This window comes from Hibiscus syriacus, unplaced genomic scaffold (genome assembly GCF_006381635.1).
Source record: "Hibiscus syriacus cultivar Baekdansim isolate YM2019G1 unplaced genomic scaffold, ASM638163v2 tig00116965_pilon, whole genome shotgun sequence".
NCBI lineage: Eukaryota > Viridiplantae > Streptophyta > Magnoliopsida > Malvales > Malvaceae > Hibiscus > Hibiscus syriacus.
Window position 1 is genome coordinate 5,042,937 of NW_024063490.1, and position 72,089 is coordinate 5,115,025.

Sequence of the window (72,089 nt, forward strand, 5' to 3'; positions counted from 1 at the left end):
GGGTAAATGATCTTTAAAATTATCAGTCCATTCGGATTAAGGTCTTCCGTTGTGCAACGGACAATGAATATGTGACATAGTTGAGGGACTAAAATTGAACGAGAGTTAATGAATGAGCGAATAAAATCGAACGGATCGATAATATTATGGACTAAAATTAAACATATCGATAACGTTAGAGACCATGTCCCCTTAATTTTTAAATTGATGACCACAATATGTCAGACCAAAAACAAATGAAACTATTCACATAGTTTACCCAAACAAATTAGGGATCAATTTTTTCTAAAAAATAATCATAATAATAAGATATAATTTTTAGAATCATCTAATTTGAAGATTATGTTTATTTTAATTTATTAAAATTATGATCAAATTTATAAAACATATGAATAACATAGATATAATTTTAATTTATTAAATGATCAAATTTATAAAATATATGAATAACATGGATATAATTTTAATTTATTAAATGATCAAATTTATAAAACACATGAATAACATGGATATAATTTTAATTTATTAAATGATCAAATTTATAAAATATATGAATAATATGGATTAAATGTAAAATTATATCAAAATTTTAAATTATCATATCATTTTTCCGTTAAATATTAATAACATGTACCTTGATTGGCACACTTAAATAATAATTGGTTTGATTTACGAAATTTCAAAATTGGGATTAAAATGAAAAAAAGTAATTGTTAATCGGTCATACTAATAGTTTAGCCTAAAAAATCACAAATCTAAGTCGGTTAAGTTGTAATTATTAGCAGAAAGGAAGGTCATTTGTTATGCATACACGACTGTATCGGCACTCCTTTTAAGCAAGTACAGTACATACGCCAAAAATCCAACACATGCACCACTGCGTACCTTTTCTCTCAACTCGTTTCAGACAACTCACTTGACAAACTCACCACCATGCTGAAGCTCCAAACTCCATTGCTCCTTTATCTCATCCACACCACTTCACTGCTCTTCATCTTATCCGAGTTGACTCAGCCTCCATTCGCCTGCGACTCATCTTACCCAGCCACCAAGTCCTACCCTTTCTGCGAACCCACACTCCCCAGTCCCCACCACCGAACGAGTTTGAGATTTGGTGTCTCGTCTCACATTAGACGAAAATATATCCCAACTCATCAACTCAGCTCCCGCCATTCCAAGACTCGCTATCCTGGAATACCAATGGTGGTCGGAAGCCTTACAAGGTTTAGCCGTCAGCAGAAGCATTCGTTTCAACGGAACAATTCAAACGGCCACCAGTTTCCCTCAAGTCATTCTCACAGCCGCTTCCTTTGACGTTCATCTCTGGTACCGTATTGCTCAGGCAAGCCCTTTTAAAGCACTGTTCTTTGTTTTAACTGAAAGTAGATACCTTAAACGATAAGCAAAAAAAGAACTTTTTTTCAGGCAGTTGGAATCGAAGGGAGAGCGATTTACAACGGTGGACAAGCAATGGGGTTAACATTTTGATTGCTTTTGATTGGTTGAAACGCCCCATTTGGTTATTTCTTCGGATTTCAGGTGAGTTCACAGGATTTAGCAGGTACATATCAGCCACCATTCTAGAGTTGTATAGAACAAGGGAGAGCCAGTGGGTAATGTGTGCTTACAATCGGGTTAACGGGTCCCCAACTGCGCCGATTACGATCTCTTGTCGGAAACAGCCCAAGGCCGGTGGGGTTTCAGAGGGTATATCACTGCAGACTGTGCTGCTGTCGCCACTATTTTTGAGCAACAAGGGTATGTTGAAGAACCAGAAGATGCTGGTGCAGATGTTCTTAATGCTGGTATTGATGATCAATTCTGTTCTCTTGCCAAATGAATTCTACATTTTCATCATTATTATATACGTATGATATGTCGGTTTTTGGTTATCGAATGCTGTGTTTGTCAGAATCCCATTTTAAAATAAAAATTATAAAATTTAATTTAAGGTAATTTAGGGACTAAATTGCAAGTTTTCGAAGTTTGCACTTCAGTTTTGAATTTGTAGGTAGTTTAGGGACCTAATCTTAAATTTATCTTTTTTTGATAGAGAAAAAAATAAAGAGAAAATCGCCTCAGTGACCAAAAAAAAGTTATAATATACGATTTTAACCAACTTTTTTTGGATTTGCCAAAATGACCAACAAAATCGCAACGCGAAATAAAAATCGCAACGCGATCCCCAGAATCGCAAATCAGTTTCCAAAATCGCAACGCGATTCTTGAAAATCGCAATGCGATAGTACAAATTCGCATTGCGATTTTCCAAAATCGCAACGCGAATATGAAAATCGCAACGCGAACACATAAATCGCAACGCGTATCCGTAAATCGCAACGCGTATCCGTAAATCGCAACGCATATGGGTAAATCGCAATGCGTATCCGTATATCGCAACGCGTATCCGTAAATCGCAACGAGAATCTGTAAATCGCAACGATAATCCGTAAATCGCAACGAGAATCTGTAAATCGCAACGATAATCCGTAAATCGCAACGAGAATCTGTAAATCACAACACTGAAATTTTGGGTATATAACACTGAAATCATAAACTAAATCCCTAAATCGCAACTCATTCCATCTCTATCTATCACTCTCTCCGGCGACATCCGTTCCTATATCCAACGACATCCTTCCCAATCCGGCAACAGGTTTTAGTTTCGCAGCTCGTCTGTTTAGTAAATTAATTTACAACCATGAAATCATCTAATGTTGATCATGTTTGGATAGATTTGTGTTTTGGAGGGTCATGGGATAATGTTCATGGTGTTTTACAATATATGCCTTTACCCATGAATCTTCAACTAAAATTGTCTTTACAAAAGTTAACTTATGAAACTCTAATGCTACGTGTTTCAAATAAATTGAATTTAGAGCCCCTAAGTGGATTTAGGCTATCTTATCAGAGAAATGGTAAAGTTTATTTGTTAACCGACAATGAAGATGTTGAACGATTCATTGCTTACATTAGTGTTTCACAAGATGATGTTACATTGTATGTTGTTGAACCTAGAAGTAGTATTGTTGGGTCAGTAGCGGGTAGTAATCAACTAAGTTTTTCTCAAAACCCACAACCTTTCTCTAATCCAAATCCCAATAAACTTTCAGCACCAAATTCCGGTTTTCGTATTGACCAGTTAGACGATGATGAGCCAACAGAAAAAATTGTGAGTACTAGTCAGTATTCGAAATTTGGTCTTGGTCAATATCCGGACTTTGATATTGGTCAATACACGGATTTTGATGATGTTTCAGAAGAAGAAACAGACCATGTGTGTAATGATTTTCATATTGGTCAATACCCGAATTTTGATGATGAAACACCCGTTGCCGAGGAAGATGTTGTTGATGATAATGAGGAGGAAGTTACGACTGTGAATGAACATGTTGAACATCCATTCTGTAATTCATATAATCCTGAAGAAGAAAAGAAGAAGAAAAAGTCCCCGAAGAAAAGAAAATGCCACGGGAGTATAACTGGAATATGCCAGAATTACTTCAGTTACCGGAAGAAGAGTTGGCAAAGAAAGCAGTTGATTGTTACACAAAAGTTATTCGTGTCAAGAAAGATGATTGTTTTGATACAAAGGAAGACTTGAAGATAGCTTTGTATACGAAATGTGTGGAAGATGGCTATCAACTAAAAGTTAACAAATCAAGCAAAGATCGTTTCGAAACAAGGTGTATGATTGACAAAAACTGTACGTGGCGTATGATTGCAAAGAGAATAAAAGATTGCAAAATGTTTCAAGTTAGGACTTTTATTGATAAACATACATGTTCAAGAACCCAAGTTTTTCCTCACCATAGACAGGCAAACAAAAGGTGTTGGGTGGTTTTCTGGCTGAGTTAATGTTTTTGAATGGCAGGGTATATCGGGGACATGAAATTATGACTGACATGAATGCTCGGTTCAAGATTAGTATATCATATTCTCAAGCTTGGAGAGCCAAATGTTATGCCTTGGAATTGTTGAGGGGGTCGCCAGAAGCATCGTTTGCCCAACTGCCGGCTTATTGTCACAATTTAAAGCTGAAAAATCCTGGGTCGGTAACTCATATCAAAACAGATAGAGATGGACGCTTTGAGTTGCTGTTTATCGCCATTGGTGCTACGGTTAGTAAATCAATATAATTTTGTTGACTCATTTTTGTTAGTTACATGCATTTCACATTTAAATGATTATATTTCTTGTGTATATTATTTTGTAGATTCGTTCGTTTATTACTTGCATGCGCCCAGTTATTATAGTTGACGGAGCACATTTGAAAGGTCGATACCTTGGAGTAAACTTATTAGCAGTAGCCATGGATGCTAACAATGGGATATTGCCAATAGCTTACGGGGTTGGCAAATCTGAAACCTCTGATTCATGGACATGGTTTATGGGGCATCTTAGGGATTGCATAGGTCCTATTAGCAATCTGACAATCATATCCGATAGGGCAAACTCAATTGACAACGCTGTTAGAAGGTGTTTCCCAGATGCTTTTCATGGACTTTGTGGTGTTCATTTGTATAGAAATCTAAAATCAAGGTCTGCTGGTATAAAAAAGCACAAATGGACATACTGGAAGGCTGTAAAAGCTTATCGGGAAGTGGATTTCAATAAGCATATAAATTGTTTAAGACGTGTTTTGCCTCAGTGTGCTCAAACACTAGAAGATGTCGGGTTTGAAAGATGGTCAAGAGTACATCAACTTGGAGCAAGATATGGTTTCATGACGTCTAATAGTGCAGAATCAATCAACGCTCTAAGTCGTCATTCCCGGAAATTACCCATTACTATGTTAATGGAGTTTTTTCGAGCCTCTATTCAACAGTGGTACTACAAGAAAAGAAACCATGCAGGTATTATTTCTTTGAATTCGTAACTTATCATATTTATATTTTTACTAAGTATTGTTTATTTAAATTTACAGGAACATTGGAACATCGTGTTACACCATGGACTGAAAAAAAGATAACGAAACGTGTTGTGAAGTCAACGTCATGGAGAGTTGAACCATGTTCAAACACTTTGTTTCAAGTACTGGATAATAACTTAAATGGGCTAGTCGATCTAAATGCAAAGACGTGTAGTTGTATGAAATGGCAAACATCTGGTTATCCGTGTGGCCATGTTATAAAAGTTGCTCTTCATTTAAACCAAGATGATTCAAGCGCATACGCTATGGATTGCTACACTACAGAAGTTTATCGACAGACTTATGCCGAGATTGTCTACCCTATTCCACATCCTTCTGAGTGGGACATACCAGATGACTTACAAACAGTTTTGCCACCAGCCATGGACAGAAGGCTACCTGGCCGACCAAAAAGTCACGATCGTATACCGTCTAAGGGTGAAGAGAAGAAGAGATCGACATGTAGTCGGTGCAAGGAAAGTGGTCATACAAGGTTGACATGTGGATCACCAGTGCCATCAAAATCATCTTTTCCTCTACCAAAATATGGATCCTCATCAAAATCCAAAGCTCATATGGTGTCAAGCAAAAGGCAACCATCTTTAAAATCCCAATCACAATTGGCTTCACCTTTTGGGACTGTTAACTTAGGTGATTTTTAAATGCAAACGTTGTATTATGTGGATTTTATGTGTGAACTTTTAACATTTTCAGTTGAATTAATGACTCAGGCCAACCATTTTGACTTAACCAACTCTTGTTATTCAGTTGTTATCACTATTAGGCATGCATTTGACTATCGCAACACGGAAATTACAATCGCAACGAGAGAATCGCAATGCGAAATGAAAATCGCATTGCGATTCTCTCGTTGCGATTTTCATTTCCGCATTGCGATTTTCATTTCGCATTGCGATTCTCTCATTGCGATTTTCATTTCGCATTGCGATTTTCATTTCGCATTGCGATAGTCAATTTTGCCTTCAACATAATGCAGATTGAAATCAACAAAATCAACCATTACATTTCAATCAATTAAACAAGCACAAATAAGAATTATATTCGCATCAATTACACAAATCAACTTTTACAAATCATCTTACAAATCAATTAAACAATCAAAAAATAAGCAATAATTCTTATTTCCGATCATCTACTATTGAATCAACTTTTACAAATCAATTAAACAATCAAAAAACAATCAATTAAACTATTGAATCAACTTTTGCAGCTCGACATCATTTTCACGCAGTTCACTTCTGAGATTAACCTGCAGAAACCAAACATTTGTTCAAACAACACTTTCTACACATCTAAAACCTACAAACAGCAAATTATTGAATTCTAGGTACTTAACCAAACATTTTCAAACCAAAGTATATAAACTTACCAATTGTTTATGGACATTTTTATAACGCGGATGCAGGTAGGCAGCGTCTCGTATATATCGATTTAGCCATATAATGCCGAAACCACAAGCCTACTGCAGCTTTATCTCTATCGGTGGGAGGTAGATACTTGATGCTTCCCGTCGTCAAACGCTCCAACGCCAAGCATACGAGAGGACCACAATCTCCTCTGGCTCCGCTCGTTTGTTGTGGCGCGGTCTCGTCTCTAATAACTGTAATATTGAGCTTCTTTGGCTTCTTGTTTCCAGAACGAGTCCAATAATTGATCGCATCCAAGAATTTAGCCAAATGAGAGCTCCATCCCTTAATAACATCTCTTAAATCAGCCAATGATATGTAATTTATCATGCTGTCATACACTATTGTCTTAAGGGATGGGAGCTGAAGCTCGACGAGAATCCAATGTTTACGTTCCAAAACAGGGATAAACACCTGCAATCATAAGTAATAATTCATTCATTTGCGCACTTATTTCATAAAACCTTTAAACTCAATCTAAAATAAATACTAACCTTATCGACCTCCCACCATGCAGGATAAAGTTTAGCTTGTCCATTGCCCAAATCAAATGATTCATTTCGTGCATTCTTCAAGTGAACGGCGTGAAAAGACGTCGGCATAATTGTATATCGTATATTTTTATTTTTCTTAAGTTTTCTTATTATTAGAAGACGTGTCACCCATGCATCGATATGCTGTTTTACAAAAAAAGACATATATTAGTGACTTACATAAATTTAAAAAAAAAATTAATCAAATTGAAATATAAGAAAAATATAGACTTACCCCCCCATCGAAATAGCCATTGTCTTCGACCCCTAATAATACGCCCCACCAAGACCGATCAAGCAACAAATAGATATCATCGGTGAGCTTGCATATGTCAGTGAAACACCCCTGGCTCCGCTCATGTAGATAAAAATCAACAGCGGTCTTAGCCCAAAGGGTGTTATCCAGAATTGTGTCCGGTAGTTGTTCCCTCTCCTCTTCAGATACCGGTATGGTACTGGCCGGTAACTCATACAAGAGCCAACTTGAATCCATCATGTCCGGCACGTCAGAGGGTTTCTCAAGAAGCCTACATATGACGCCATGTGAATCGGGCTCTTGAATGGTGGGAGGGACCTCTTCAATGATGACAGTGGCCTCTTGAACGGTGGGAGGGGACTCTCGAGGAATGATAGGGGGGCCTCTTCAACGATAGGAGTGGACTCTTGAGGGATGACAGGCGATCGGGCTTCTTCTTGCGGTGTCTTCGCACTATTGGGGTGTACGGAGACTTAATAGCACGTGCACGCTGTCTGATGCGTGAACTCCGTCGTGCAAGCATAACCCGACGTAAAGCATCCACTCTATCGGGCCGCTAAATAATTAAATACAAAAATCAGTAAATAAACAGACATGATATTTAAACAGTGAAAACAAAGACAAATATGTTTCAAACTTGCATTGTATTCACCCAAGTCATTATTCTATCATAGTTCACAAAATGCATCAGATAACAAAGAAAAATATGTTTCAAACTAATACCCTGAAGTTAGTATTTGTCTTTGTTTTGTCTTTTGGTTGAAAGTAAATTTATCCATTCAAGTTTCAATTTGCAGAAGAAGAAATAGTTTACTTTCGCAACACGAAACTTAAAATCGCAACGCGAAACCAAAATCGCAACGCGAAATGAAAATCGCAACGACAGAATCGCAACGCGAAACCAAAATCGCAACGAAAGAATTGCAACGCGAAATGAAAATCGCAATGCGATTTTGGTTTCGCGTTGCGATTCTTGTCGTTGCGATTTTGGTTTCGCGTTGCGATTCTGTCGTTGCGATTTTCATTTCGCGTTGCGATTTTGGTTTCGCGTTGCGATTTTAAGTTTCGTGTTGCGAAAGTAAACTATTTCTTCTTCTGCAAATTGAAACTTGAATGGATAAATTTACTTTCAACCAAAAGACAAAACAAAGACAAATCTATTTCACAGTGTTAAAGAATACACAGTTTAGCAGAATTGGCAGCAACCGAACAAATTTACTTTCAACCAAAAGACAAAACAAAGACAAATACTATTTCACAGTGTTATAGAATACACAGTTTAGCAGAATTGGCAGCAACCGAACAAATTTACTTTCAACCAAAAGACAAAACAAAGACAAATACTATTTCACAGTGTTAAAGAATACACAGTTTAGCAGAATTGGCAGCAACCGAACAAATTTACTTTCAACCAAAAGACAAAACAAAGACAAATACTATTTCACAGTGTTAAAGAATACACAGTTTAGCAGAATTGGCAGCAACCGAACAAATTTACTTTCAACCAAAAGACAAAACAAAGACAAATACTATTTCACAGTGTTAAAGAATACACAGTTTAGCAGAATTGGCAGCAACCGAATAAATTTACTAAGCAATCTAAGTGAAATGGCTAATCTAAGTGAAATTACGAGTAAATTTATCATTAAGTTAAATATGGAAAATCTTAAACTTACCTCGTTGCGTAGAGTATGAACCTCATTCTGCAACGATACTATCATCTCACGTAGAGCGGCAACCTCACCACGTAAAGTTGACACCTCCACACGCCATGCACCATCGTTATCGCGTAGAGTACCAATCTCCTCACGCAAGGCATTGACCTCATCACGTAACTCCCTTGACTCATCCCGTTGAGGTGGAGGTGGAGAACAGGGAGATAGGAGTCGTGGCATCTTTGCCGGTCGCCTATCATGAGGTGATGGTGGAGAAGAGGCTCGATGATGTGACGGGATAGGTGATGGCTCTCGTTCTAGAGGTGTATAGTCGGGTCGATCGGGTGATGGCTCTAGTGAGGTGATGGCTCTCGAATTGGAGGAAGTGGATGCTGCTCATCATCCGTGCCATCAAAAAAATTCAGACTAGCTTGCCACCAATCAGTGGCAAGCTCTTCCTCCGTGGGTGTCAGTCTTTGTAATGGAATGTTAGCCTCCTAAAATATAAAAACTCAAACAAAGTTAAACGTCTACTATTAATAACTTGTTTATATATTATATGAAAGTATTTGTGTTAACTTACATTATTTATTGTGGCATATGGTATTAAGTCTTCCCAATCCAACAGAGTTTTCCTCTTCCAGGAAATAGCCCTGGGAATATCATTTGACGTTTTTATTGCATATGTACGCATGCTGGGGAAAGCCTCGAATATCCAAATCTACAAACAATATAATAACAAAATTAGTAATTGTTAAATAATTAATTATAATTTTAGAAACATTATATAGAAATTCTTACCTTAAAGGCCCAAACAAAGCCTGACAAAGTGTATTTGGACCCATCGCCCCGCAAACTTTTGCGGTCATCAAAGGCAGACGACAACTTAGTCCAGGTAGCTTTCCATATATACGAACCCCACGGAAACAGATTCCATGCATTCAGGTCCTCTACCAATATTATTAGCTCCCGATGAATAGGTTGTCTGGCCTCTCTGCCTAAAAAGCCGGCATACACAAGTAGTAGAAGGCATACTCGGACAACATCGACGTCATCCATCCGAGTGAAACCAGCTTTCTTATTAAACAATTTCTTCAGGTCGTCGACATGTAGGTTCGGCTTCTCCATTGACTCATCCGGAAAAACCCGGGATAACCATGATGGGCGGGCGATATGACGAGTGTACCGGCCTACATCATCGTGTCCGAATCGTAGACCAGTGATTAAGCAGAACTCCTTCCGCCCAAAACAAGTATACGCTGGTGGAAAATGAAACCATATCTCTTCCTCACCACGTTGTATACTGTCGGGTAGATTTGATGTCATGGTCTGAAGCCACAAATGGGTCAAATTAGCATCTCCACCCGGATGCTGTACTCTCAGCCATGGCCCGAAGCAGGTTTCCTCAAACAATTGTCTTTGAGCAGGTGAAAGCTTCTTTGCAATTGTAGTGGCCAGGCTGACTTTATTTCTCAAGGTCATTGAGCCGAAAAAAATTTCTACAAAAACAATAAACATACCAAGTTAGATATACCAAAAACTACACTGTGAAGATATACCAAAAACAATAAACATAAAAAGTAGTAGTTTATTCTTGAAACTAAAATTTGCAACACTGTTTTGTCTTTTGGTTGAAATGAAAATCGCAACGAGAGAATCGCAACGCGAGATGACAATCGCAACGAGAGAATCGCAACGCGAAATGACAATCGCAACGAGAGAATCGCAACGCGAAATGAAAATCGCATTGTTTCGCGTTGCGATTCTCTCGTTGCGATTTTCATTTCGCGTTGCGATTCTCTCGTTGCGATTGTCATTTCTCTCGTTGCGACAGTCATTCTCTCGTTGCGATTTTCATTTATCTCGTTGCGACTCTTCTGCAAATTGAAACTTGAATGGATTGCATTACTTCAACCAAAAGACAGAACAAAGACAAAGACAAATACTAACTTGAAAATCGGAACGAGAGAATAGCAACGCGAAATGAAAATCGCAACGACAGAATCGTAACGCGAAATGAAATCTAAGTGAAATGGTTAATTTATTATTGAAATGACCAGTAACTTATCATCAGTTTCAATATGAAAAACCTACAATAATGCAAACATTTCAAAATAAAAATAATTAAAAAACTAACCCTCGGAGGTTGATTTTCCATTTCTGAATATTGTGAGGGATTTCTGACCGTGAATGGTTGTGAGGGATTTCGCCGGAGATGGGGACGGAAATCTTCGGAGATGGGGACGGATTTCTTCGCCGTAGAGAGTGAGAGATGGAGATGGGACTGAGTTGTGATTTTAGGTTTTAGGTTATGAGTTGCGATTACGGGATTTTGTCTTAATATTCTTTTTGTAATTTGAAAATAAAATACGCGTAGCGATTATAATGGCGCTTTAAATATCGCGTTGCGATTTACGGATTATCGTTGCGATTTACAGATTCTCGTTGCGATTTACGGATACGCGTTGCGATATACGGATACGCATTGCGATTTACCCATACGCGTTGCGATTTACGGATACACGTTGCGATTTACGGATACGCGTTGCGATTTATGTGTTCGCGTTGCGATTTTCATATTCGCGTTGCGATTTTGGAAAATCGCAATGCGAATTTGTACTATCGCATTGCGATTTTCAATAATCGCGTTGCGATTTTGGAAACTGATTTGCGATTCTGGGGATCGCGTTGCGATTTTTATTTCGCGTTGCGATTTTGTTGGTCATTTTGGCAAATCCAAAAAAAGTTGGTTAAAATCGTATATTATAACTTTTTTTTGGTCACTGAGGCGATTTTCTCAAAAATAAAATATAAATTAAGTGGATAAGGGGTTTCAAACCCCTAACCTTAGTATGATTGCCCATGCCTTGGCCATTTAAGCTAGGGCAATGTTAATGAATATAATAAGTAATATATATTTTATTTGTTTAAAGCTCGGGATATAACCTGAATCTATTTCCCATTGCCAGAAATAAAAAAACCTAAATTCCCCAACCCTAATCCCTAGCCACCGCCGCCCCTTTCTTGATTCCTCGTCGTTTGGCCACTTTCGGAGCACACTACCACCATCATTTTGCTCGCCATCGACCGATGACCAAAACCCCTCTAGTTCCTCACCGGAATCAACCGTCGATCGTCGTGAAGAAGCTAAAGAAGTTCCACCGAAAACCTTTCTCTCGCTGCTCGGTTTTTCCTCGATTACCACCGATCTAGCCACCCGCTCGCCTCACCATCATCGTAGCTAGACTCACTGTCCCTGTGTGCTCAAAACCCAACTGACGGGTCACCGTGTTGTCGTTGCCTTTACCGATAACCGTTTTGGGTAAGTTCTGGCTGTATTTTAGATATTTTGGCATGGTTTTGGTTGATTTTTGGTTAAATCTTGGTTGTAAATGGTGTTTGGCTGCTCTCGGAGTCGGTCGACTGACCCAACTCCTTCCATCGTCTCACGCTCTACCATGTATTGGCAGTGCGCGTAGGGCTCCTCCGCCGGTCCAGTCAGATTGAACCGAGTAAAGCTCAGTCAACTCACTAATCAACCCGGATAAATCAACTCGAACAGAATCAGCTGGTTGACTTTGATTGACTGTTGACTTTGACCAAAAAGCCAAATTTTCCAAAAAGATATATTTTATGTTTTTCGATGTCCTAAGTCCGAATCTGAAGTTCGTTTTGTCATATTTGAACCCGAAAGCCTCCAAATTGACCATCAAACTTGAGCATGCATTTATACTTCAGTAGTTTTATTTAAGAATAATTAAATTAAGGTTAATGACTAATCTAAGATATTGTTATTTGAAATTACACGAGACTATCCTGACCATTCAACAACTCGACCCAGCTCCTCTCGATCAATTTGACCCCATGAGCCAGTGGTTACACGTATGACCCGTGAACCTTATGAATACCTAGATTAAAATTTCACTTTGATATTAACTCAATTACTTATGAATTAGTTTCGAGCACTCCTGCAGAGCGTGGCGAGGCATGTGCTCAGTAGATTGTCGATTGATCCATTTTGCTAGGTGTGTTCCTTATGTGCTATATGATTGTTTTATCTGTTTGAAATGCGATTTTTCCAAAATTACTGAATTATTGAATCTTTTATCAACTCGACGTTATAATTTACGAATTTACTGATTATGAACTATGGTTATTTGATATATGTTATGTGGATACTTGTTCTTACTGGAAATATGATTTTGTCGATTATGGATCATGGAATTTAATGCTTACTATGTAAATTGTTTTATTGAGATACTATTTTGGGTAGGATACTGGAGTATGGAGGTTCAATTAGTATCAAGTTGGTAATTCCTTACGGACCTAAGACGACCCTTGGGTAGGTTCCGAGGCCTCAAGAACTTTCTTGGGTAGGCTATCAGGCCCCAAGGTGCTCCCTTAGGTTGGATCCTATACCCAATGGGTATAGGTAAGTTCTTATGGATGCAGTTCTTGGGGACTGCATTTCGATGTATGGTGGGAGGGCATATATGAATTTTAAACTATAAAATCTCACGGAATATCTTATGCTACGTTATTGAATCAATTTCTGAATACTATAATACAACATTTTATTTGCATTATTGGGACACACTAAGCTCCCTAGCTCACTCTCCAAACTTTTCCTCTTTCAGATACTTTTGGATAGGCACCCCTGACTTGGCACTTGGAGGATCGATACATCACCTGGTGTGAGTCAGTAGTGAGTAGTGTTTCTGCTGATCATCTGACGTGGGATTTCTTCAAAGAGAACTTCAGGAAGCGTTTCCTTGGAGAGAGTTATTTAGCTAAGAGGTGATAGCAATTTCAGGACCTGGTGCAGGGAGGTATGTTAGTTTCTGATTATGAGATGGAATTTTTGAAGCTGCTGAAGTATGGTGCTAGCTTGATTCCCACTAAGAGGGACATATGCCACAAGTTTTCTTTAGGACTCAGATATGAGTTACATAGGCAGGTTGAGACCCACCAGGATGAGATTTTCGATGTTATGGTGGGTAGAGCAAAGGATGCTGAGGAGGTGGAGGCCTTGGCTCCGGTTAGAGATTGAGTATATCGATAGCGTCCTAGGAGGTCTTTCGGCCTGACCAAGTCTTTGACACGTCCTGAGAAGAGGACTCGTACTTCGGCCCCCCAGGGGAGTAAAACCAGTTCCAGGCCTGCAGCATTTCCACTCCTAGCTGTTAGTTGAGCCGGTTCATTGAGTTGGCCTCAGGTGCCCATTTGTGACTTTTGTAGAAATTGACACAGATGAGAGTGACGTAAGAAGATGTGTGCTTGCTACCACTGTAGATTTAGTGTTCATTTTCGGAGGGATTGTCCACAACTAGCTTCAATAAAGCGAACAACTACCCAGATGCATGCACATTCTCATGCTTCAGTTCAGACCTCATCTAGATGTCGTAGCCAGGAAAAGACTCCCGGATATGTGTCCAAGGCAGAAAGTTGAGCCCAGTCCCAATAGAACAAAGGGTCAACATTATCATAGGCTAGACAACCAGCTCCGATGTATGCCACCAGACGTCGGGATGAAAAAGACGAGCCAAATGTTATTGCAGGTACATTTACTATTTATTTTGTTTTATACTCTGCATTATTAGAAAATGGCTCCACCCACTTCTATGTTTCAAGTTCGGTATCCCGAGACCTTCAAATTCTGATAGATGACATCGAGAATGCAATTACTAATATAAATCTAGTAGAATAGTCAATAGTTGTGAATAAGGTATTCAGTCGTTGTCCTATGAGGGTTCAAGGTGAAATTTTCCTCGTCGGCCATTTAGAGCTTCCTTTAAAGGATTTCGATATGATTTTGTGGATAAATTGGTTGAATAAACACCAAATCAATATGGATTGCAAGTAAAAGAGAGCTACTCTGAAGACTTCTGATGGTCGGACTGTTGTGTTAGTTGGGGAATGACGATATCTTTCTAATATAGTATCAACTTTGGTTGTCGATCGGATGATCCAGAAGGGATATGAGAGTTTCGTTGCCTATATCTTGAACACTAAAGGCTCTTTGTCCAAGATTGAAGAGATTTGTACAGTTAGCGAGCTTCCCAATGCCTTTCTTAAGGAGTTGACAGAGTTACCTCCGGATAGAGAGGTAAAGTTTGAGATTGGAACTTATTTGGGTTCGTACCTATTTCTATGGCACCATACCATATGGCCCCAAAAGAACTTAAGGAGTTGAAGGTTCAGTTGCATGAATTACTTGATCGAGGTTTCATCAGACATAGTACCTCACCTTGGAGTACTCCAGTCCTGTTCATGAAAAAGAATGATGGATAAATCAGACTATGTATCGATTACCGAAAATTGAACAAGTTAATGGTTAATAATAAATACCCACTCTCTAGGATTGATGACCTATTCGATCAATTACATAGAGCTACTATATTTTCAAAGATTGATCTTCGCTTAGGATACTATCAGTTGAAAGTAAAGGGGTCCGATATTGCGAAGACTGTCATCCGCACTAGATATGGACATTATGAGTTTCTGGTGATGCCTTTTGGTTTGACGAACGCTCCCGCAACTTTTATGGATCTGATGAATCGTGTGTTCCGACCCTATTTAGATCAGTTTGTAGTGGTTTTCACTGATGATATTCTGGTCTCTTCTCGGACTAAGGCAGAGCACGATAAGCATTTGAGGATTGTTCTGTAGACACTAAAAGAGCAATATTTGTATGCCAAGTTGAGCAAGTGTGAATTTTGGCTTCGAGAGGTGTCGTTTCTTGGGCATATTGCTTCTACTAGAGGTATTCAAGTCGATCCCAGTAAGATTGAGGCCATTGTGAATTGGAAGAACCTAAGAATGTCTCTGAGATCCGTATTTTCTTGGGCTTATCCGGGTATTATTGACATTTTATTGAGGATTTCTCGATCATTGGCGTCCCTTTGACGAAACTACTGAGGAAGAATATTCCGTTTGACTAGGGTAATGCACAACAGGAGAGTTTTGAGAAATTGAAGAGAACTTTGACTCAAGCTCCAGTTTTGACTCAAAATGAGGACAGAAAGGATTTTACAATGTATAGTGATGTTTCACACTCTGGACTTGCCTATGTTCTAATGCAGGAGAGGAGGGTAGTCGCTTATGTGTCCCGTCAGCTGAGGCCGTATGAGTGCAATTACCCGATCCATGATTTAGAGTTGGCAGTTATAATCTTTGCTTTAAAGATATGGAGACACTATCTCTATAGAGAGAAGTGTTAAATTTTCATGGATCACAAGAGTTTGAAGTATCTTATGACACAGAAGGAACTTAATCTGAGACAACGTCGTTGGCTTGAGCTTCTAAAGGATTATAATTTTGATATTAACTATCATACGAGTAAAGTTAATGTCGTTGTGGATGCTTTGAGCTAGAAGGTGATAGCTGATCTCAGGTCTTTATTTGTCAGGATGAAGTTATATGATGATGGCATTATGTTAGCATAATTGTAGGTTAAGTTGACCTTGGCCAAGAAGATCAAGGCCAAGCAAATTCTTGATAGCCTCTTGCTCCCCATCTTTGAGCAAGTTGAGCAGGGTAATACCTCATATTATGCTTTTAACCAAGATGGAATTTTATGCTTTAAAGGTCGATATTGTGTGTCTGATGATGCAGAGATGAGATAGCCTATCCTCAATGAGGCTCACAGTAGCCTTTATGCTATACACCCCGGTGGAGATAAGATGTATCGAAATATAAGAGAGGTACCGTTGGGTCGGCATGAAGGACATTTATGATTTTGTGGCTAGATGTTTGACTTGTTAACAAGTTAAGGCAGATCACCAACATCCGTCAGGTCTGTTACAACCTATCAAGATTCCTAAATGGAAGTGAGAGAGTATTACTATGATTTTGTTATTGGACTACCTTTGAATTCTTCAAAAATAGACTCTGTCTGGGTGATTATTGATAGACTTACATATTCCTATGCGAGTAAATTTTTCTTTGAACAAGTTGGCTAGATTGTATATCTCAGAGATCGTCAGATTCCATTGTGTCCCGCTATCTATCATTTCTGATCGATATTCGAGATTTACTTCGAGATTTTGGATAACACTGCACAAGGTTTTGGGTACTAGACTAAAGTTTAATACACCTTTCTACCCACATACTGATGGTCAATCTGAGCGAGTGATTCAGGTTCTTGAGGATATGTTACGGGGTTGTGTGATTGATTTTCGTGATAGTTGGGAGGACTTTTTGCCCTTGGTTGAGTTTGCTTACAATAACATCTATTAGGCTAACATTCGAATGCCACCGTACGAAGCATTGTATGGGCGTAGATGTCACACCGTGATTTTTGGACTGAATTACATGATAAAAAGACTTTAAGACTTGAGTTAATATGAGAGACTGAGCACACTGTCATATTGATTCGTGATCGCCTAAGAGAAACATTCGACAGACAGAAGTCCTACGCTGACCAGAGAAGGAAATACATTGTTGAACTATGTTTTATAATATTTTAATATAACAAATTAAGGCAAAATGTTTTTGGACTTGAATTGAATTTGTTCAAAGTTTTTCAAGAATAATTCAAAGTCCATTAAACTAGAATTTGAGCCAAAAATGTTTTCTAGATAAGTAGTATCGATACTGTTCTTACAGTATTCGATACTATATGAACAGTACTGAAACTGTTCATGTGGTATCGATACCAAAGGTAAGAGAATTATTGATACTCTCTAGGTAGTATCGATACTACCAACTTGCTCAAATTTTAGAGTACAAAATAGGTATCAATACTCAAAGGAGTACCGATACTACTTTATACAGTAGTATTGATACCATGAGCATAGTATCGATAATGGTCAAGTCCAACGGCTAGTAATAGCTAGTTGATTTAAAAATTATAAAGGAAGTATCGATACTCATTAAAGGAGTACCGATACTCCCTGTCTTGGGCAATTTTATTTTGCAGAAAAATCATCCCCAACGGCTAGAAACGACACAAACACATTCCAACCTATAAAAACAAGTTGAGAACACTTAAAGAAGGGTTAGAACACCTACCCAAGAAATCAAACACAAGAGAAGAGCTTCTTACTCTTATTTTCCTTTCTCTTATAAATAGTTATGTTTTGTGAGCATAATCTTGTAAACATATATCTTGTAAGGGTTTTATTATTTATATTTTTTCCTTTTGTAAAAAAGAGTTTTGGTTCTAGTTTAGCCAAATGAAAAACTAGGGAGTTGTAAAAGGTTGTCTCTTTATCCTTGAAAAAGAAAAAACAAATTAGTGGATTTCTTAGAAAATCCTAAGTAAGGAGCTTAGGTTGTGGGTGTAGACTTAGTTGAGAAGTCGAACCACTATAAATCATTGTGCATATTTCTATATCTTTTTACTCCTTACTCCCTAAAACTTTAATTATCCAATTTCACCCATTCTTGGCATATTTTCGGTCATCAATTAAAGCTTCATAAATCCTAACAATTGGTATCAGAGCTTGTCTCATTATAACGTTTAACCATCTTGAGACGATCCTAGAAGAAGCTCTACTGATTCTTGACGCGATCGAGAAGATGGCTTCGACCTCCGTCTCTTACTACATTGAAGACTCTCAACCGGTCAACAAGCCACCTTATTTCAATGGAGCAAATTATGCCTACTGGAAGAATAAGATGATGTTCTTCATTCAAGCCAACGATTTAAGAGTTTGGAACTCTACCATGAAATGATACTCCATTCCAACCAGTGAAATGGATGATTGGAATGATGGAGAGAAGAAAAAGTTCCAACTCAATGTTAAGGTTATACACATTCTATTTTTTGCATTAGGCCCAGATTAATATAAAAGAATGTCCTCTTATTCCAATGCCAATGAGATTTGGGACAAGATCCAAGTCACTCATGAAAGAACCGATGAAGTGAGGGAAACCAAAATCAGTATTCTCAACCATAGCTATGAGAATTTCAAGATGAAACTGGATGAAGACATCAAAGCTATGAGAGATAGATTTTTCGTGATTGTCAACGATCTCAATGGATTTAGAGAAGTAATCCCTAATGAGAAGCTTGTGAGGAAGATGATCTACTCTCTTCCAAAGTCTTGTAAATCGAAGAAAACGACGATTATCGAAGCTAAGAACCTAAAGTCTCTCACTCTTGATGAGCTTATTGTTTTTCTTCTCACTCATGAGTTGATGGTCAAAGAAGAAGATGAAGATGAAGTAAAGAAAAAGAAGAAGAAGAATGAGGTAGACATTGCCTTCAAATCTACCAATGAGAGCAATCAAGATTCAAGTGAAGAGGTGGGTGAAGATGAAGAATAAGAGATGGCCAAGTTCTTCAAAAGATTCAAGAGATTCATGACTTCTAAGGAAGTGAAACATGAATCAAGGAAAAAGAAGTGTCCCCCGGTGTGCTTCGAATATCAAAGAATGGGGAATGTCAAGTATGATTGTCCCCTCCTAAAGAAGGGATCAAGTAAGAAGAAGGCATTTTTGGCAGCTTGAAGTGATGAAGATGATTCCAATGATGAAGATGAAGTAGCCAACCTATGTCTTATGGCCATCGAAGAAGATTCAATGGTAACTTGTAGCTCTAGTGAATCAAATTCTTATTCTTTTAATGAGTTACAAGTTGCCTATGATGAGTTGTATTTGGAAGTTGAGACCATGAATTCCAAATATAAGAAATTAATTTAAAATTTTAAAGTTGAAAATGATTTGATTTTGAAAACAAAAGTTGATTTTGAAAAACAAAATAAAACTTTGAAAAATGATTTAGAGCTTTCAAAAATCAAAATCCATTATTTAGAAAAATAAAATTTTAATTTGAAAGTTAAGCTTGGAATCTTAACAAAAGAAAAAGAATTAATTTCTAAAAACAACTCATTATGTTTAAAAATGGCAAAATGCTCTCATTGTCATTTTCATGGTCACAATGTACATACTTGTCCTATAAAGAAAACAAAATCTTTTAAAATTAGACAAGTATGGATACCTAAGGGGACTAGAGATATTAGAACTAACGTTTAAAGATCCAAAGTAATTTGGATACCAAAATTCAAATAAATATCTCTTGTAGGTGTGTGGGAGCAATAGTGACAAAGTGAAGAAATTGAGATGCTCTAGCCACACTTGAAAAGGAATGGTAACCTCTAAGCTTAATGCCTTTTGATTTTGATTAATTGGTTGCCTATTTGTTGTTTGCATGCATGAGTTTTTGATTTTAAATGAATTTTTGTTTTTCATCTCATGTACGTAAAAACTGTTGTGATGAACATTTTCTAGAGTTTAATGATTTTTAATAATTTTTTGTTCATCATAATGCTTTTTGGTAAAAATTGGTTTTAATGCTTTGTTTTTTTTACAAATTTTGATTTTTTACCATAATTTAAATGTTTATGCATGTGATTTATTTCAAATGATATATCGCTAACAACTTATATCAATTTTTCAAATGTATAAATTTTTTGGATAACTTTATGCACATGCACTTAAATAAAACATTGAGTATTGCATAAAGTATTTTAGACTTGGATATATTGAATTTCATGTGTTACTGACATGTTTGTTCATCTTTGTTGAAATTTAATTTTTTTTAAGTGTCTAGCTTTTAAAAGTCAATTTTTTTGTTTGGAATGCATTTTTTTAGGGGGAGATTTTATTTTTCAAATGTATTTAATGCTAAGATATTCTATTTACTCTCTATTGTTATTTTTGAACCTAAAGTTTGAATTATTTTTGATATAACAAAAACGGGGAGAAGTATATGTTTGAAAAATTCAATTTCAAGAATGAAAAAGGGGGAGCTTTAACATTTTTCAAAATATGTCTTTTTTTCATGAAATGTTTATTAAGGGGGAGTTTTGCCAAAAATAATTTTTCAAATGTTTTATTATATAAAAAAGGGGGAGATTGTTTAACTATATTTTATAATATTTTAATATAACAACTTAAGGAAAAATGTTCTTGGACTATAATTTAATTTGTTCAAAGTTTTGAAGATTCTTCAAAAATAATTCAAAGTCCATTAAACTAGAATTTGAGCATAAAAATGTTTTTTTGGATAAATAGTACCGACATTGTTCTTATAGTATCTATACCAAAGGTAAGAGAAGTATCGATACTCTCTAGGTAGTATCGATAGTACCAGCTTGCTCAAATTTCAGAATGCAAAATTGGTATTGATACTCAAAGGAGTGTTGATACTACTTTACACAGTAGTATCGATACCATGAGCATAGTATTGATACTAGTCAAGCCCAACGGCTAGTAACAACTAGTTGATTTAAAAATTATAAACCAAGTATCGATACTCATTAAAGGATCACCGATACTCCCTGTCTTGGGCAGTTTTATTTTGCAGAAAAATCATCCCTAATGGCTCTAAATCATCCCTAACGACTAGAAACGACCACAAACACATTCCAACCTATAAAAATAAGTTGATGACACTTGAAGAAGGGTTAGAACACCTATCAAATATATTAAACACAATAGAAGAGCTTTTTACTCTTATTTTTTTCTCTTGTAAATAGTTGTGTTTTTGTGAGCTTAATCTTGTAAACACCTACCTTGTAAGGGTTTTCTTGTTTACATATTTTTCCTTTTGTAAAAGGGGTTTTGGTTCTAGTTTAGCCAAGTGAAAAACTAGAGAGTTGTAAAAGGTTATTTCTTTTTCCTTGAAAAAGAAAGAACAAATTAGTGGATTTGTTGGAAAATCCTAAAACTCTAATTTGCCAATTCACCCTCTCTTGGAATATTTTCGGTTGTCAATTTGAGCTTCATAAATCCCAACAGATATCGAGTTTGAGGTTAGAGAGCATGTCTTTTTGAAGGTATCTCCATGGAAAAAAGTATTGAGATTTGGGCGCAAAGGTAAATTGAGTCTGAGATTTATTGGGTAATATCGTATTCTGAAGAGAGTCAGACCTGTTACTTATCAGCTCGAGTTGCCTCTCCAACTCAGTCATATTCATGATGTCTTTCACGTGTCCACATTATTCAGTTAGAGGATATTGAGTTGAGGCCAGATTTATCCTATTAAGAGGAGCCTATTCATATTTTGGATCGAGATTAGAGAGTGCTGAAGAGCAAGTGTATTTTGATGGTAAAGGTTCACTGGAGTAACTGTGGTCCTGCAGAAGCCACTTGGGAGACAGAAGAATTCATAAAGACTCAGTTTCTATATCTGTTTGCTTCAGGTAAATTTCGAGGAAGAAATTTCATTTAAGGGGAGAATTGTCAGAACCCTATTTTAAAATAAAAAATTATAAAAAGTAATTTTAGTTAATTTAGGGACTAAATTGTAAGTTTTCAAAGATTGTAGTTCAGTTTTGAATATGTAGGAAGTTCAGGGACCTAACCTTGAATTTCCCCTTTTTTGATATAGGGTAATGTTGATGAATAAAATAAGTAATATATATTTTATTTGTTTAAAGCCTGGGATATAACCCGAATCTATTCCTTATTTCTAGAAATCAAAAACCACTAATTCCCAAATTTCCAACCCCAATCCCTAGTCACCGCCCCTTCACTGATTCCTCGTCGTCTGGCCATTTTTGGAGCACATCACCACCATCATTTTGCTCGTCATCGACCGACGACCAAAACCCCTTTAGTCCCTCACCGAAATCGGTCGTCGATCGTCGTAAAGAAGCCGAAGAAATTTTGTAGAAAACTTTTCTCCGTCGCTCGGTTTTCCCTCGATTGTTGCCAATATAGCCACCTGCTTGCCTCACCGCCATCATAGTTAGACTCGCCATCCCCGTGCTCTCAAAACCCAACTGGTGGGTCACAATGTCGTATAATTTGCCGATAACCATTTTGGGTAAGTTCTTATTGTATTTCAGATATTTTGGTTTGGTTTTTGGTTAAATCTTGGTTGTAAATGGTGTTTGGATACTCTTGGAGTACTCGACCGATCGACCTGACCTCTTTCCGCCATCTCACGCGCCGGTAGTGTGCGTGGGGCTCCTCCGTTGGTCCAGTCAGACTGAACCGAGTCAAGTTGAGTCAACTCACTGAGTCAAACCGTTTGAGTCAACTCAAACAGAATCAACTCGTTGACTTTGACTGACTGTTGACTTTGACCATCATTGACTTTGACCAAAAAGTTAAATTTTCCAAAAAGACATATTTTATGTTTTTCGGCGTCCTGAGTCCAAATCTAAAGTTTGTTTTGTTAAATTTGAACCCAAAAGCCTCCATATTGTCCGTTAAACCTGAGCATGCATATGTATTTAAGTATTTTTTATTTAAGAATAATTAAATTAAGGTTAATAACTGATCTAATATATTGTTATTTGAAGGTACACGAGACTCTCCCGACTGTTCGACAGCTCAACCCAGCTCCTCTCGATCCATTCGAACTCGCGAGCTAGGGGTTACTTGTATGACTCGTGAACCTTATGAATACCTAGATTAAATTTTCACTTCGATATTAACTCAGTTAGTTATGAATAATGTTCGAGCATTGCTGCAGAGCGTGGCAAGGCAGGTGCTCAGTAGACTGTCGACTGATCCATTTTTCTAGGTATGTTCCTTATGTGCTATATGATTGTTTTATATGTTTTGAAATGTGATTTTCCAAAATTATTGAATTACTGAATCTTTTATCAACCCAACGTTACTATTTACGAATTTACTGGTTGATTGTTTATGAACTATGGTTATTTGATATATGTTATCTGACTACTTGTTCTTACTGGAAATATGATTTTGTCGATTATGGATCATGGAATTTGCTGCTTACTGTGTGAACTGTTTTATTGAGATAGTATTTTGGGTATGATATTGGAGTATAGAGGTTCAGCTCATATCAAGCTGGTAATTCCTTATGGACCTAAGGCGGCCTTTGGGTAGGCTCTGAGGCCCTGATAACTTTCTTGGGTAGGCTTAATACAACGTTTTATTTGCACTATTGGGACACACTAAACTCCTTAGCTCACTCTCCAAACTTTTTCCCTTTCAGATACTTTTGGATAGACACCCTTAACTTGGCACTTGGGGATCGACACATCACCTACAATACTTTTTGTCGTAATGTTTCTATCTTTCAAAACTACCCTTATTTGGTGACACATGTCTATTTTATTTTGTGTTACATGTTTTATGTAGTATTTTGATTTACTACTGATGTACGAGTTATTGAGATATTCGGTTTATGGTTTACTTTCAACATTCCATATTTTGTTATACACTTAATATTTTATGCCTTATATTATTTGTTCGAACTTATTTAATATTACTATGATTTAAGTTATTTTAAGATCGTTAACGTAATATGCTAGATCTAGTCGTAACGTATAGGTTGGGTCTAGGGTTTACAGTGTTACTTGGACTTGGATGGGAATGTTGTATATGTCTACATTAGTGTACTTGAATTTTGCAGGAATGGATGTCGATTGTGGATCATCTTTGTTGAAATACACGAAAAAAGCAGTCGAAAACCAAAAGTTGCTTGTATATGAGATAGAGCCCTTTACAACCTTTTCTCGGTCATGATGAGACTGGGGCTTTTCAATGGTGATCCGGTTAAACTGCCTTTTGGTGACATCGGTTCGGATCAAATTTGTTCTCAAGAGCATCAGAATATTGCCCTTGAGGCTGGTCGTAACGGCATTGTCCTTCTGAAAAACACTGATAAACTCCTTCCGCTTTCAAAACCCGGAACAACTCTTGCTGTAATAGGCCACATTGCTGATTCTGTGCAAACATTGCTCGGAAACTATGCAGGTCCTCCTTTTAAATCTGTTACACCATTGCAGGGGTTGCAAGGCTATGTTAGAGACACTAGGTTTCACTAAGGTTGTACTGCAGTTAATTGTTCTACTGCCTTCACTGCTCAAGCAATGAATGTAGCGTCTGGAGCGGATCGTGTGGTATTAGCAATGGGATAGGATCAAACCCAAGAGAGGGAAAAATTCGATCGAGTCGACTTGATTCTTCCACCGAAGCAACAGCACCTGATATCCACCATTACAAGAGCTGCTAAGAATCCAGTCATTTTGGTGCTTCTTTCCAGAGGTCCAGTCGACATATCATTCGATAAAAACGATCAACGCATCGGAAGCATTCTCTGGGCTGGTTATCCAGGTGAAGCTGGAGGCCGTGCATTAGCCGAAATTATATTCGGTGATCACAACCCCGTGAGTTCTCATTCATACATCTTGATCTATAGTTTAAACAAAAGGCATACTTAAGTTTTAAGCTTCGTGTTCATACACAGGAGGGAGATTACAAGTTACTTGGTATCCGCAAAGTTACGTTATTGTACCAATGACAGACATGAGAATGCGTCCTGAACCATCTTCTGGCTATCCCGGACGCACCTACAGATTCTACCGAGGACCGAAGGTGTTTGAATTCGGTTACGGCCTCAGCTACTCAAATTATACATATGAAATTCTCCCTGTAAAAAAAACAATGTCTATTTAAACAATCAGATAAGTTCTCAAACGGACGAGAACTCGAATCCTCTCAGATACATACTGGTTTCAAAGATAGGAACCGAAGTTTGTGATCAGATAAAGTTCCCGGTCACGATTAGAGTTCAAAACAATGGCAATTTGGCTGGTAAGCATCCCGTATTGCTATTTGTGAGGCCGGCAAAGATGAGTAATGGGAGGCCGGTGAAACAATTGGTTACGTTCCGGAGTGTTAATTTGAATGCCGGGGACAGAGGTGACATTGAACTAGATTTGAGGCCATGTGAGCATCTTAGCTCAGCTGATGAAGATGTTTCGATGGTGATAGAAGGGTCTTATTTCTTAAGTATTGGAGACAAAGAGTTAAAGATTGAGGTTGTTTAATGATGCAAAGCTCATCGGAAAATACAGGCAGCTTTATAGCCAATGTAACTTACTGATATATATATATATATATATATGGTTTAGCTTTCCAGTAAAGCACTTGCTTGTAAAAAATCAGTTCAGTTGTAGTATTTGGATGTTATCTTGTAACAGAGTGGTCCTATAACAAATTCATAAGACAATGCATGCAGATAAGCTCCCACAGAACACTTCCTTGTCTCTTCACTCGTGCCCGTTCTGCTTTGCGACACATGAATCATTCTTTTAGGTGGTTGGAATAGAAGCTAGAGCAATTTACAACGCTGGACAAACAACGGGGATGAGTTTTTGGTGAATTTCTTCAAGCTTCTGATTGTTGTAAGCAACTTTACAGCTTATGATTTGGATAATTGTAAAGGAATGAAAAGATGTCTTCAATGCAAAGGTAAAGTTTTAAACTTTATTTGTTTATGTGATTGCTTTTAGTTAATTGAAAGATCTCATTTTTCCATTTCTTTTTTATTTCAGATAAGTTCACCTTAGCATATACCTAATAGTAGGTTTGTAAACGAATCAAACGTTCATCAAACCGTTTGTAAAGTAAATTGTTTGTAAACCATTTGATGGAAAATTTGTTTACGTTCGTTTATTTAATAAACGAACAAACATGAACAAGATTTTATGTTCGTTTAATTAAATGAACAAACACAAACAAAAGACTCGTTCGTTCATTTACATTTGATAATCCATTCGTTTATGTTTATTTATTTATGTTCATTCGTTTATATTTAGTTCAATCCACAAACGTTTAAAATATTAAAACCTAATAAATTTTAACCCCAAATAAAAATACCTAAACCAATTAAAGAAAATATAAGTACTAAAATTATTTGAAAAAAAGAAAAAAATCTCAAATATAAATCCAAATAAATTTTTGTTCTGTCGTTTATGTTGTTTATATTTGTTCATTTGTGTTCATTTATCATTTTAAGAATCAATGTGTAAGTTTATTATTTTAAAAAACGAACACGAACAAACAAAAAACGTGTTCATTTATTATTTTAAGAATCGATGTGTACGTTTATTATTTTAAAAAACGAACGCGAACAAACAAAAAACGTGTTCATTTATCATTTTAAGAATCGATGAGTACGTTTATAAAAAAAACGAAAACGAACTAACAAAAAACAAATTGCATTAAAGTGAAACAAACATAAACATAACCTCATCTCATTTGTGTTCGCTTATGCACCTACCTATAGAGAGTTGGATTCAACAAGGTAAACCAGCTGATTACAATCGTGTTAACGGAGTCCCCAAGATTATTTGATGGCAATACAAGGGTCTTATTTCTTGACCAGTAGAGTAAACAGCTGTTTTAAATCCATCTTCACTGGCAAATTATGAGGAAAAAAAATTTGTTTTTGTAATGAATTGGCAGATCCATCAGGTGAAAAGTACAACAATTACCCTAAAGAACACTTCCGAGACCGAAGCAATTCAAATTAAGTTATTTTAAGTCCTCTAAATGTAGAAATAAACGAAGCAATTCACATAACGATTAGCAGACAACAACATAATTCATACGCATACAACACCAAACCACTCTTAAACATCTTCCTGATACATCTTCATCATCTCAGCACAGCCAGCTTCAGGTTCATCGGCCATGAAGCCCATTGCATTAGCGTATCGAGTGGTGGAAGCGATGCCATTGTAGTTGGTCAAGATGACACGGGCACGTTCGCGACCCGGGGTCATCGTGGCACAATCAGGCTGGGAGCTCTTCACAAGAAGTGCATCACAGATCTGATCCCAGTGATCCTCAGGCACAACAATCTCGTATTTTCCGGCTTTGTCGGTGTAGCCCTCCTTCTCGTACACAACTTCGCCGGTCTTCCTGTCGGAGCACATCAACTTAACCTTGGCATCTGCAAAAGCCAAAAATTCAAAACCAAAATCATCAAAGCGACACAATTAATTTCTCAACACCGACAGCTACATAATAAAACCATGAACAAACCCATCTTAAAACTATAAAGTTTTCACCATTGGATCTCCTATTGATTTCCAAGTCCCGAACTTTGTGCTTTTTACAAATACCCTATTATTCATTTCAACTCAAAGTAACATCAAAACCTGGAAACTAGTTCATAGATCTACCAGTTCAGAAGCTAAAACACCAGATCCAACAATGGCACCGACATAAACACCCAAAAATGAAAGAGAAAGTACCAGGAACGCATCGGCTCTTGGGGGTTTCAAAACCAGCACGGCAGCGGTCACAGTACACATGCCCTTGGACCTTCAATGGGTCCTTCACTATGCGTGTAGCACTGACCAAAGCTGGAAGCACACATAGTGCAACGAACAACAAGAGTTTGGCCATTTTTTTTCCTGAGTTATTTTCTTGAAAAATGTAATGAAGAAATGCTTAGAGACAAGACGATAGGGAAAATTAAATAAAAGGGTGGTATTTAGAAAAACAGGGAAATGATAACTGGCTACGCCGCGTCGGGGGATTATATTCATGTGTGACTTTAAAGATGTGCGAGTTGCTGGGGTTGGGTGCCACGTCGAAACGGCGGTGGCGATTTTGTAATTTTGTTAAGAAAAAAGGCTGTTTTGCTGAAAGACTGATGACGTGGAAATATGTTATTGGTGGGAGTGGAGGGGGAATGTTAAGATGAGGACGTGGAGGATAAAAATACTGGTCCTGATTGAACGCAGCTGGCTGTTGTCGGTGCTCACATGGGCACTTTGAGATGGATGCCAGAGGAAGAATTGTGGGTGCGGTACTGAATTATATATATATAGGTTAAATTACATGCTTGTTCACTAAATTTTATTCTTTCTCTTATTTATTTACTGTATTTTTAATATTTTTAATTTACTCACTAAATTTTATAGATTAAATTTCTTTAATCACTTGACCGTTTTTCCTAACATATGAATGATGTGAAATAATTTAATATTAAACAGATCACGTCAAATTGATATTAAATAAAAATTACTAATATTTAATTCCAAACAAGATTTTAAAATAAAAAAATAAAACTAAATTTACTAAACCCTAATCCAAAACTTCAATCTCAATCTCAATCCCAACCCCCAAATCTTCTCATTTTATATGTATTCTTGTTGTTATGTTTCGAAGGAAGGAAAATTTCAGTGATTGAGAAAGAAGAAAAGGAAGATTTTGGACAAAAGAAGGATCATTAGAAGGAAAATTTCATCCCGTAAGCTTGAGAATGGAAAATTTGTTGCTGGTTTTAAAACTTTTTCTCGTGCTAATTTCATTATCCAAGGTTTTTCCCCCCCCTTTTGATTACCCTCTTTGATCTTATTTTCTTTTTCTTTGTCAATCCCCCAAGGAATCCTTCCTTCTTTGTCAATCGCAAACACAATAGATAGTTGAAATGACGATAAATTTTGTTTGTCTGCTTCATTCCTCTTCGTTTATTTGTTACATAAAATTCCTTCTTGTTACAAGAAAACATCGATAATGAATATGGACGGATTGAAATGACGATAAAAATGACCGGATTAGTCAACCTATGGTAGAGTTGTAGGCTGCAATATGTAACATAAAATTTAAGAAAAGGAAGAACAAAGATGAAACGAGAAAAAATAAATATTTTAAGGAATCAAAACCACGTCGTTTTGAACTAAATTTAATTTTGTCTAGGAATCTAAAACGGTATCGTTTTTATGTTGGTTGCAATGTCATGATACGGTTAGAAAGTTAATAACTGAGTGATAAAAAATCAATCTATAAAATTTAGTAAGTAAATTGAAAAAATTGAAAGTATTGTCAATGAAATAGAAGAGAGAGTATAATTCAGTGAATAAACGTGTAATTTACCTTATATATAATAATTATTCGATCTATTATCATTATAATTTTTTTGGAACAAACTTATAAAAACTTACTTAATATAAAAAAATACATAAATTACAATTCTTTTATAGAAATGACCATACACAAGGTTTTTAACCTTGAGGTCGTGGGATCGAGTCCCACGGAGGGCATTTTATAATTCGGAGGTCTCTTACGGAAGCTGCTCTCAACCTGGTGTTGGGGGTAGCCTACTATCTTACCTCCCCCCCTTACCCCATATATATGGGAAAAAGGGACGGGCACATAAATTACAATTCTTTTATATTTATTTATTTAAACTTTTTTACAATTAATTTAAATGTATGATGTTAGTAATAGGGGTGTATTCGGTTCGGTTCGGTTTTTTACCAAAAACAGAACCGAACCGAAATAAACGGTTTTTCAATATTTAAACCGAAACCGAAACTGAATAGTTAAAAAACCGAAAAAACTGAAACTGGTTTTTTCGGTTCGGTTCGGGTTTTTTAACGGTTCGGGTTTTTCGGTTCGGTTCGGTTCGGTTTTTCGGTTTTTCAATGAAAAAATCACTTGAAACTATAATTTTTTTTACAAAAATTGCCTATTCGGTTCAATATGGAACAAATGGGTTCCATATGGAAAACCCGAACCGAACCGAATCAAAAAAATGAAGCCTTTAAACCGAACCGAAAACCGAACCGTTTAAAGCCAAACCGAACCGAACCGTTTTACTCGGTTCGTGTCGGTTTTTCGGTTTTCTCGGTTTCGTTGCTCACCCCTAGGTAGTAATATAACCATTTAAGTATTTCAACTGTGACAAACATCCAAAATATAATATATTGGTTGTTATAATTTTTTAAAAATATTATTTAAAATATATATTAAATATATTATTATTTTAAAAAATCTTAAAATGTTTTTAAAATCACTATTTTAAAATATTTAATTTCAAGACATTTGTAACACCCCAAAATTTAATTAAAAGAAAGTTGAGGACTAAATTGCAAATTTTCAAAAGTTGAAGACTAAATTGCAAATTTTCAAAAGTTTGTAGTTCGATTTTGAAAAGTATGAGAAGTTCAAGGACTTAACCTTGAATTATTCCCTTTTTTTTAGTAAGTTGAAAATATAAAAAAAATGGGGATTTAGTGACTAAGGGGGCTTGACCTCGTGACCCTAGGGTTAGGATTGTCATACCCTAGCCACCATGCTAGGCTCCTATTGATGATTTATTTAATACAATATATTTTTATATCAATGTGGTTTGGGTTGTATCCCAAAATAAAATTAGAGAAACACCGGTTGTGAATTATTCCTAAACCCCAAACCTATTTATTCCAACCCAAACCACCCTATGTTACTCTCCGTTCAACCTCCTCTGGTCGTTGGTGAAGTGTATCGTCGCGTCCAGCGAGCTCGGCAATAACCCACGATCCAATCCTGAGCCCCGGTTTACCCAAATCAGCTACCGTCCGTCGTGAAGCAAGAGAAACCCGTCAAACCCCTATCGCATCGGTTAAATGCGTTTTTCGGCAGCCTCAATCTTCTTCTTACCTCACCACTGTCGCCACTGTGTTCACCCGCCATTTCTAATTAAAACCCAGCCCTTGGGTTACTCTGTCGTTGTCGTTTTCCCCGTTGTCGACCTGGGTAAGCTCCTTAGACTTTTCCGTTCAATTTCAAGGCTTATAGACGAAGTTTTGGGCTGTTGTGGATAAATTTTGGTTCATTGAAGCTATTGGAGTACTCAGTTGTCGTTCCCGACCCCGTCGCCGTTGCCACCCGTCGCCACGCACTGTCGTGTGCACGTGGGGATCCTCCCCAACCTTAGAATATACTAGAACTGGTTCTAGTCTGAATCAACTCGGACCAAAATGAGTCAACCTGAACCGGTCTGACCCGTTGACCTTGTCCCAAAACATTGATTTTGACATGATCGTTGACCTGCCCGTTGACCTTGACCAGTTTGACCGTTGACTTTGACCAAAAAATTTAAATTTTTTTAAAAGTCATATTTTATGTTTTTCGACGTCCCGAGTTCGAATCCGAAGTTTGTTTTGCCAAATTCAAACCCGATAAGTTGTTTTCGGCATTTTTATCTCCCAATTCAATACAAATTTTAACGTTTAAGTTTCGTTTCTAATGTAATTAGTTTGGTCATGTTTCTGAGACATTATGAGACGTGGAATTAAAGTTCGAGGGCGATCAAATGAAGTTTAATTGGTTAACCTATATGGCTAAAAATCGAGGTAATATTTTACTACCTTATGCATGCTTTATGGTACATGTTGGTGATTTGTTAATGCATGATTGGAGTTATTGGTCAATTACATAGAGTTAATTATTGATGGACTCGAATTAAATACAATATAAAGACAATAAACACAATAAGAATCAATTGACTCGTGTAAGGAACTAGAAGATCGATAAGAGATAAATCTAAGTTCAGTGATTTAATTAGTAAATCAATTAATCTCAGGACTCGTAAATTCTGATTAATCTCGTTAAAGGATAAATTATCGAAAGTACTTTACACGTCTGAATTACTCGACATGACTATATTTTATGAAAAAGTGAAATAAATAGAAGTATTGTACGTATCTGAATTGTTGAAATGATCGAATTACTCTATAAACTCAGAAATGATCGGGATAAACTTGAATATTAAATAACCTAAGTACCTTCAAAAGCGGACGACTGGGATAAGTCTGGAAACGCTGATGAACTTATATGTTGTACTATCTATAAGGATTATGAACCATAAATAAAGCATGTCGATATTTCTTGATACTATTGCAATACAGAAATGACATAAATACCATTGGAATACATGTTCGTCTCCCTAAGATCCATTCAACGATGATTCTGAAGGTGATCAGTTTAACTAGAGCAATCAATATTAAGAAGTGAATAATGGTGAAGTACCTCAGTCTGAATGGTTGGCAAGTATCTAAGTGTTGGGATTGATTAGTTTAATTTAACTCGAAACCCTGATAATTTGATATAAATCCTAAATTTTATAAAAGGTTTTTTACTCTCATTAGGTTAAATTACTAAGAATTCTTCGAGAAACCAAAATTCTAAAATGCCTCTGATTGCCTGAATAATGGAATCAAGTCTGTCATATCTGAAATCTCAAGTAGCTCTGATATAAAAGATTCTGAATACCTTTCTGATTACTTAGTGCCTCCGAAAAATATCTGAATACTATGATCTTGATAAATCGTTTATTGAATGACTGATGAATCCGCTAGTTATCAAACTTTCTTTTTATAAGGATCTCATTTTTGAAATTCAATCAGTTTGCAGAAGTTTCGTATTTCCCCCGCTTGATAATTGCTAAATACCTACGGAAAATAACTGGATCCTCTAGTGTGTTCCTTATATGCCATATAATTGTTTTACCTGTTTTATAATGTGATTTTCTGAAATTACGAATTTACTGAAGTATTGATTTATTGTTTATGAACTATGGCTACATGATATGTGTTCTCTGGTTACTGTTTTTACTGATAAATAAATATGTTTGAACTCTGATTTCCTGCTACCACTGGTTACTGTCTGGAAAAAATGTTTATCTTCGAGGTACTCTGGGATCTGGTATGAAGTCTCTGCTAGTTCTGTTCTGATCAAACTAGTAATTCCTTATATAGGTTCATGATAACTCCGTAAAAAGACTATTTTTAAGGCCTTTTCAACTTAAGTTATTGTTTGTTTAAGGGTATATATAGGTCATTTTAGATGTATGTAGCAGCATATAATTGCATTTTTGGTGGTTGTGTTATTTTATTTTATTAAGGTGCTATATGAAGAGGAATGCGTGGTTTTTAGTATGTGGAGGAAATAACAAGCAAAATAGGCGAGCTGGGAAGTAATGATGTGGCATCACACGTTGCTGAAGCAGATTGAAATGCCTTGGCATTTCTGGCGCAGAAAACGACAAAAACATACAGCTGTACGTGGACAGCTGGCTCTGCACGTGAAATGATGGTTGTAACAGCCTACTAGGGGACCATTGACACCTGGAGGATAAGGTTCATGCACAACATGTGATTCTAGGGGTATGAGGGGTATTTTGCACCCAACAATATCCCAACAACCTCATCATTACCCCTAGATATTTTTATTATATATTACACCTCATAAGAGAGAGAGTGGGTGAAAGAAATGAGACGCATATTATAGCAGAAAAATCAGATTTTTATCTCAAGCTTAAAACAAATAAAATACATAATGTTCATTATATTCATTAACAATACCCTAACCTAAATAACTAGGGTGTGGGTGGCCATTCTGGGAGTTAAGGGTTTCAATACCCGCAACACCAAATCCTTATCTTTTTTCTCTACCGATAAAAAAAGGGATAATTTATGGTTATGTCCCTGAATTTTCTACAGCTTCTAAAACGGGCTACAAGTTTTGAAAACATGCAATTTGGCCCCTAAATTTAACTAAATTGATTTAAAATTTTTATTTTTATTATTTTTTCTATTTTATTTAAATTGGGTTGTGACAAAGTTATTTGATGACGGATAACGCTAGTTAAATAAAAATTTGCGGTACTACGCGACGCTACATATTGATATGTGTTATATATAGCTCACGCTCATATACAAACACGAAGACATCACTGACGAGACTTGGCTCACTTAGCTAAATCACTTATCATTCATGTCCGAATACATAATGACAAAATCAGAGGGTTTTCCATACCTCGAGACTCGTAACTCACTAACATACCTATAATAACCTCAGTACATAGGATAAAATTTTGGAACTGCTGCATCAGAATGAACACTAAGCTAAATTACCCTTGTGAGTACTTAAGGCATATGCGCCCAGTTAGCAACTAAAGTGCCTTGGCACTAGCTTAGATATATTATGATATTTCTAGCAATTAAGATGATTGACATGCTGGCTACTACAACTAGGATATTCTTAATACTCTCATTGAGATCCTTATCTCTAATGTTAAACTTGGGATTACTAAATCTCTGCGGACAAATCACACAAACCCTCTACTAGCAATACAGAAAAATACTTAAAGTCTCATATCTAGCTTGACAACCTACACAAATATTCCCCTATGGAATACACAAGGGTGGAGGATTTTATGGCCTAACATTTTCTTAGGGTTCACATTAGACTCAACAAGGTACAACCACCTATTCTCCTATCTCTAGGCTTGCAATTCTGAGCTCAAAGAAAGACTTATGCTAACAACTTCTTTTAGGTCGACTACCGAGTCTAACCCAAGCCCTCAATGAATATCTAAGGTAACATTGTCTATTATTCTAAAATCCACCTTGTAGCCACTTAGATTATTACTCTTGGATTCTCTACATGAATATGATTCCTACCTAGTTCACTTGACATCACAAAAGAATGCCTAGTTCAAGGACCTCGGGTCCTTTTTGCTTATAAAAATATATATATTTGTATTATTTATTTTTTTGTTCAAATAAGGATAAAAATAAATTTACTGTTAATTTTATCATACTTCCCTAACCTATGTCCCTCATTCTAAATTAGTCCTTAAACTTTTAAATATTTTAATTTTATTCTTAAACTATGATCTTTCTAAATTATTCCTTAAACTTTTGAACATTTAATTCTCATCTCCAAACTGTGATCTTCATTTTAAATTAGTCCCAAAGTTTTTGATTATTTCAATTTTATCCTAAATATGCGTATATACTAATCACATCTATTGTTAATAAAATCATTAGGCCAAGTTACATTATTACATGTTTGAAAAAAATGAAATTTAGGTTAAACTATGGTTTAAACGAATTACATAGTTGGATGAATTTGAGGATGAAATTAAAATATCTAAAATTTTATAGACCAATTTAGAATGATTATATTTATGAAATTTAGGCTAAAAAATTGTTTTTATATTTATTTTTTAATGATTATATTTATGAAATCATTAAAATATAATTTAATATTCAAATTATTTTTTAAGGTTCTGACCCGACCCGACCCAATCCAATCAGATTATATTTTTAAAAGAAATTTCGGGTTCGGGTTAGGTTTTTTTAAGGTTATGTTTAGGTGGTCAGGTTCAGGTTTAGGGTGAAAAATACTCGATCCGACTTGACCCGAAAAAATTATAATTTTACCTTATATATTTAGGGATAATTATAATAATGCCCCACCATATATTATTTTCTTTCAATTAAAGCCCAATTTTTATTGCATAAAAATAATATTTTTAAATAAATATATTATTTCGGGTTGAGTCGGGTCAAGTCGGGTGGATCAAAAATCCGACCCAACCCACGCCCATCCCTATTCAGGTATGTTAAATAATTTTTTAATTTAATTTTAAATATAATTTCAAATATGTAATCATTAATAAATAAATATAAAATAAATTTTATTTAAAATATTAAAATAATTATAAATAACATATTAGATTTTTTTTAGCAATTTAAGTGTTATCATATTCTCAATTGGCCTAGATTTAAGTCTTCACTTGTCTATTTTTTATTTCTATCATTAACTATAATATATAATATATAAAAATATTTTAATTGAATCCTAAATATATATAAAAAAATATTAACTATAATCCATAGATTTAATACATGAATAAAATAAAAGATTTTAAAGTTAATGCTCAAATTAAGACATTAAACAAATTAAAAACAGAATCAGGATCAAATTGCATTAAATGAAAATCCAAGGAAACAAATCATATACAAGTAGTGACCAAAATGAAAGAAAACAAAGCATAGTGCTAGTGCCGCGAATACGTAACTTTACAAGGACTGACTCCTAATTATACCAATTTTGTCTATTGCCATGTAAACGAATCTGTTAAATATTAACGACAGGTGGCTATATTGAAAACATTTAAATAGTTCAATGATCATATTGACGCAAATTTAAAAATAATTGTCATTTCGCGACTCTACCCTTAGTTATGTGGTCATTTATTTAGTTTGCCCTTTATTTATTATATAATACATTTGTATAATGGTTTTTTTTTAGAACGTATAATGGTTAAATGCTCAAATTAGGGATGACCTTTTAAAGGTTTGTCACATAAGGAGTTGATCTATAGAAATGATCAAATAAGGGATTAACTTTTTTTTTAATAGGGTCAAATAAAAGGCTGTCATTATTTAATGAATTTAAAAGAAATATTTATTCTTAACATAAAATATTATGTGTAACAAAATCTAATTAATTTGTTATAGTTAAATTTCAAAATTATATAATTTCCAACTATATAATATTTCTCATTTATAATCTTTTTCAATTGGAAGATCATAACTGATCAAACCAATAGCCTGCAGATCAAAGAATTTGTTTCATTGTTCAATATAAGAGTTACATCCCTAAGACCAAGGGGAAAAGGTCCAAGTATTATATATACAAATATATATCTATATATACACAAAATATATACCAACCTTGGAAAATTTGAAGCTTGCAATAGCTCAATAGCATGTGAATTTTCACAAGGAATGCGATAATTTAGTAAAAGAGGAGGAATTAACTTGTGCCTGTGAAATGGTCATTTCAGGGATATCTCTACTGCCAAGTTTGTTCTTGTGGCTCGGGAATGGTGTCCGCAACTGAGGCTGACAATGCGCCGTTAGAGTTTCTCGGCTTCCTTGATGCTCGAACATTCTTGAGAGTCATCATGAGTTTTTGTCTCTCTCCTTCAATCTCTGCAAATTGAAGGCTTAGTTGAGAGTATCGCTCATTCATCTCTTTTAGTTCAGTCTCTACATTTCCATATCTTCCCTTTACTTCCAACATATCTTTGATTAGCTCATTGATGTCTCTGAAACTTTTGAACACTGCTTCCTCATCACTGTGCTGTTTCAAGGAGCTGGACAACAAAATAATATCATGTCGAAATTCTTCAACATTTTCATTCACTAAGCTAAGTTTACACTACACTTGCCCAAATGTTCCTATCCCTTGACTGCAACGTCTAATAAAATTTGGATTTTAGCAATAGCTTATTGGACATATCAAGGCTCAAAAGTGAGATATCAGAGCAGTAAAGAGAAAGCCTAGAGGAAAGAACAATCAATATACATGAACATTAGCGAAAGAGGACTAATAATTTTTTGTGGAAATTCCATCTATGAGAAGATTTACAGACTGAAAACCAATATCAGATTTTTTTTTAAAGCGGAAAGAACAAGCAAATTAGATGTGTATGAGATGCAGCCTCATAATAGTCAAGCAATAACCAAGCATCAGTTATTGGTTTGATTGTTGCACCCAAATTACTGGTATACCAGGTAAAGGGTCACCATAAGGTTGCTTTGATCATCTTTGGGACCAAATAAAACTTGGCCAAAGCCCCTTGGTTTAATCTACACATGTCCTTGGGGCAAAGCAAATAGTCTCCCTCGAGCACAAGATTCTCATGAGAGATGTAATCGAAAGATTTTGCCACTTAAGCTCTGTAAAGGAATCAGAAAAGCAGACTAGTGTTGTTTTCTAGAACTTAGCATACCTCGGAAAAAGGATGTCCGATCTCTTCTTAGTTTGCAATGCCTCCGCAAGCTCAAGTTCCAATGCAAGTACCCTTTCGAATGCATTTCCACTTTCTGAATATTCATTAAAGAAAGGGAATATGTTTCCCAGTTCTTCATTCACCTGTGTGAAGGCAAAATATTGAGAGCCCTGTGTAGAACTTTTATCAAAACTTTATGGTAGTTAGAAGTCCATATTGATTCACCATCTGTAATTGCACTAGTTCTCGTTCTAAACCTGGAAACTTGGGGTTGAAATGATGAGCTTCTTTTGAAAGAGCCATATTCTCATTTTTCATCCTTTCCAGCTAGAAGTAGGAAAAAGGTCAGTATACTAATCACCATTATTGGGTATTATCCTAAAGAAATTTTATGCCACAACAGTAATAAAGTTAACTGATGAAAGAAAATGACACAACATTCCCTCATGCTCAACAATATATTAGGAAACTACAATCAATTTAGGGTCAGATTCACACTAAAGATCGTCTTGCAGGCCTACAAATAAACATACCTCACTGTTTAGGTGGTCCATGCTTGATCTTAAACTGTGAGCTTTAAATCGATCATTGATTGAAGCTAGATGTTTTGCATCACTATTCTGGTTGCCAAGTGCAACGCTTTGGACTCCATTACTGACAACAAGATCCTGACAAACAATTAAGCAAATCATCATTACTACGAAATTTCGATATGTAAATAGAAAGTCAGCAAAGGATAAAAGAAAGTAGATTAGCATTTCCCTGAGACATATTCAACCAAGATTCTTGCAAAAGGAACAGGATAAATTTGACAGACTGTTTTACCAGTGAGTATAACTAACCAATTAGCAGGCCAGCACAACAATATACTTAATAGATAGCATAAACTAATCGGTAAACATTTTATGCGTCTATAGTCACACAGAGATAACGTTCAAGTAAAGTATAATGCAATTGTCTTTCAGTATTTATTTATTTTTTTGATAAGAATTTCAGGCCTCGTTAAAAACCCCCTTCTTGGTTAATGGAGCTTATAGGTAAGCTCCTTAATCAACGGAAGGAGGAAAAGAGTGCCTTAGGATTTTATTGAACCATAAAATTACATAAGATACAACCATTAAAACACCCCAGTCTTTCAGTATTTATTCTTAGGACCAAATGCATTTTCAGTTCTTACAAAGGAAATGAGCAAACTTGCATCTACAATAAGTTGAGATTTCATATACTACATAAAATTTTAGTATTATAGTTCATTCAAAAACAGTTATTCTAAGCAAAACGTTAAAAGTTACCTGCTCAGGTTGCAAACTAGTGAGCAAATTTTCACACTCATCTTTGTTAATGGGAAGTAAAAACAGATGCCCTTCTTTGGAGTTCGCTGAGGTACCTAGGTCCAGATATCTATGATCTATGTCCCTAGTTGGAGCATTATTGACAATCAAGTCACCACAAACACCATCTTTTAGTTTTTCATTTCTTTTCATCTGAACGTTCGTAGTTGATGTGGAGGACTCGAGTGATTCTTTGACAATGCTAAGTTCAATTGAGATTTTAGATTTTTCTTCATTGCATTCTTGCAAAGAAGCTTCAAGTTTCTGTTTTTCTTCCTTACAGCATTCAAGGCTTATCATTGAGCAATCCAATTCAGCCTTCATTAGGTCATAAGAACTCATTTTTTCATGCTTGTCTGAAATCAAAGATCGTAACTCGGTCTCCAATTCCAAGATCTTTGCTCCCAGCTCTTCATTTCTCTTTAAATAAGAAGCTTCAGTTTTCTTTCTATTGTCAACTTCATCAATGGCATCTTGTAATTTCCACAGCATTTCCTCACTATGCTTTTTGGAGACGGCCAACTGGCGCTTTAGTTCTAGTAACCATGTTTCATACTGTTCTTTGATAAATGCAATTCTCAAGGACTCTTGCATAGCAGTTGGTGGCGCTTCAGATTCCCTCTTCTCCCGGACCTGGGTGGACTCTGCTTCAGCCTTATCTTTGAGATCCTTCAAATGAATGGACAAGTTTTTGAGCTCTTCAGTCTTCAAAATCTGTTCAGAAAGCCTTTGAGAAAGCTCATTACACTGTTTCTGCAGTAGCAGCACTTCCCTACTATGCCCCTCCAGTAAGCTTATGTGAGTGCCCTGTTCATCCAATTTAGCATTGAGTACTATGATATGAAGTTCGAGTTCTTCTTTCGATACCATCAGATTATCAATCTCTTCTTGGGAACTGGCTAGTAGGTGCTTCAGCCGTTTGACTTCAAGAGCAAGCTGATTTTTATCCTCAGAGTAATCAAACACAGTTTTTGCAAGCTTACTTTTGTAGTCCTCAAGTTCAGCCAATACAGAGCTATTTTTAGAGAGAAGTACCCTTTTGTCATCCATTGCAGCTTCTAACTCAGACTTTAGGGAGTCAAGACATGCTGATAGTCTTCCATTGTCTTCAATGTAATGTGCTTCACGAGCAAGATAACCATTGAGAGTGTCCTCAACATCACGGTGCTTTTCTCGAAGATCTACAAGAAGCCTTTTGTAGATGGAAAGTTGACAAATAAGGCCATTGGTCCAGGATTCATACTGAGTTCTTAAGAAAATGAGGCTAACATCTGCAGCAATAGAAAGTTCATGCATTTCAGACAGCTGAGATTCCAGAAAAGTAATAGTTGAAGATTCTTCGTGAGCATTGTAGAGGCACTCTTCACATTGTTGCAAAAGACTGCAAACTCTAGTTTTCTCAGATTCTAGATCTGATAACATTTTCTTAAGACTGACCAATTCAGATTTCTGCTGATGGAAATGCAACAACTGATAGTATTTCTCATTCATTTGGGAAGTAAGATCCGTAACCATACTCTGTAGTTTTTCTTTGGAGCTTCTTTCAGCTTGCAGCTCATCATGCAAAGAATGCAAGCTTTCTTTCAAACCATTAATCTCTAAAGCAAGTTTGGATGACTCCTCAGATTTATCCTGTAAGCATTGCTCCAGCACTTCGTTTTCTTCCATAAGTTCAGCCACAGTCGACTTACTACTTCCAAGTTCTTCATTCACAGACTCTAACACCAACACTTCTTCAGCGAACTCCTTGTTCTTAGAAGTAAGCTGTTGCAGCTCTGCTTCAAAATGGTCAAGATCAGATAAAAGATCCCTCTGCTGTTGTGCATACATTTCTTCAACTTCAGAGCTAACCTTGAGCTTTTCAGCAACAACTTCAATTTGAGACTGAAGCTTTTGTGCCACTACATTAGATAAATCTATTTTCTCAGCCATGGATTGTATATCATGATCAAACTTCTGCTTCATTAGCACCACATCAGACTCTAATGCACTTAAAGATATCTGAGCCGTATCCCGCTCGCCCATCAGATTTTTCTTTTCCACTAAGAGATGAAGAACTTTTTCACGTGCAATACCATGGACTTCTTCTAACCGCAGCATGACAGATGTCAAGTCCTTGGACTCAATATCCCGACCAACCAAGTCACTTGAGAGGGACAGTTCATCCAAAAATTTGCCATAGGATAACAATAAGTTCCGGATCCTGATTTGCAGAAAGTCAACAGTATTCTGGAAATTTTTCTTCACATTAACCAATCCATCAAACTCAATTTTGATCATTCTCAAGTCCTCCTGCAAAGAAGAGTTATTATTTCGAAGATTATTATTTTCCCAGGTTTGCTCCTTCAATAAATTAGCCAACTTTGTTTTCTCCAAGACACATGCATCATATTTGCTCTTATAACTTTTGTATTCCATCAAGAGGCATTCCAAGTCAGTTATCTTGTCAAAGAGAAGATGATTTTCACGGGTCACATTTTCTATATTTGCTTCTAGAGTTTGTTTTTGCAGAACCATGTCATTATATTTGACAATGCTAGTAGCCTCGTACTCATTAAGGGAATAAACATCATTCATAGCTGTCTCAAGCCTTTGCACTAACTCCTCGTACTCTGCTGAAAGTTCCAATTGTCGAGTAAGCTCATCTGTTCTCTCTTTCATGGGTTTAATATCAGCAGTTGCTTCAAGTAAAGTTTCTTGTAGAGTCTTTGAAAACAGATCCAAGTAGACATTTTGGCAAAGCATTTCACATACTTCTTCTTCAACCTTCAGGTAAAGGCCTTCCTGTAACTGGAGGGATCTTCTCAAGTCCTCTAAAAGAATATCTCCACCCAATGGTTGTTTCTTCACCCTTACATGCTGGTTTTGACAATGCAAGGGCTTGACGGGTTGAAATTCTTCTGAATCCAGTCCATGTCTCTGCACCATCTCCAATCTTTCTAGGGAATCCGATCGTGAAGAATCTACAAAAGCTTCCCTGATGAGATTCTCATTTGTCTCAAACACAGACATAACCTGGGAAGAAAGTAGCTCAAGATCCTTTTGCATCTGGCCCACTGCAACTGAATAATTCAGACGTGCCCTTTTGAGGGCTGCTTCTGCAATGATAGCCCTTCTTTCCAGTTCCTTAGTTAGAGACTCCAGATCTTGTTTTTCTTCTGAAAATCTCAAGATCTCCTCATTCATATCTTGGCGCATAGTCTCCATCTCAGCCTTAGTGGATTGCACCCTATACGAACAAGTAGAATGCTCATTTCTGAGTCTTTGCAGTTCTTCAAGCATCTGACCTTGGTTTTCCTCGAGCTCCTGAACAAGAGCTTCATAGTAGCACTCCATCTGCTCCATTTTCTTTACAAGGCTTGCCCGCTCGGCTTTTGATTCATCCAACTGTCCCAGAAGTTCAAAGATTTTGCCTTTCATTGCATTAGAAGAAGCCACATAATCAGGTTCATGTGACATACGACCAGGCTCACTACCATGTGGAACCATGCCTAGCTCTGGTTGATAAAGATCTACACCAAAACTAGTTTCAGGCAAAAAAATATCACCATTTGTTAAACTCGTTTCTCTGAGACCCTCCTTCATATTGTATCGATCAGATGGTCCTGAACTAAGAATAGATATTTCTTTTTGAGTTCTTTGTTTGAGATCTTGCAAAATGCCAAGCAATGCCTCCAAGTCTTCATGAAAGAACCTATGCTCTCTTTCGTGGTAAATCAAACTTGTCTTGTTTTGAAGTTCCCTTATCTGAGCCTCCATAACTACAATCCCCTTGGACCAGATGACCTCTAGGTTTTGGAATAAGAGACTCTGGTCTTTTTTAATAAGTTTTTCTTCTGTCAATGAATGGCATATTTGAGATCTTTTCAACAACTCAAGGTCATCTTTCAACTTCGAACATTCCGATTTTAAAGCAAAAACCTCCTTCTCCAACCTCTCTCCAGAAGAAATCTCAGCAACAAGTTGCTCAGCAAACTTCTCTGTTTCATCACCTATTTGACTGGCATGATTCTGTAACAAGCTTAGTTCCGTCTGAAGTTCCTGAATAGATGACTCTGCCGCTTCCAAGCATCCTCTGAGTCTGCTGTTCTCTTCATAAGCATCAGCTAAGTCACTATCTGTGGTATGGTTTGAGCTCCAGCCATGAACCGGCCCACTAGTCCCCTGTACCAATACTCAATGAACCGAGGGATCCTCTTTCTCTTGCTGAGGGCTGTGGTGAAGTCCTGCCAAATCATCAGAGGCTGAATGCTTCAGGCTGTCAAGTTCATGAATGCTGGACATACCATGCTTCTCTGTGTATAAACTATATGAAGTGTTTGAAGAGTCATCAAACCCAACGGCTGAATATCCATAGTCTTCATTCAAGCCCAAATCATCTTCAACCAAAGGCGCTTCTTTAGCTTTTTCTTTAAATCGAACCCTGGCATCGACCTATATACAAAATAAATTGAGAAAAGACTAGATTATTCAGAAAAGTAATCATAAAAAAGCTTGTAACAGTTAAATTGCTAATGTAGACCTTCACATAATGTAGAAAAACAAACTTTTCACCCAAATAAAACAACTGAACATGTATGAAAATTTATTTAAATATACATTAAAATTACTTGTTGCATATTGGCATTGTAGCATGGGACTGCTAAAGGGCTTTATAATGTGAATATCATTGATCTTCACACTAATTTAAGCATCAAGTCAATCACTAGTTCTGTGATTTCAACATTATTTTAAATTCAACCCTGGACTATATGCAAAAAGTTCTCTTCAATGAGTGATATCATAGACCTTAAAATCACTCATTGAAGAAACCATGACCAATTATCCTCTTCAGCCAAGAATTTGTATTTGACAGTAAATGTGTAAAGAGCTCAATGTAAAAGTACAAAATAAATACTAAGAATCTTTAACTACGGTACAACACATGTAGTAATATCACAGAATCTAAAAGAAACAAACAGAACCTTATCCACATAATTGTTGACGATCTCCTCAGAAACTGGTGCTTTTCCAGAATAAGACTGATCGGGACTGTTTTGGTCCGGCCCAACTTGCAATCCCCTCTCTTTAAATTCTCGTTGCTGTTCAAACTCCCTGAGACCAAACGTAATTACATATAAGCATTAAGCAGTTTGAAATTAGAAGCAAGCAAAGAGTTCACATGTTTTCAATAAATACCTGAAACCAGTTTTAGAGGTTAACAGTTGTACAGTGACCTGTCATTGAGTACAAATTAAACATTATTTAGGCCTTAAACAATACAAATCTATGGTAGGAAAGAGTTTCAAAGACTTTCTAGAGGAAGATACATAATCCCCAAAGAGTGTTTTTAGAAATTCAAAAGCCCTCACATGTAATATAGCTCCAGAATCACAGCCAATAAGAGGCAATGGAACAACTGAAGGCTTTGATGCATCAGCATAATCAGCGAGATTGATGGTAGCCTCACCAAGAAGGCTGGTTCTTGAGGAACCCTGCCAAATAGATCGGGTGAAAGATAGTTAAGGTCATAGTAAGACTCAGCGTGTGGTCAAAGTTTTGCAAATAAATTGTAAGAACTAGGATCTAACCATTGCCATAACAAGCTTATAGAGTTTTTCATCGAATTGTTTAGTTTTGATGTCTTGGAGAAGCCTTGTAGTCTCATAAATTGGATCAGCCCATTTGCAAGTTCCATTTCTCACATTTGCTTTGGTTGTCTTTGCAGTTGTTTTTCCAGAATCAGCAGGAACGAAGGATATATAGAGCTTATCCCATCCACTTTGTGGAATCTGAATTGTACGGAGAAAAGAAATTACACGTAGCATGCAGTAATCACGGAAAGCAAGGTGAATGATGCAGTGGAATCTTTTTCCAGTGATGAAGGAAAGTCACATATTACACTAGCAATGTATATGGTAGGAAACTTAAGAGTTATTTTAGCACATATCAGAGGAAAAGATTCATTCAGATGAACTGAAGTCTAGTTGAATATAAGTTAAACCATCAGATTCTTCTCCCAACATTACGGTTGAGGGCTGCTACAAATGTAGTTCTAATGGTTTTTGAAGACTCTGATTCGTTGAGAATCGTGAAGGATGACTATCTAGAGACTCTTACAGAATGGTTTTCCAGAGTGGAAACTTGGTCCGAGAGCCTAGTGGTGAATTGTCGTCGCGTGTGGTTAGTTTGCGAAGGTATTCCTTTTCACGCTTGGAATTGAGATACTTTCAAAAGCATTGCAACAAAGTGGGGCAAATTATTATCAATCGACAAAAGTTGCGAGTTTCCATCATCTTTTGATCGGGCTAAAATCCAAATACTCACAAAAGATCAAGTGAGAATTGATGAGTTGTTGGAATTGAAGGTCGGTGATAATTTATTCAAGATTATGGTGCATGAAGTTGATCCATCCTTCAAACCTAACTCTTGGGTCCCCGAAGATTGCGATATCTCATTAGAACTTGATCCTCCAATTGATACTTAATTGTTTGGCATATGTTTTCAGAGGCGTTTTTTTTTCAAGTTTTTGGTTGTAATGTTGGTTTGTTTTGCATTAGGTGTTGTTAGATTTGGTTAATAGGACAGCCAATTTAGAGGTTGATGTCTTACCTAATGAAGGAATTGGCTGGTCTAGTGGTGCTATTTATTGGTGGTTTTAGGTTGTTTTTGTTCATCGGTTCTGTTATAGGTGTTTGTAAAGTTGTATCTTTTGTAATCTCTTATGTGCAATAAAATCCTTAGGCACTCTTTTCCTCCTTCCGCTGATTAAGGAGCTACACTACTAGCTCCAACAATCAAGAAGGGGGTTTTTAACGAGGCCTGAAATTCTTATCAAAAAAAACATTACGGTTGAATAATTAAGCACTGAAAAATGGCATGCAACACAAAGCTTATAAATTTATGACTTGTCCAGACATATAAGATTTAATCACAGATCAGATAAATGTATGAAAAGGATTCACTCAAATTATTCAAGTAGTTTATTAGATTTGATGTCTAATGGACTAATGTCAAACCTTATATTTCCTTTCCTAATAAAATGGATGGTTAAAACTTAAGGCATTGACATAATTTCCAATTAAACCATTAAATTCTAACCTTCATCATATGGATGGATATTACAACGAATAGCTTGCTTTTTTTTCCCTCGGTTTACATGGATATTAGAATAACTTTCATTATAGTATACACATTCAATTTCAGTCAAAGAACAGGTTCTGAAAAGACTAGATATCTTGATTCACTTAACAAGCTATACTTGTTCAATTTGGTACGCATATGTTGCTAGATGAATTCTAATATACCGATTCTTCGACTTCAATATGATCTTACATCTAAGTAGATCAATGAGTGATTAGCTTCAGAAAAAGCATGTGCCAAAAAATTCCACAAATACAAATTTTGACTTACATGTGTTGCATGGAATTGTAACCGGAATACAACTTTTATTTTTGTCTTCTCAATCTTCCACTTAGTGCTCCTCGACATTACGAGCAAATTACTCAATCACCAATTGTATGACATAACAATCCCCCTCTATAAACTTCCTCTGCTTACAACAAACAATCCAACAAGAACATCATTTCCTCATAGATGAAAAATGTTCTAGTGCAAGTATAAAACATGCTTGAAATCCAAACCCTCCTGCAAGTCTTTAGATCCCATGAGTAACATAACCATAACCGGAAAAAAATGTTTTTTCAAACCCCAACATGCACACAAGATCAGTACAGATCAAGGATTATGTTCAGTTAACCAGGAATCCAGATTAAACACGCAATTCCAAGTTAACCACTAAAAGAACCCATAACCGTAAACTCTGTCATTTTCAATTATCTGGTCTAGAGAGTTTGATTTCAGCATTACATCAAAAAACAACACAACATCTAAACAGATGATAGTGTAAAGAGAATTTTGGAAATAAACGCCAAATTTGAGACAAAGAAATCGTTTCAGAATACTTTGTTAAAAAAAAGGTAAAAATGCCAAAACTCAGAAATATTCTTCAAAATACTGAATTGATCCAAACTCTTTTTAAACGTTAAAGAAAAACATCAAGACAGTGAACACAAAACCAAATAAGATAACTCAGCTAAATGCATAAAAAGGAACAATAGCACCTATAAACAAAGCTTCAAAAACACAAGCTCTTTTCTTTTCCTAAACAACCCAGATTGTTCACCGGGAAAGAACAAAAAAAACAAACTAACCCAATTCAAGAAACGTCAATGGATGCCAACAAAAAAAATAATCCATGTAAAAGGAGTTGACATTTTTAGCACATGTAACCACCCAAGAAAAGGAAAATCAGATGCACTATGAAAACAATAAGGGGAAATGGAGGTAGGTACCCAGTAGCGGATCTGCAGGTGCTTGAGCTGGAAGAAAGAGCATAGAAGGTTCACTTTTTCTGACAATAGTGAATAAAGGGTAAAAAACCCAGTAAGTTCCTAGAGAGACAAAGGAGAAAAACTGTCTTTTTATATCTATTGGGTGGGTATCTTGTGAGTTGAAAACTTTTCCTGTTGGGTGTGAAATTTTGGGTGAGTGAAGGAGAAAACCTCAAGACTTTATTTTGAATTAGCCCAAAGGAAAAAAAAACACAAGGGAACAAAGGGGAAATTGGATTAAGAAGATACTGAAGGTGCAATGGAGGTTTGCTTGAAGGTTAAATATCAGCTTTCAGAATTTCGCGGAAGTGATTTGATTAGTATTTATGAAGTAAAATAAAAGAGACATCCCGCCAAAAGCCTACTAAATATGAATTATAGAAAAATTTGGAAAAAGATTATGACCCTTATTTAGGGTAAAGTACACTTTTAGTACTTCAACTATCACTTTTATTTCTTTTTAGTCACTCAGCTATTTTTTTATCTTAAAATCATATCTAACATTATGTTTTGATTTCATTATAATAACCTATTGTTAAAAAAAATAATAGATTTACTGATTTGGTATTTTTCTAAAAATTTTCAATAATGATGTGGTGATATATTATGGAAACATGTCGACAACAACATTAATTTTTCAAAGGTGAGTAACTAAAATGAAGCTAAAATATAATATTAAGTATGATTTTAAAACAAAAAATTTGAGAGACTAAAACAAAATAAAAATGCTAATGGAGGTACTAAACATGAACTTTACCTTTTATTTTACTGAAAAGCCTCATTTAATCCCTAAATTCTATTACCTGACCACATTAATCTTGAGTTCTTTTTGTTTATCTTGATAAAAAAATGTTTTATTTTTAAATATTATTATATTAATGAATTTATAATTGATTAATTTTATGTGTCGATGTATAGTTTAAAATTAATAATTGTTATTTTTTAAAATAATTTATATCTAATCGAGGGGATTAAAAATTTCGCTCCTAGTAAGTTTTTAAAATAATTTATAACCTAAAAGAGAAGTGTCAAACAGAAAGCTTTTAACCACCTATTTTAGAGATTATTGACGATAAATATTAAATTTCATTACACTCATGAAATAATATTTTATATAAAATATATTTATAAATAATTATTTAATGCATGATCACAAATAAATTGATAAATGATTTTATATAGATATATTTATTTCATGATCGATTTGTACTCATAATATCACTACTCCACGTCAGTAAAATAATAACAGTCAATTAGAATCAGCTCAAGTAGGATTATACATGAGACGAGACAGATCGTAAGTTACTCGAGATCGACTCGATAAATACTCGGATCGAATGGACTCGACTCGAGTTCTTAACGAGACAAAACGAACTACTTGATATTCGACTCGAAAAGCTCTTGAGCAGCTCGAAAATATAATATATTAAGATTCTATTTTTTTAAAAATAAATTATTAATAATATTATCATTTATGTATTGATTTTTTTTTAAAATCCTGTAAGATTTTCATGTATTTAAAGTTCAGGTTTGAGTTTGAGACTTCAATCGAGTTAAGTTTAAGAATTTTTTTCATTTCGAGCCTTTTCGAGCTGCTCACGAGCTTCAGTTTAAGATTTCGAGTTCGAGTCGAGTTAAAAAATTTTAAGCTCGCGAGTTTTCGAGTCGAGCTCCATTTCATAATTTTCGAGTCGAGTCGAGCTCAGCAATACTCGAGCTCGACTCGGCTCGTTTACACCCCTAAGCTCAGGAGGGGGATTATCATGAACTTCGACTCAAGGCCTCATCTTTCATTTTCATAAAAGAATAAAATTGATCTAAGCTTGAAGAGCTACACGACAGAGAGCATCTTCAATCCAAAATAGATCCTCGTTTCCATGCGACGAGTTAGTGGCCAGAAGATGTGGCGCCTTATTATCTGCTCAAGGAACTATTCCAAAAACACAAGTCTAGAAGGAGGTCGATCGACCCTGACCTTCTCGAATCAATGCACTAGTCTCGTTTGGATTTGGGGTTGAGGAGGATAACCTTTGAATAACACTACGAGAGTCACCTTCCACAACCACTTGCATACAACCCAGATCGACTGCCAACTAGATAGTGTGGATCGTCGCCTCATGCAAGCTCCCATAATGAGTCCCTCTGCTCTCCTTAAAATTACTCCTGACCACGCAATATTTTATATTTTGCATGTAGTTAGTGTCGAAATTTATTTTCATCAAAGACTCTACTGGAAGACTCCACCGGACAGAAAACACCAGGGAGATAAAATCTCATTTGGGTAGCCAGACAATCTTTACACTAAGCTTTAATGAAGGTAACAATCTCGTTCACATTAATTTAGTTTCCTTCATGATAAAATATGTTCCTTGCTGACAACTGTAGTTTTCATGTCAAAATAAATTCATTCTTCCCAATAGAATATAAGAAATACGTAGTAAAGAGATGTAAGGGTTGATCCTTAGGGACTTAGAAAAATTCTCAAATTTTTATTTGAATTGTTTAAACCAGGCTATATGTGGTAAAGAGAATGGGGGGTTTTGAATTAAAATGATTGAATAAGGAAAAATAATTTAAAGCAAAAATTAAGAAAGAAAACAAAGATTTGAAAAATAATTATAGTAAAAAGCAGCCTCAGGCCTCGCTTTGACTCAATTCGTTTCTGATCATCGAAATTGGATTTTCACTTCGGGATTCACGCCGGTTACAGTCTACAAGGCATTAACCATGTAACTTGCATTTCACTTTGGTAATCGATTTTCCCAAGACCAATCTTTGAAAATCAAGTTTTTTAATTGAACCAACTACGACAATCGTTGTTAGCGCAAAAACAGTTTTAGTTTAGGAAAAGTCTGACTGGAATTATGTTGTCTCTCTGAGAATCGAACCTGATCTCAGTTTCCCTTAGTGGACCGCTGCTAAGTGTGTTAACATGAAGTCGGATATGTTATTCGCCGATCTTTCCTCCCAACTTTAAATCATAACAACATCATGACCAACAAGCTCTTTTTGAAAAGAAAATGTTTTGATTTTTAAAGGATAGGTTGATTACCTATCCAAGTGATATGATATCGATTATGAGTTCCGAGTCATATATGAGTGTGTCGGATTGTGATTCTAGTAAGAACTTCGCAGTACTTTGATTGAATACTGAAAATGCACAAACAACGTTACAAGAAGGGAAATATGTATATATAAATATGTATATGAAAGTAATGGAAATGATAGAATGAAGTTAAAGTGGATTGTAAATGAAAGAAGTGTGGTGGTGATAATGGTTGAATGGATGTACGAAAATGGTGAAGGATGTTTGTGGTTGGCGTGGAGAATGATAGTAATTCAAATGATGGATTGTGACCCTCTAACTATATATGAGTTAGGAACCAACAATATAATAAGGTGGAAAGGTAAATGTGGTAGGATATGGAACGTGACCCACTAGCTATAGATGAGCTAGAAACCGATGCTATAACAAAAGGGAATAGATGAAGACTACAAGACTATCTTGAAGCCGATAAAGTTCTACAAGAGAACAAGAAAGAAAGCAACCTCTCAAAGATGTTTTTATATATTCAAAATATGTGTTTACAATGAACCTAAAGATGCCTATTTATAGTAGAACTAGGTAGCATATAAAAAAAGGTTACAAAAGAATGATGAATGCTCATCTTAATGCACTTGAATACACTTGAATGTTTTGCCCTTTCTTCTCATCTTCAAAGTTGAATATTCCAGATTATTTTGTAGATGAATCTAGACAATTTGAGGTTATTACTTTCATATGAAGAGAAAGGGGATGAATGTGGACAAGGATGAGTGTGGACATTCTACATGTCCAAATCAACATGTCTCTTCAAATTCCTTGCTGATTTTATCACTTAATTTAGTGATTAAATGAAATAAAATCAGCCTTCATTGCTTGTTCCCTTGCAGAATATGATCACCCTTCAAAAGATGATAAAGGCCTTGATTGCAAAGTTTGAATGTTGATTATTGCATGTCCCCTTGCTTTAACGTGAATGGCCTTCAATGGGTGATAAAATCAACCTTGAATGCCTTGAATTGGTAAATTAAGATGGCCATCAATTTCTTGTCTCTTGGTAGAAGATTAAAGGACTCTTCCTTGGCTCAAACTCATCCAAATCATCCTTGTATAAAATTCCCGTAATGAAAATTCCAACCAGCACTGTCTTCAATAATTCAATCATATATCAAGCTCCTGATATCGGATTGAGGTGATTAAAAATACGTTGGAAAACTAAGAGATAGAGGAATAATCGTATTTGATTTCTGGAATGAAACACGTCTATATCTCATCCAGAATTGGAAAACATTCTGGCTGATATTCTTGCATCTGTTGAAACCGTTCAACTTCTCTCATGCACCTAGACACAAATGTGAACTTTATTCAATCTTTAATTGAAAACATGCATGAAACAATTAATCTTTAGTTTAATAAATGAACTAGTTTGGTGAATGGACTAGTTTAATTAATGAACTAACTTTACTAAATGAACTAGATGCATGAATGAAGTATCTTACTAAATGATCTAAATGCATAAATAAATTACTTCCCTAAATGAACTAGATGCTTTAAATGAAATTCATGCTTAAATGAACATCACACTTATTAAATGCAATGAATTTTATGCAAACTTTTAAATTCTCATGCAAATTCATGCAAGTAAAAGATAAAATTCCCCCTTAAACTTGGTTGTTCCTTCTTCACATCCCAACCTTGAGTATAATGGTGGAGGTTCTTCTTTTGGATTGAAAAAGGCTTTCAAAAATCTAAAATTGGCTTGAAATTCCCTGATTAAGCTCAAATAATCTTCTTGAAGCTTCTCGAATGTAAACAACTAGCCTTGATCAAACGGTCTCAGGGAGATTGCAGAAAATGATGTAAGGCACATAGTCAAGATCACATCATTCCCTCCCTCTTTAAGGTGATTCATCCTCGAATCTAAAATATCGATAAAAGAACGAACTTCATGGAAAACAAGAAAGAATCTTTACCATGGGTAGAATAATTCAATTTCGTTCCTTTCCCTTGAGAAAGATTCATCTCCGAATTGCAAACATCATTGTAGAAATTATCTTCATTATTAAGCCAAAAGAAGTCTTCTCCATAAATTGAGAAGTCATTTTGAATTTCTCGTAGTGGCTTGCCAACTTCTAAAGTCTCATGTGTGATGCATATAATTTTAGATTGATTGGAATTTGAAAAGTCTACTTCAGTGGAAAATATTATCTTGTCTGTCTCTTTGTCGCCTATGACCTCCTTTATCAAATCATTCTTGGTGTCAACTTTTTGCGTTCGAAACATCCCACATGGTGGATGCTTGATGATCTTGATTGGTGGTTGCTGCTTAATGTCTTTGATTATGAAAAACTTCATTGGATCTTCTCTTGAAATATAATCTAGGCATGGTTGATGTTTGATTATCTCCATGACTGATAATGAGTTTGGAATGTCCTTTGAAGTGTTCTCATGATTCTGCAATGATGAGGGAAAAAAATTTAGTATAAGATGAAATTTCCTTCTACTCTTCTTTTCGAAATTCTTTCTTTTCACTTTCAAGTTTTTCAACCACACTTTCAAATTTTTAACTCCAATTTCTTTTTCTTCGCTCTCAATGTCTTTTTCAACTCTCGTTTCTTCTTCTTTTTTGCAAACATTTTTTTTGTAGTTTTTCTTGCAATTGTGTTTCTTTGACAAAATTATCAAATCATACTTGAAGACGAGCTAGACTTTATGGATTGAAAGAAGCAAAATTCATTGGCTCACTTCGCGTTGAACTTTTGACATTGCATCTTGTTAGAAAATTGGGTTCCTCCTTGTAAGATCTTTTGCTGCAATTGGGTGTAAAACTAGAAAAAGATCGATTGTCGTCTATCCTTTTTAGTTATGTTTTGATCTTCGATGGATGTATTTTTGAACAAGAAGGTTGTTTAATCATTAGCTCCAATTTCTTTGAGATTGGATCAAGATGCTTTTAAAACAAACTCCTTATCTCTCATGTCATGGCTTGTATTTGCAAGTTTGGTGCACCACCATCATTTTGGTCGTCACCTCCTGAAATATGAGAATTGTCTCTAGAAGTACGAGACATGATTAGTAATAAAAATGAAAAATAGTCCTGACCAATACACTCCAAAGAAAAAAACTAATGTCACTTCACTCATGTTTCACTCGGAATGACTTTTACCCTTGATGTTCACTCTTGTTTTTTACCACTCATACTTTAATTTCAAGTCCTTTGGGGAAATTTCTCAAGGCTTACAAGTGTCTAGTGGACTTCAACTGAAATAATTGTGGCTTGGTAGCAAAGATAATGAAAAGAAATTGGCTACAAGGGAAAGATAAAATTAGAAGCTTATTGAATCAGCTAGCTCTAATACCAAATGATATGATCTCGATTATGTGTTCCGAGTCATATATGAGTGTGTTCGATAGTGATTCTATTAAGAACTTCACAGTGCTTTGATTGAAGACTGAAAATGCACAAACAATGTTATAAGAAGGGAAATATGTATCTATAAATATGTATATGAAAGTAATGGAAATGATAGGATGAAGTTGAAGTGGATTGTAAATGAAAGAAGTGTGGTGGTTATAATGGTTGAATGGATGTAAAGAAAATGGTTAAGGATGTTTGTGGTTGGCGTGAAGAATGATAATAATTCAAATGAATGATTATGACCCTCTAACTATATATGAGTTAGGAACCAACAATATAATAAGGTGGAAATGTAGAAATGGTAGGATATGGAATGTGACCCACTAGCTATAGATGAGCTAGGAACCAAAGCTATAACAAAAGGGAATGGATGAAGACTACAAGACTATCATGAAGCCGATAAAGTTCTACAAGAGAACAAGAATAAAAGAAACCTCTCAAAGATATTTTTATATATTCAAAATATGTGTTTACAATGAACCTAAAGATTCCTATATATAGTAGAACTAGGTAGCATATAAAAAAAGGTTACAAAAGAAAGATGAATGCTCATCTTAATGCACTTGAATACACTTGAATGCTTTGTCCTTTTTTCTCATCTTCAAAACTGAATATTCTAGATTATTTTGTGGATGAATCTAGACAATTTGAGGTTGAATTTAGCCTTATTTTTGTCCAAATTAAGGACTCTTGGGCTGTCTGGTATTGCTTTCATATGAAGAGAAAGGGAGATAAATGTGGACATCCTACATGTCCAAGTCAGCTTGTCTATTCAAATTCCTTGCTTATTTTATCACTTAATTTAGTGATTAAATGAAATAAAATCAGCCTTCATTGCTTGTTCCCTTGTACAATATGATCAACCTTCAAAAGATGATAAAGGCCTTGAATGCAAAGTTTGAATGTTGATTATTGCATGCCCCCTTGATTTAACGTGAATGGCCTTCAATGGGTAATACAATCAACCTTGAATGCCTTGAATTGTTAAATTAAGATGGCCATGAATTGCTTATCTCTTGGTAGAAGATGAAAGGACTCTTCCTTGGCTCAAACTAAACCAAATCATCCTTGTATAAAATTCCCGTAATGAAAATTCCAGCCAGCACTATCTTCAATAATTCGATCATATCTCAAGCTCCTGATATCGGATTGAGGTGATTCAAAAGGCGTTGGAAAGCTAAGAGATAGAGGAATAATGCGCAATTGATTTCTGTAATGAAACACATCTTTATCTCATCCATAATTGGAAAACATTCTGAGTGATATTCTTGATCTGATGAAATCGTTCAACTTCTCTCATGCACCTAGACACAAATATGAACTTTATTCAATCTTTAATTGAAAACATGCATGAAACAATTAAGATTTAGTTTAATAAATGAACTAGTTTGATGAATGGACTAGTTTAATTAATGAACTAACTTTACTAAATGAACTAGATGTATGCATGAAGTAGCTTACTAAATGATCTAAATGAACTAGATGCTTTAAATGCAATGCATGCTTAAATGAACATCACACTTATTAAATGCATTGAATTTTATGCAAACTTTTAAATTCTCATTCAAATTCATGCAAGTAAAAGATAAAATCCTCCCTTAAACTTGGTTGTTCCTTCTTCACATCCCAACCTTGAGTATAATGGTGGAGGTTCTTCTTTTGGATTGAAAAAGGCTTTCAAAAATCTAAACTTGGCTTGAAATTCCCTGATTAAGCTCAAATAATCTTCTTGAAGCTTCTCGAATGTAAACAACTAGCCTTGATCAAACAGTCTCAGGGAGATTGCAGAAAATGATGTAAGGCACATAGTCAAGATCACATCATTCCCTTCCACTTTAAGGTGATTCATCCTCGAATCTAAAATATCGATAAAAGAACGAACTTCGTGGAAAACAAGAAAGAATCTTTACCATAGTTAGAATAATGCAATTTCGTTCCTTTCCCTTGAGAAATATTCATCTTCGAATTGCAAACATCATTGTAGAAATTGTCTTCATTATTAAGCCAAAAAAATCTTCTCCATAGATGGAGAAGTCCTTTTGAAATCCTCGTAGTGGCTTGCCAACTTCTAAAGCCTCATGTGTGATGCATACAATTTTAGATTGATTGGAATTTGAAAAGTCTCCTTCAGTGGAAAATATTATCTTGTCTGTCTCTTTGTCGTCTATGACCTCCTTTATCGAATCATTATTGGTGTCAACGTTTTACGTTCGAATCATCCCACATGGAGGATGCTTGATGATCTTGATTGGTGGTTGATGCTTGATGATCTTGATTGGTGGTTTCTGCTTGATGTCTTTGATGATGAAAAACTTCATTGGATCTTCTCTTGAAATGTAATATAGGCATGGTTGATGTTTGATTATCTCCATGACTGATGATGAGTTTGGAATGTCCTTTGAAGTGTTCTCATGATTCTGCAATGATAAACCAAGACTATGAAGAAAAACTTTTTTAGTATAAGTTGAAATTTCCTTCTACTCTTCTTTTCAAAATTCTTTCTTTTCACTTTCAAGTTTTTCAACCACACTTTCAATTTTTTAACTCCAATTTCTTTTTATTCGTTCTCAATGTCTTTTTCAACTCTCGTTTCTTCTTCTTTTTTTCAGACATTTTCTTTTTGTAGTTTTTCTTGCAGTTGTATTTCTTTGACAAAATTATCAAAGCACACTTGAAGACGAGCTAGACTTTATGGATTGAAAGATGCAAAATTCATTGGCTCACTTCGCGTTGAACTTTTTACATTGCATCTTGTCAGAAAATTGGGTTCCTCCTTGTAAGATCTTCTGCTACAATTGGGTGTAGAACTAGAAAAAGATCGATTTTCGTCTCTCATGTTTAGTTGTGTTTTGATCTTCGATGGACGTATCTGTGAACAAGAAGGTCATTTGACCATTAGCTCCAATTTCTTTGAGATTGGATCGAGATGCTTTTGAAACAAACTCCTTATCTCTCATGTCATGGCTTGCATTTGCAAGTTTGGTGCACCACAATCATTTTTTTTCGTCACCTCCTGAAATATGAGAATTGTCTCTAGAAGTACGAGACATGATTAGCAATAAAAATGAAAAATAGATCTCACCAACACAAAACCTCACCAATACACTCCAAAGAAAGAAAACTAATGTCACTTCACTCATGTTTCACTCGGAATGACTTTTACCCTTGATGTTCACTTTTGTTTTTTTACCACTCATGCTTTATTTTCAAGTCCTTTTGGGAATTTTCTTAAGGCTTACAAGTGTCTAGTGGACTTCGACTGAAATAATTGTGACTTGGTAGCAAAGATAATGAAAAGAAATTGGCTACAAGGAAAAGATATGGTAAATAAAGGTAACGAAATTGAATAATGGAATATAAAGATGTAGTAAATATTATTTTTTTCCTTTAAAGATGAAAAGAATTACTCCCTCCCTCTTTAAACTATTTCTTTCTTTTTTGAATTCTTTTTATTTTTATTTTACTAACTCGGGAAAGATGAAATGATAAGCTTACTGAATCGGCTAGCTCTGATACCAAATGATATGATCTTGATTTTGTGTTCCGAGTCATATATGAGTGTGTTCGATCGTGATTCTATTAAGAACTTCACAGTGCTTTGATTGAAGACTGAAAATGCACAAACAGTGTTATAAGAAGGGAAATATGTATATATAAATATGTATATGAAAGTAATGGAAATGATAGAATGAAGTTGAAATAGATTGTAAATGAAATAAGTATGGTGGTTATAATGGTTTAATGGATGTAACGAAAATGGTGAAGGATGTTTGTGGTTGGTGTGGAGAATGATAGTAATTCAAATGAATGATTGTGACCCTCTAACTATATATGAGTTAGGAATCAACAATAAAATAAGGTGGAAAGGTAGAAATGGTAGGATATGGAACATGACCCACTAGCTATAGATGAGCTAGGAACCAACGCTATAACAAAAGGGAATAGATGAAGACTACAAGACTATCATGAAGCCGATAAAGTTCTACAAGAGAACAAGAATGAATGAAACCTCTCAAAGATGTTTTTATATATTCAAAATATGTGTTTACAATGAACCTAAAGATGCATATATATAGTAGAACTAGGTAGCATATAAAAAAAGGTTACAAAAGAAAGATGAATGCTCATCTTAATGCACTTTAATACACTTGAATGCTTTGTCCTTTTTTCTCATCTTCAAAATTGAATATTCTAGATTATTTTGTAGATGAATCTAGATAATATGAGGTTGAATTTAGCCTTACTTTGGTCCAAATTAAGAAGTACTCTTGGGTTGTTTGGTATTGCTTTCATATGAAGAGAAATGGAGATAAATGTGAACATCGTACATGTCCAAATAAGCTTGTCTATTCAAATTACTTACTCATTTTATCACTTAATTTAGTGATTAAATGAAATAAAATCATCCTTCATTGCTTATTCCCTTGTATAATATGATCAACCTTCAAAAGATGATAAAGGCCTTGAATGCAAAGTTTGAATGTTGATTATTGCATGTCCCCTTGCTTTAACTGGAATGGCATTCAATGGGTGATAACATCAACATTGAATGCCTTGAATTGGTAAATTAAGATGGCCATCAATTGCTTGTCTCTTGGTAGAAGATGAAAGGACTCTTATTTGGCTCAAACTCATCCAAATCTTCCTTGTATAAAATTCTCGTAATGAAAATTCCCGTAATAAAAATTCCAGCCAGCACTATCTTCAATAATTAGATCATATCTCAAGCTCCCGTTATTAAATTAAGGTGATTCAAAAGGCGCTAGAAAGATAAGAGATGGAGGAATAATGTGCAATTGATTTATGGAATGAAACACGTCTATATCGCATCCAGAATTGGAAAAAATTATGATTGATATTCTTGCATCTGATTAAACCGTTCAACTTCTCTCATGCGCCTAGACACAAATGTGAACTTTATTCAATCTTTAATTGAAAACATGCACGAAAGAATTAAGATTTAGTTTAATGAATGAAATATTTTGATGAATGAACTAGTTTAATTAATGAACTAACTTTACTAAATGAACTAGATGCATGAATGAAGTATCTTACTAAATGATCTAAATGCATAAATAAACTACTTCCCTAAATGAACTAGATGCTTTAAATGCAACACATGCTTAAATGAACATCACACTTATTAAATGCAATGAATGTTATGCAAACTTTTAAATTCTCATGCAAATTAATGCAAGTAAAGGATAAAATCCTTCCTTAAACTTGGTTTTTCATTCTTCAAGTCCCAACCTTGAGTATGATAGTGGAAGTTCTTCTTTTGGATTGAAAAATGCTTTCAAAAATCTAAACTTGGCTTGAAATTCCCAGATTAAGCTCAAATAATCTTCTTGAAGTTGCTCGAATGTAAACAACTTGCCTCGATCACCAAGTTTTTCAGAAAACTGAGAGTGACATCTTGAAGATGTTAGATGGTTTTGAATTCTCACATATTGAATAGAGTCATCGCTTAGCCTTTTGGCTTATAAGAAAATTACCTAAGCATGACAAAAGTCATACTTAGCATGTTTAAAAATAAAACTTAAAATAAAATAAAAACAAAAACTTAAAAATAACGAAAATAATAAAACCAGAAGCAAGAAGAATAATGAACTAAATTGTCCCTTTAGGCTTACCCTAAGAGGGTATTTATAGATTTGCAAAATCCTAAAAACAAGGAAAAGATAATTCCTAAAATATATAAGAAATAAATCCTAAAGGTAATTCTTAAACTATAAAATCCTAAAAACATGGACAAGATAAAAAATAACTCTTAAAATATTTAAACTAAAATTCTAAAAATAATCCTAAAGATAATTCCAAATGTTTTTAAAATTCAAACGCTAATATTTAAAAAAAATCTCCTAAGATATCTCTTCTCGTCCACCTTCTAAAAGGTGTTGACTATATCTTCTAGAAAACTGTTGTTGACTGAACCTTCTAGAAATTGCCACGTCAAATCGTGTCTTGCCCAGAGTCGTGCCCATGTCTCTAGCCGTTAGCAAATAATAAAAAATACTGAATGTGCCCTCTTTTATTCTAATTCTTGAAAATAAAATCCTGCACTAAAAATTTAGAATATGCCCTCTTAAGAAGATTAATAACTTAATTCCATTGTTGTTTTAGTGAGAGAAGAGAGAGAACGTTGTAGGGTGAAAGTTAAAGAGAATAAGCTACTTGGGTGAGCCTTAATTTGATTTCTAATTTCTTGGTGTAAGGTAACCTACATATAACCCTTACTACTTCTATATCAGCATGTGTTAGTTTTGGTGCTTGAATGAATATTTGAGCCTTTGTGTGCACTTGGGGTTTAAAGTATGAAAAAGGGGAATTATTGGTGTTCTCATGTAAAGTGATTACATTTCATGTTCTTTTAGTGCTAAATAAGTTTTAAATATTGAATGGGGGGCTTTGGGCTACTTTTAGGGAGCTTTGCGGTATCTTTGGCGATAAAAATAGAGCATTCTAGGTCAATGATATTGGTACTATAAGAACGGTATCGATATTGCCCGTCAAGGGAATAAAAATTTAAAGATTTTGTGAGGAGGGTATCGATACTTCTGCAAGGGGTATCAATACTCAGGGTATAGCATCGATACTCGAGAAACATCAAAGCCAAATTTGGTATCGATACTAAGGGATTATCGATACCAATATCGACACTTCAAGGTAGGTATCGATACTGAGATCATTTTCCAAACTTCGAATACAAATTTGGTATCGATACTCGGGGACGTACCGATACCACAAGAGGGGAGTATTGATACTCAGGTAGGAGTATCGGTACCCTTGTGATTTTTAAGGTTGTAAGCCTAACTTGATGATTTTGAATGGTGAAATAAAAGGGGATCAGAAAAGAGAACCTTCTAATAAGCGTATAAGTGAACCTTAATAAACTTCATTATAACATAATATTTTAATGAGGTAAGATTCCATAAGACTTGTTCTTGCTTGATGCTCGAGAAACATTATGGAAACCCGAGTTATTTGTGTACACTATTAGTGTTGTTGAGAAAAGATTATTCATATATATCCAATGTAGTGCTTAGGCAAGAATTCTAGTTGGACGTTGTGTCGATGCTATGTGACTCGGACATATCTTGAGTACTCTAGAGGACTAGACTAGTCGAGTAAGGTGTCAATGCTTTGTGACCCGAGCGTAACCTGACGTTAGAAAGACGCTGATGCTATGTAACCCAGGTCTTGCCTAAGGATTTAGTAAGAAAAGAAGGGTGTGAGTTCTTTGAGGCTATGTGACACCCAAACTACACCATGATGCTTACTCTTGTTGTTGTTCTAGTGTATGACGTGGTCATTACTATACTTGTATCATGCTTATATATGTTCAATGCATGAAGTATAGTAGGGTTATTTGTGGGGCACCTAGCTTAGGAGCTCAGCGTATGGAATGTGTTTCCGTGCGCATGTTCTTAGGTGTTGGTTCGAGGAGCTCATCATCAGACTCAGATTCCATACTTGATTCCTTCTTCAGAGTACGTCTCGAATAATATAGAGGGCATGTACTATCATATACCCTATTTATTTTAAATGAGTCGTAACTCTATTTTGTACTGTTATATTTTGGAGAATATTATTGGGAGATCCCCCATATTTAAATATTTATCTTTTGTAACTTTTTTACTTAGTGTTTTATGTTGCATTTTAAGATTAAATTGGTCAACAATTTCAAAAAAAAATGGTTATCCACTTAGGTGGTTTTGTGTGACACTCTGACTATCTGAACTTTAAGTCATATCAGATTAGGGTTTTACAAGCCAATGTGAGTCGATAAGGTGAACTTCTTCAAGGACCTGACCTCGACTCTTAGGTAGATAGTCAAAGCTATCCCTAGGGCATCAACTATGCCAAGTAACAGCCAAATCCCATGGATTCGAGTGTCACATGGAATCACAGAAGTAACTAACCATTTTTTAAATCATACTTACTTTTAAAATATTTACACACGGTATGAAACCATAACCATTTACAAAAGTGGGCCCCAATTAAAAAACTTGACAAATAAAATAAATAAAATAATAATTAAATTATTACAAGTTGACTCATTTCAAATCATGACCTCTACATGCCCACTAAGTTGTCATCATTGTACTCTAGTACTCCGCTACGACTTCTTCGATGATATTGTTGTTGCCTCACACTTTACGAAACCTGAAACCTCCAAATGAAAACACATTCTGAATGCTGAGCTCGTAAGCCCCACCCCACACAATACCTCTACTATACTACATGCATTCATAAAATAAGTATGTTAATAAGTACAATCAAAGAAGAAATACTACTATGTCATCAATGCTACTAAAGCATCTATTCAAGGTACATCTATTATCATAATTATCTAAGCCTCATGCTTCCCTTAGTTTACCGCTAAGGGCCTCGCTGTGAGTATACATAATTTGATCGCTAACCACAATATCATGCTACTATGTATCATCATATACAACACACAATAATCAAACACACATGCTGAGGTAGACATCATGGTGTGGTCGGAGGGTCACTTAGCATCTCGGGGCACACACCCCTCTAGCTTACCTAGGGTGAGATTCTAAAATTTCTACATCAGAAATAATACTCGTCTAACCCACCCCTTGCGAGTGTTCATGCTTCGCACCCTAGTTAGCCACAGAAGTGCCTCGTGCACTTGCTTAGATATATCTAAATATTTTAACTAACAAAATGATCATTGAGTACACACAAACATGAAGTTCCATTTTGTTCCACGTTACTATGGCTCGAGAAAATACACCTTAGAGGAAATAAAGATGACACAACTGAATGTAATGTCAAACATAGGTTGAACGAAATTTTAACAAGAATGTGAAAATCAACATGATCGGGGGGTTCTTACCATACTCACTTTGCCCAAACTTAGTATGCAATACAGACGAAGTCTATAAATATTTTTTCTCTAATGGATCTCAAGCGACATTCAAAAGAACTTATTGAAAATTAGAGTTGACTAAATCGTATGAACGTAATAGAATGTCTAAGACTTAACAAAAACAAAGTCAACGAAGTGCGCGAACTATCCGAGGAATTCATAATATAATTTTCTACCCCTTGGGCTATTTTGAGAATATGAGACATACTCTAAGGTCTAGTTTGATTTTTGACTCCATTGAGAACTGATCAAGGAATATCATTTTTAATTTCATGAAAAATAATTCATCAAGGCCAAGAAAACTTTAATATGAGTTAATTCAACAAGTTATGAGAAATTCTATAGTGCATAAGTTGCGGAATTCCATTTCACAAATATGCATTTCAAGAGTTTAATCTGACACAAACTCAGACTAATGAATCTCTTATGAACAAGTCTATGGATTATCACAATAACGACTCTTATTAGAGTTTGAGGTAAATGTTTTGGAAATTAGCATGACCACTTGCCTTCATAGAACATTCAAATAAGAAGTATTATTAGGAACATTAAAGTAATCATTTAACATGGTCTGAAGGATATTTACTTATCAAGGCAAGGAAAAGATTTGTTGGAATCCATGTGAACACCACTTAAGAATTACAAGTAGAAAATTGCACATAAGAATAACATGGTGGAAAAGATTTGGAGATTTTCATGTATTTGATTAATGAAATAATGCGTGCGATGGTTTCAGATTTGGATCGAAGACATAAGAATGACATTGATGAAATTGCACATCAAATGGCAGGATCATAACAAAGCTTCAAACTAATGAAATTTGTGGAGACACCTATCACAAGTATCGTCCCCTAAGATAAAATTGAGAACTTGCAATCTATGGGAATCGAGCAAAAGGTCACTCTTTAGAACATATTGTTTTTTATGAATTTTTTTCCCTCACAGGTCCTTTACTTAGAGAAATAACTTGTATTTTTCTCCCACAATGAATCAGTTAGCTAAATATGGTTTACAAAAACAAACTCCTAAGAGAATCTCAACTTCTAATAGAAATATTGGTAGGGATGTTATCACTTTCGCTCCACACTCTGATATTCAAGGTAAGTTCAAGGAAGAAAACTTAATCTCACTTATGGCATAAGAAAGTTTATATAAAAATAGTCGAATCGACTCCTATCCTAATGGATCACTCAACATTCTGATGAGATCACCTTTTAACACAAATCTATCGCTGAGGCTCAAAACTTTTCTTTAGAGTATTACAATAATGCTTTCTGCAATTATATCTTAGTACTTATCATTGATAGATTTAAAATAACACTTTCTTAGCTTTATTCCCAATAAGAGACTAGGTTCCTCACTCGAACCTTTCCTGACATATTTTAGCACATGTTAGGACAACCTCACTAGAGTTCTCATTCAAAATTTAGTACTCTCAAAATTTTCTTATAGGTTTATCTCTGTTACACATTTATTAGTCAAGGTTAACACATTAACTTGGCAATCAGCGATGGATAAACAATATCAGAGTGTATGTAACACCAAGAATCGACTAAACTCTAGCTCTGATATCACTAAATGTAACACATAAATCTCATGGATTCGAGTGCCACACGGGATCACCAAAGTGACTAACATTTTTTTAAAAGTACACTCACTTTTAAAATATTTACACAAGGTATTAAACCATAACCATTTACAAAAGTGGGGCCATATTTTAAAAACTCAATAAAATAATAATTATGTTATTACAAGTCGGCTCATTTCAAATCATGACTTCTACATACCCACTAAGCTATCATCACTGTACTCCGGTACTCTGCTAAGACTTTTCCGATGATATCGTTATCCCCTCGCACTTCACGAAACATGAAACCTACAAATGGAAACACATTTTGAACGCTGAGCTAGAATGCCCCGTGCCACACAATATCTCTGTTATACTACATGCATTCATAAAATAAGCATGCTAACAAATACATTCAGAGAAGCAATACTACTATATCATCAATGTTATTAAATCACTTATTCAAGGTACATATATTATCATAATTGTCTGAGTCTTATGCTTCCTTTATTCTACTGCTAAAGGCCTCGCCATGAGTATACATAATATGATCGCTAACCATATTATCATGATACTATGTATCATCATTTACAACACACAATCATCAAACACACATGATGAGGTAGGCATCATGGGGCGGTCATCTTGAGACACAAACCCCTCTAACCTACCTAGGGTGAGATTATGGAATTTCTCAATTGGAAATAACACCCGAATAACCCACCCCTCGCGAGTGTTTAGGTCTCACGCCCTAGTTAGCCATAGAAGTGTGTCGCGCACTGGCTTAGACATATCTAAATATTCTAATAGACAAGATGATCATCATGTACACACAAACATGTTAGGGTACCAAAAACCCATACACATAAATCAATGTCATGCAAGGACAACCAAGGTAGGTCAGCTACTCACTAACATACCTCAACACAATTTGGTAAGGTTATCCCCACACTCGCTACTATCTTAATCGCTATTTCATCTAGAACGTTATGAAAGGTAACTTTTATGGAATCTTCTACATGAGATTCTTAAGCTTTTATTATATTCATTAGTTGTTCTCATTTTTTATTTCATTAGAGGAGTTTTAATGATCTTAGACCCCTACTCGAGCTCTTAAGCTAAAGTTGGGGTTTTTTGCCTAACTCATTATGATGGTACTGATACTAAGCTCTTTAGTATAGGTACTGACCTTCAGTATTGTACCTACTCTTTGTTTGATACCAAATTGTATTCTTGAATCTGAGAATGTTTTGGAGTATCGATACCTCTAGTTAGAGTATCGATACTTCTCTACTAGGGTATCGATACCATTTTGGATACCTATACCAAAAATGGCTTCTGGAATTTGTAACTTAACAATGCTATCGATACCTTACCCTTTGGTATTGATACATGATAAATAGTATAGATACTCTATGAATATAGTACAGATATTACCAATCCAAAAACCTTAATATTAGTCATTTGTATTATTCTTATTAAGTCTTCATGAACAAGCTCTTGTTATAGAGTTAAACGTCTCATATCATTATTTAACCCATATACAACTCAAACTATTACTCGTATAGGTTATTTCATTCATTGAGGTCCAAAAGGGTAATTTAGTAATTTTAGCCCCCAAGGGTATTCTAGTAACTACCCCATTCACAAGTATACCAGATGTTTAAGGCTTATTGAAAAAGTACTTAATTAAATACCAGAGTATGGATACCTTTTTCCGTGCACTCTTAGGTTTTTCATATCACTTATTATGACTCAGGGGTATTTTGATCATTTTAACTATTCAAGTCAATTTCAAGATTTAATCCAAGTTTAACAAGAAATCACAAATATATTACATCATTTTCTAAAGTCTTATGCTTTTAGAGGTAATTTTGGATCATTATGGGGCACTGTTTAAAACTAGGGGCAAACTAGTAATTTCAATCTTCTAATGGCATTTTAAGAATTTCCTACACTCAGACTAGATGTTTTACCTCAATAACTATTGAAATCCTCACTCCCGAGTTTATTCGAGATCTTAAAGTTACTCAACCACTTTGGGTATTGATATCGAGCCTTCGGTATGGATACTAGTTTGTCCGGTATGGATACCAACTCATATGGTATGGATACCAGTTTATCCGGTATGGTTACCAACATTATCGATACTGAACATCCAATTTTTGTATCGATAATAAAACCCTCAATATCAGTACTAAAGGATCAATATTGATACTAGTTCATCCAATATCGATATCGAGACCTAGAAAACCCATTTTTCACCCGTGATATGAACAATATCGATACCAGTTCATCCAGTATCGATCCTATTACCCAGAAACATATTGTTTTGCTCAAGAAACACCCCAAAATCACTATAAACCCTTTTTAAGGTCTATATTGATTATTTAATCTTATGTAAGTTATTAGGGGTCATTATACATCATTTTACACTAACACCAAAAACTTCAATGACCACAAATCAATCTTATGTTATCATGTTTTCAAATTGTATCTACAAAATTTCATAAGCTTCTCATTCTGGCTCATGGTCATCAACATCATTGAATTTTAATTCAAAGCATGAGTATAATCAATACTCTAGATTTTGAATTTGGTGAATCGATGGATTACACATTGTTTCAGTTAGAATTAATAATAATTTTAACAATAAACTGAAAATAAATTCTGGTTTATTATACCTACAAATTTTAGTTAGAAACTAAAATTTTGAAACAGATCAGTAACAAAGTTGTTACTTTCAAACGATCTCTATTATAAATAGTAATCGAATAAATATTTTCATAATCTCGATTGATTTTAAATACGAAACCAAAAATTCCAATAAATAGAAAATTGATTCTCGTTTATTTTCGATTTTGTTACTAGATAGAATGAAAATTCTGAAACCAAAAACAGTAATCAATGTTACTTTAATGATAATTTTTGTTAAACATATTTATCCACTTTGAGATTAAGCAAACTCATTGAAACGACATAATAGATCTCGAAAATAAAATTTATTTGCTATCTCAATTTTACCAAAATTTTTTTAATCATCTCGGATTAAAAGAAAGGTAGAAGAAAGATTTTCAAAACATCTCAGATAAAGGAAAACAATAAAATTTTCACCTAAATGGTTACTTTCTTGATCAAAATTCATTGAATTTCCATTGATTATAAGAAAATCTTTCTTTTCCGCACAACATGTACCAGCTTTCAACCACAAATTAATTTGAACATTTTCATGCAAATTAAACACCAATGCGCAACAACCTTTAGACAACATAAAAGGTTAAATGATAGTAATAAAACAATATGCCAGTTATTGTCTCCCTAGAAAAGAATAATCATAAATTATAGCCTATAAATAGGTTTTGGGAATTAAAGGAGCACTTTCTTTTGTATGAATTCTTTTAGAATTCATTGAACCAGCTCGCATTGAACCTAGCTTTGTTCGTTCATCGTCGTAATTCGCTTGTTCACAACAAAAATTAAGCTCAAAATAATTTGTATCATCTCGAATCAAAAATAAGAATAAATTTATCTTAACATTATTATAAAATGATAACAACGTGATAATATTTTCCAGAAAATAAGCCAAAAGAAATTAAACTTCTTAAAATAAAATAAAATAAAATTTAAAATAAAAAAATACTCTTTTAATAGATCTCAGTACAAGGAAATGCACCTCTAGTGACAATTCAAATGATCACTAAAAGCATTAAATTTAGACACTAAAATGCAGAGCGATAAAATTTTCAAGTCGTCGCTTGTCGTTGCTAATAACCTGACACTATTATATTATTGACAATTATTTTAAAATTTGTCACAATTGTTCATTTTTATGACCATCTATTCGATACATTTATCAATATATAAATTGTGATGAATTTACTTGATACTACAAATATATTTTTTTATCATCAATATTGTCATGCAAAGTATTTTTTAGTGACCAAATGTTCGATACTATTATCAATAGAAATTGTGATAAATTTGTTTGACACTGAAAGTATATTTTTTGACCACCAATGTTGTCACACTAAGTGTTTTCATTGACCAAATATTCGACACTTTTAGCAATAACTTTGTCACTATTTATTTTAGTGACAACTTTAATGAATTTTGTCACAATTACTTGTATTTTTTGTCTTCACATGTTTATTTTTTGTATAACCACCAGTATCTGATTTAGTAATCGACTAATTCAAATAGGGTACTACATATACAATGGCGACTCTCCCAACCCAATTTGCTTAAGAGATATAGTATCTCAGTTGGTTTAACATGTTATTTTTTGATAAATTAATACAATACATGGCTTTTAAGATGACCGAATCTGAGAAGTTCAGGGAAATAGTACAACACTTAACCACAATGCTAAGAAAAAAATATCTGTTGTTGACAAAAAAGTATATTTATGTTAAATTATTATTGGAATTATTTTTATTTATTTTAATATATATAATATTAATTATCAATATAATGATTTAATTAAATTTTCTAATATTTCTCATATGAAATATGTTCATGGTAGATAAGTATAAGAAATAATTAGGTTTATTTTAAAATATAATAATATAAATATTAAGATTTAATCTAAAATAATACTGACTGTTCTAAAATTATTTTTAAAAAAATAAAATAAAATATTCTACAATATATTAACCCCTTGTGAGTCCTAAATTTAAAAATAAATTACTAATAATTAACTAGGGTTCGCAAAATTCAAATATATCTCAATAAAGATTATAAATTACATAAAAAGTTAATTGTTTTTGAAAAACAATCATAATTGAATATTAAATGGCACTATCAAAACTTATAGTATCGTCAGACATTTATTTAGTTAATAAAAATAAAATTTATAATAACATAAAATAATATATTTAAAAGGTTAAGGTATTTTTATTAGTCATTTGTTAGTTATATGGTTATTGTACAATTTGGATTGTTAATGAAATTTAAAATTTTAAAATCTATATACACTAAAATTGATCAAATTAAAGCATAATAACTAAAACCACAATTTGCACATATTATAGAGTCTGATAACAAAATTTTACTTTTTGACAAACTAGATTATCTTAGCAACAATTTTAATTATTATATATGTCAATATTAATCACAGCAAAAAATAAAATGTTGTTATGTGACAAACATTTTTATTGTCACAACATATATCAAATAATAGCGATCTCTTTTATATATCATCACTATCATATCATTTCTCATCAAGAAAATAATTAGTGTTAATTTGCATATTCTAATAGTGTTAAAATTTTTGTGATGGTGAAATTTATGTTACAATTATATACTTATAGTGAGAATTTATTTGTGAGAAAAATATAATCATCATAATTATTACTATAACAGTGAAGAAATAAAAATACATCACAATTATTTTTATTAATAGTGTCGTACAAAATTGTTGTCACCAAAAGTTTATATTTGTGACAAAATTACTAACAATCAATATCAATTTACCAGTAAAAACCTTTACTCTTAATACTTGTCACGTAATTAAAGACTGACACAAGTATATCGTTATAAAATTGTAAACTTACTAATGAAAAAATGTTATTGTCACAATTATGAATAATAATAGTGACCACCTAATATGTTAAAAATATTGCATCGTATCTTGTTTAAAAGAAGTTGATTTCAATTCTAGCATTTTATTAGTGACCATAGAGAAGTAGAAGATAATTATTCACTTTAGTAGTGATAAAAATAATTGTTGTCACAAATCACCAACTAAGACTAGTGACAATTATCATCACAAATCACCAACTAAGATTAGTGACAAAATATTTTCATCACAATTATGAATAATAATAGTGGCTACATAATATATTTTCACTATTACAATTTTTCCCATAAGAAAAGTTGGTGCCAATTTGACCATTCTATTAGTGACTAATTGATAATGACAATTCTCTTTGGTCACAATAGAACACTATTAGTGACGAATTACTTGTGTTGAACTTCAAAGTTGTCACAATAATTATCTAAAAAGTGACCCAATAAAAATAAGTCAAAATTAGTTATTTCAAAAGTGACAAAAATAGTTTTCGTCATAAATAATATATCTTTTGTGATGAAATTATTTAGTGTTATAATTAAATGGTCACTGAAAATCTTAATTCTTGTAGTGTCTATCGATCGTAAATGAGTAGAGACATGTCGCTACATAGTTTCCTTAAGACATATTTTCAGCCACTCCTTGGTACTCGAGATTGTTGGTTATCTGTCTCATAGGATACAACAACTAAATGATCAACGTACAATAGTATAACTTTCGAGATCATAAATTATCCATTACCTTTGACTATCACCGAAAAATAAAGAAAGAATGATTTTTTTTTCAAGATTTTTGAAGTTTTTGAAATCTAAGATGTGTTTAACCTATCAGGTTAGCACAATATTTATAAGATTCTCCAAATAGATTTACTCATAATAGATATATTTTAATATTCAAATTTAAATAGATAATAAATATTTTTAATTTGAAATATTCAAAAGATATAGGTTCCTTTTAATATTCAAATTTAAATAGATGTTATTTTAATTTAAAATATTCAAAAATATATAATTATCTTTTAATATTCAAAGTTAAATAGATAATAAATATCTTTTAATTTTAAAATTTTAAAAAATAATTATCCTAATAATATTCAAATTAAGAGATAAATATTTTTTAATTTGATGGGAGGGTCGTCCTTACCTCTACAGTACACAATCCAAATTAATCGATCAATAGACAGAATACCAATGGTTATTCAAAAAAAATCTTTTAGTTTGAAATATTCAAAAGGATATAAATTTAATTTAATTACTAAATCCATCAATGAATTCACTCAATATTTTTCCAACATAATTTTCATGCTAAATCAACTCATTTCAAATAATAAATTATCGTCATGAGATTTTATCTTCAGACTCTAAATAGAAATACGAGTAATACAAATAATGGGGCTAGAACTAAATGGTGAGACTTAGGGGCTATTTGTTTACTTCAGAATGATTAAGCGCTGAATGATTCAAATGCTGAATGATTCAAATGTTGAATGATTCAAATGTTGAATGATTCAGAGGCTCTGTATGAATTAGCTCTGAATGTGACATGCCGTTTGATAATGGCTCTGAATCATTCAGAATGTACTTCTGTGTTGAATCATTTAGCATTGTTTTGCTGAATCAGTCAGCACTGAATCATTCAACACTGAATCATTCAGAGGTGAGAAACAAACAGTCTGAATGCTGAATGGTTCAGCATTCAGCGCTGAATGGTTACATTCATAGCCAAACAAACAACCCCTTACTCATGTTTAAAGAGTGGTTGGTGTGAGTAGTTATTTGATATTTTTACCTTTCTACTACTCCTATAAAATGAATATTTTATCACATTAATTGGAACATATACTTGATAGTTTTATTTCATTATTTTCAAAAAATTCTCGTCGAAGAAAGCAACATAAGCGAGTTTCACTTTCTCATTTCATGTGTTTGTTGTTTGGGAGATTGTGTTAACCTTGAGGGATAACGTCTATTATTAGGATTATACCAGCTCGAACAAAATTACTTCTAAGACGATGAAATTTA

The 72,089-nt window shown here is 34.7% G+C and overlaps 2 protein-coding genes, 1 long non-coding RNA gene and 1 pseudogene across 3 annotated transcripts; 2 read left to right on the forward strand and 2 right to left on the reverse strand.

The window, feature by feature from the left end:
• The first annotated feature begins 933 nt into the window (after positions 1–933).
• Positions 934–25,543, forward strand: LOC120191127 (annotated as a pseudogene).
• A 1,478-nt stretch (positions 25,544–27,021) lies between these two features.
• On the reverse strand, positions 27,022–27,981 carry LOC120191238 (protein DOWNSTREAM OF FLC-like). The gene is made up of 2 exons (XM_039194212.1): positions 27,758–27,981; positions 27,022–27,453 (listed from the first exon to the last, which is right to left on the reverse strand). The coding sequence occupies exons 1-2, from the start codon at positions 27,909–27,911 to the stop codon at positions 27,131–27,133; spliced, it is 477 nt and encodes a 158-aa protein (XP_039050143.1). The 5' UTR covers positions 27,912–27,981; the 3' UTR covers positions 27,022–27,130.
• Positions 27,982–36,792: 8,811 nt separating this feature from the next.
• LOC120191268 (putative leucine-rich repeat-containing protein DDB_G0290503) lies at positions 36,793–46,731 on the reverse strand. Its single transcript, XM_039194250.1, is given in 10 exon segments — positions 36,793–37,230; positions 37,870–38,012; positions 38,095–38,196; positions 38,403–38,537; positions 39,162–43,634; positions 44,156–44,294; positions 44,379–44,416; positions 44,552–44,674; positions 44,771–44,971; positions 46,593–46,731. Coding segments are annotated over 10 exon segments (5,736 nt in total). The 5' UTR covers positions 46,671–46,731; the 3' UTR covers positions 36,793–36,926.
• Positions 46,732–46,744: 13 nt separating this feature from the next.
• Positions 46,745–47,612, forward strand: LOC120191269. The gene is made up of 2 exons (XR_005522678.1): positions 46,745–46,832; positions 47,538–47,612. It is a non-coding gene; the product is annotated as an uncharacterized LOC120191269 (long non-coding RNA).
• The last annotated feature ends 24,477 nt before the right edge of the window (positions 47,613–72,089 follow it).

Coding starts and splice junctions, on each gene's coding strand:
- LOC120191238 (XM_039194212.1), bottom strand. CDS start 27,911: ATGGCCAAACTCTTGTTGTTCGTTGCACTATGTGTGCTTCCAGCTTTG. Junction 27,454..27,757: donor CAAGAGCCGATGCGTTCCTG/GTACTTTCTCTT, acceptor TGGCTTTTGCAG/ATGCCAAGGTTAAGTTGATG.